Below are 72,089 nucleotides of genomic sequence, written 5' to 3'. Positions count from 1 at the left end.
AAAAGTGAGAAAACTCATGGGTTGAGATAAAGACAGTTTGATAAGTAAAGCAAAAGCCACGCACACAAGCAAAGCAAAACAAGGAATTCATTCACTGCTTCCCGTGGGCAGGCCATCTCCAGGAAAGCAGGGCTTCATCATGTGTAATGGTTACTTGGGAAGACAAATGCCATAACTCAGAATGTCCTCTCCTTCCTCCTTCTTCCCCCAGCTTTATACGCTGAGCATGACGTCATATGGTACGGAATAGGTCTTTGGTCACTTGAGGTCAGCTGTCCCAGCTATGTCCCTCCCGATTTTTTGTGCACCCCCAGTGTACTCACTGGCAGAGTGGTATGAGGTGCAGAAAAGACCTTGACTGCTTAGCAACAACTAAAAACTTTAGTGTGTTGCCAACATTGTTCTCATCCTGAATCCAAAACATAGCACTATACCAGCTGCTAGTAAGAAAGTTAACTCTACCCCAGCTGAAACCATGACAGGAGTTTCCTTTTCAGTGATTTCAGTGTGCTTTTAGCTAGGTTCTACTTGAGAATCTCAACAAAATATAGCTAATATAGATTATCTGTTGCTTTAGAAATTCCAGCCACTTATGAAAGTGATTATTTGACCACCCAGAAGCAATAATCATTGTCTGGGGAAAACATACCAAAAAAATTGGTGTTCTCCAAATCAGTCTCTTGCTTATACAGCGCAGTAGTGGAGCGAAGAGTTTACTGGAAGTTAGCTTGTGGTCAGCCTTCCTCCGTTCACACTGTGCATCACTTTAAGTCAGTTCTGATTCTGCAGAATACTATTCAGAGAAATCTTCATAGTCCTCTCTCTTAATACACCTGCTCTTTTCTATCACTATTTCATTCCATGCGCTTCTAGGAATCATTCCATGGGCTATTTGAAATAACCATCTGCATTTACATTATATATGTAGTGGTAAAGTACACTACTGCTCATTGGTGTGTATTCCTGACACACGCACACACACTGCCCAATTAGTTGACACAATCATTCAATTCAAAGCATTAGACACCAAAGTCCTAGAAAACATTTTCAATAAATTTGTATCCTCAGCAGCCTTGTGAGGTTCAGAAATTGCTTGTTATTTGGGAAGGGTTGGCTTTTGGTGGAGGATACTGTTGAATTACGCCCAGTCAGCAGGATGGACCATGTATAGAATGAGAAGCACGGACCAAGATGAAAACTGCTGTAGTAACTGCACAGAAGCAGAGTCTTACTTGATCAGCAGTAATAAGTTCCTTCAGTAAATTTATAAAAAAGACCTGAAGATCAAAATAAAAAGCTAAAAACACATATGTGACATCAGCATAAGAAGACACTGACACACTCATTATTCTTGTTAATACTGAAGAAATCGTTCATTGCTAAACGTTTTGGATCTCATCTTGTAAGATGGTAAGCATTTTTAGCTTTTGCACTACCATGTTAGAAAAATAACCTTTCCCGGAGTATACAGGAGGGAATTGTATACTGAAAATTAAAATAATTTACAGACTCATTTTAACATATTAAATATATAAAGCAACTATAAGTAAAGCAAATACAAAGCAATAATAAATATATACAGCTAACCCATAGGTTTGCTTGCAAAATAGTGAATAAATTGTATACAGCTAGACCCCTAGAGTGGTATTTCCTCTATATTTTAAAAGTGGAATATTACAGAAAAGTTAACTTGGAAATGATTGTATGTAACACCACTAACTAAGAGACTCTGCCAACAGTGACAGACTAATTATAGGCTCTGTCAACAAACAATTATGGACTAACACCCAGTGTTAGTAAGACCGCTGCTAGCAATGCTGTACCTTCTCTGTCGTCCACGGATGAAGGATATGAAAATGCAAAGGCAGTTCAAAGGAGGGCCAAAATAATGAACTAGGGGATAGGAAAAATAAGTCCCATGATATAAGACTTCAAGAGTTCAACTTATAAAATAAGTGCCTGATCATGAATACATGAAATACCTTCTTGATAGTGGGAGGCTTTTGAACCTTTGAACCTTGCTGACAATGACATAACAAGATCCAATGACTAGAAATGGAAATTAGACAACTCAACTTCAAAGTAGCTGAAATTTCACAAAAGATGAAGTTTCAGAGAAATGGCAGCGATTAAATACTTGAACAACTTAGCTTTACTGACACCTTGAGCCTGTAAAGTGAGATTAGATATATTTCTCCAAAACAGAATTAATTTCTCTTTTGGGAGAAATTCCTTGGCTTGTGGTGATGGTAAGAAAGGAAGAGTAACGCTGGAGAATCTTTCTGGGTTTGAACTCTTTGGATTGGATTAATATCGGTCATGTCTTTTATTTCTGAGCCCCAGGGAGACCAAGACTTGCATGCACATCCCCTACATGCCCTGCAGTTCTGCATTATGTTAAGGATTACAAATTTCATGCTTTGGGATTTGTCAAAATGCCTGCAAAGAATTTAAAATAATGTTTTTTCCTCAACACCTTATTTGGTACGAAGGGGACAAGGGTTCCTATCTCCTTGAGAAGCAGCAGAGTTTAGCTATGGGGACGGTAAGACATGGAGAAGGAGAAACTTCCGAGTCTCCCAACTCATACACTTTATAAATAAATAAATAAAAATAATTTAATTTGGTGTAGGGGAATAAATTTCCTTTCCAGTGAGAATGGCAGAAACCTTCATTTTTTCACAATTTCTGACTTAAAAAGAGTAATTCTACTCTCTCCGTGTCCTTGTCACTGCAGAAAACTCACTTCATTGTTACGTGTGAGAAACATTTATTTCCTGAGTACTGAAATACTTGGTCTTGCCTGATGATGTGTAGTATAAACAAGATCAAACAAGATGTTCTCGTGGTCTTTGATTAAATTAATTAAAGGATTTTTTTTTTTTAAATTGCATTTACCAACTGGTCAGTGTAAGCAAAAGGTGAGATTTATATATATTTTTAATATCTACATACATATATATGTATGCAAATATGATTGATGTACCTAAATACAGCAATTTTACTAACATAGAATCATAGAATGGTTTAGGCTGGAAAGGACCTTGAAGATCATTGAGTTCCATAACCTTCCTTTTCTTTGTATCACTAAAATATGATCAGATTTCTGTATGTGTTATTACCGATCAATTTCTTATCATTTTTATGTTCCTATTGTGATTAGTAACTCAGAATCCAAACCAAAAAAAATATTTTTGTCATTTCCAGCTTTGGCACAAATGACTCGGTTATTTCTAAGATGCATACTAAGGATGCTTATAATATTTTGCCCATGTAAAAGCACTTCTAAATATATTTTAACTGTGTGAAAATAATTTTCATCATTTTATGTACAAATCCAATATTCCAGCACCCCAATTTTAAAGAATGTCTGGGACACAGAAATGACATTTATGTTACAGATATTTTTTTTCTACTGTGAAAAAATACCTATATTTCAAGATTTTATGCAAACTAAATAGTCCCACAAATCTATAGTAGGTTAGATAAACTGAGATGCAAGTTTCCTGTGCATCTTCTAGGGGAATCTTGTCAGCTGTGACTCTGAGAAGTCCCGCCTTTGCAGACTACTCTAGAGTCCTCCAGTGTTCTAAGTTCCATCTTCACAGCAAAGAAGCTAGAGACAGGGAGATGGGACTTACACTGAGTTTCTCAGTGGTCCCAGGCTCCCTTTTGTGAAGGCGAGAAACGAGCTGTGTGGCTGCAGCCTGGGTTCCTCAGTCAGGGAGGCTTTGTTTAAATGGTGCTGCCTAAGGGTGTGATCTCTGGAGTCGCATCAGGCAGGTTGCTCGAGAGCTTGGTCACCAGAGCTCCCAGGCTGGTTGCCTCCGGGAAGATCTCAGGCAGCATGGACCCAGAGTCTCCAGAATGCAGTCACTCCCGTGGGAAATAAGACACCCAAGGATTTCAGATTCAGAGCTGCTGGCCACCTTGTGTCAGAGCATCCACTGTGGGCCTCTCCCACACCTCTAGAACCACCATGTAACCCACCATAATCACAGAAAAGATTTTGTCTGCCATCTGTTGAGTTCACTGATATTTTCTCAAAGATGAGAGGTTTCAAATGAAACATTATGGGTAACAGGAGTTTTTGATTTAAAAAAGAAAAAAAAATTAAGATATGACTATGTTTGTTAGCTGAAGTCAAAGCGCGCTGTGCTTCGGATAAAGAGTGCTATAGGAGGATAAGCACTCTGAAAAATTAGATTTTTGTCACCTTAGAGTGGACTTCCAAAATTAATGAAAACTTTTTTACCTGAATCATCAGTCAAATTTGGATAATATCATGCCATCACTTCCCAAGGGTGCTGTGAAGATTTATCAGTTAATGTTTATGAAGCACTCAGGTAGCACAGTGATGATGCCATAGGAAAGTCTGTCAAGACTGTCAAGAAAGTAATTACTCTGTCTTCAAAGCAGGTTTACAACAACATGCAGTAAAAAGATGAAGCACGAACTGAACAGCGAGGAAAGAATAAACTGTTTCTGAGAAAATCCCACTCACTGAATGTGTTTAGCAAGGCATCCTAGTACTTTTTTTCCCCCCATAAATAAGAAATTAAACTGGGAAAATGGGAATCTGAATAAATTTGCCCAAACAGACATTATGGTATTTCTTAAATTCTGAGTGCTGACTGTGCAACCTCAACAAAGCTCTTCTAACGCTGAATGTTTGTATAATCTCTCAGAGATCAAAACACATCATTAGACATGTTTTCCCATATATATTTAAAGTATTTAATGTATCACACATCTAGTGATGTGTTTTAATCTCTATATTTCCCTAAATGAGAATCTAGCTGCTAAGCTCTACAGTGAACATTTGTTCAGCAAGTAGTTTTATTAACCAAAAGCTTAGTTCTAGTAACCTGTTCCAGGAAATATGACCAACCACAAAAAGTTTAAATTGGAAGAAAAGTAGCTACAAAAAGCATCAGCATATGCAGAGGTCTTCAAGGTTTTTTAACCACAGGGTGAGTTTTTACTGACTTCTCTCTTTCTAAAATTGGTCAACTCCTATTTGAATTGGTTAAAGGTATCACTAGTAAAATTCTGAAGTACTCAGAAGTACTTGGGTCAGACTCAAGCATAGGACTATGTTAATTTTGCTAACAAAAACCTCTAAAATTAAGGTGCAGTCATACATCACAAAAGTAGCACTCAGACTTTTTTCTGAGCAGAACATTAGCTTGGTGCCACTTCTGCTGGAAAACAGCTGAATTAGGAACGTGTGCAGGAACCCAAGGAGAGGTACTGAACCCTTGTACTCACAGGAGGCCAGCTCAGCTCATCAAGCATTACATTTCACAGCGGAAAAGCGATCACCTGGTCAACAGCATCTTGTCTTGCCTTGGCTTCCGCCTTATGCTTCTTGTTGAGCTTTGAGCTCAGCAACAGCTGAAAATCTTTGTCGTGCCGAGGCTGGACACAGCCTTTTGGACAGGCAGCGAGTCCTACCTAACTCCTTTTTTCTGCTGCACACCAGGCCAGAAGCCCGTGCTCCTCAGGGTGGCAAAAAGTCATTAGCCAGCTACCATCACGGTGGTCCTCTGAAGTGCACAGGTACAATGCCTAATGACAGCGGCACATCTATGCTGGCCAACGTTAAATCAGTGCTATATTAATGAAACATTGCATTTATGCCTTCAGTACTTGATACAAAGGCACACAACATACTGGTGGGCTAATTTTAGCTGCATGAAAACCCTCCATATGAAACCATTTCAGGGCTTGCATAGGAAGTGAAAATTAAAAAAAAAAAAAAAAGAAAGAAGAAAAAAAAAAGAAAGAAGAAAAAAAAAAGAAACTATGCTTTTCATCTCTGGAATTTGTAGTCCAGGTTGACTTTATTTTGGAAAAAAATGAAAAGACAGCATATGACACGTTATTTTAATGCCTGGGGAGTGTGATATGCCTGTTTCAGTGATAGTGACACTGAAACATAGATGAGTGAAAAGATACAGGAAAGCAACTGCCCCAATTGCTCAGTTGCTCCTTCATGCCCCAATTAGACATGAGACACTGAGTAAGTTATCTTGTCATATCAACTAAATTGGAAGAGACAGAAATGAAGTAGGTTTTTTTATGTTTTTTTTTAAGGCAGAGGAATCAGTAACGCTTTGCTGATCCTTTCGGCAATCCCACATTGACACCAGGCAGCCATGTGACAGGGTGCACCCTGCTCCCAAAAGCGTGCTTACGTTGACGGGCGATTTCAAAATCTTTCACAAAGGCACCTCTGGGTTTACTTGAAACTTACCATTGAACTCCTTTTCCCCAAACTCAAGCTTGATCAGAGAGGTATTAATCGCAATTTACATGGACTAATCCAAACACCCTTCTTTCTGAAATCAATGCAATTGATTTCAACCCCTTTTACCCAAGCCCATATTTGACAACTGTGTTATTTAAAACCACACGTTCAGTACAAACAGCTACATAAGCTGAAAGGAACTAAGCTGCCAATGATTTGTGCTAAATTAGTATATTCTATTAGTCTTGATTCATGAATATAAAGATCATGGTTATTTTAATAACATACTTTCTAGAGGTAGCTGAATTGGAATAAAATACGAGTGGAGACTGTTTTCATTGTTCACCAGGCCTGATAGGTTTTTATTTCTTAAGCAGTGTTAAAAGTTTCATCTGACTTAAGTCAGGCTTCCTGGCAGCACAGTGTGCAGTTTTCAAATACTGTGTCTCTGGAAAAAAAAAAAGAAGAAAAAAAAAAACCCAAACCAATACAAAACAGAACACGCAAATGAGTTAATCATCTTGACAGCAACAAAAACTTGATTTGTTACCAGTCAAAACCTGTATTGTGTGTTTCAGTAAATGATGTACCTCACAGACAGATGTTTTTACTCTATGCAAATACCACATTTTCAGTCAATTTGGAGGAAGGTGGATGAATGTAATGAAAAGAAGGAGACCAAAAATATTCATAAATTTGATCAAAGTGTGATGTTCTGATCCAAAATCAGCAAAACTTATTTTGCCAAGGAAAAAAAAATAAATTATACAATTTAACAAAGTGAAATTTGTCAATGCTTAGGGGGATGAGTAGAAAGAGATATATACTGACCCACATTGGAAATTTACATTCTCTCCAGGTTCCCTGTACAGACAGTGGAAGTAGTCAAAGAACTTCAGAGGGCATAAAAAGATGCTGCGCTGAAGCAGTAGGAAAAACTCAGTGTCCCTCCATTGACCATAGAGTGAGAGGTCTTCTACTTCAGTCATTAAGATTGGCATCGAAAGCTTAGGCAGTACAAATGAAAAAGGTTAAACAGAGCTATCAGCTGCACCAAAGTTTCAGCTGTTTCACTTCTCCAGAAGTAAGTTATTTTCTTTCTGAATTGATGCAAGTATTTTTCCTGTTTATTTTCATTTATCATTCAGTCCACCAAAGCAAAAGCTATTGTTTTCCCAGCTCTATTAACATAGTTTCCCTAACAACTATATATGAAACTACAGTAGCAGTAGTATACTGCATCCTCACCTTACCAATAATTAAGCAAAGGCTCCCATAAGGCTTCCCTGGCGTTATGCTCTTTTAGTATTGCTTGGAAGAAGAATATGTTTAGATTTAAAAGGTATGTTCTGACCTCATTTATATCGGCAGACTTGATCTATTACTGCAGACTTTGTGACCTTGATAACACATAGCCATTTTAATACGGAGGTGGTCTACAATCAAAAAATAGCAGAGCACACTGTACACAGAGCTCCCCAAGCAGCTATGGCAGCTTTATTTATATTAGCATAACATGCAGGAGGATTTACTCGCCTGTAGTTTGGCCTTGTAAGTGACACTGAGCAATATCTAGGAATTAAAACCTAGAAATCAGCGAAATGCATTGTAAATAGAGGGAAATATTTTGCTTTTCAAAGCAGTATTACAAGCAACAGAATGGCATAAAAAAAAAAAAAACTATAAAGGACTGAAAAATAACCTAGAAAGGTTTAAATATAATTCTGTAATGCTACAGGCAGCTTATTATTGCTTCAGGGAAACAGTGTACAATATACACATTCCGCTTGTACTACATATTCTATTATTATGAATAGGATTTATCCATAAAGCTATCCATCATCAAAACACAAACTGGAAAAGAAAAGGGATGGAAAAATGGAATGTTGTGGGGTTTTTCATTGAACAAAACACAAAGACAATGTCTGTCCGTGTCACCTGCAGGACACAAACATAAACAACATATAAATAATAGGTCTTGCCCCACCATTTACTCATTCCAGCTTTCCTCAGCACAGTTTGGATGTACCCAGGTAAGACAGAAGAGTCCTCCTAAGCGTGCACACTCTTAACCCTTTTTTTAGCCCTTCCACTGACAGGGGAAAGGCAACAAGTTTTTATTCCATGCATCTCAAAGCTGAGTTTAGTCTTCATTCCATTTTCTCTAGAGTCCTCTAAATTGTGTTGTAAAACCTGTCTCCTTGTGTTTACTTTCCCATCATAATTCATCAGCACTCTCACACAAAAATAATTATGTTGTTAGAAACTGAGTTTGGTGATTCTGGCATTTCATCCTCTGTTGATGGCTACCTGCAATATTTCAAAACGTGAGTGATGTCCCCATGTTGTCATGACCAACAAAATAATTGACTAAAAAGACAAATAAAAGGTGCCGAAATGAAAGGGAAGTAAAATGGATATCTGAATGTAGGGCTTTTAGTTCTTCATCCAAGAACCAAAGGGAACAAGCAGAAAAGGCAATACCATGTAAAACAGAAAAGGCGATGTCCTCCAAAACAGAAAAGCAAAGTGCAATCCTTTCTTCTCTCTGCCTCGTAGAGAAAAATGCTCTATGTCTACATAGTTCATTAAGGGGCGCTTCTACTGGCCCAATTAAGCCTCAGCTCTTCAATATGGTAGGCCTGCAAGAATAGCTTTACTTGGGACAGGAGAGCATCCTCCACAGCACACCAGAACTTGCAGGTCCAAGGATGCCCAGCGTGTTCGTGCGCATTAAGCCTCTCCCGCAGGCAGTCTGCAGGCTGTGTACCAAGGCAGCCGTGCAGATGGAAAGCTTGCAGGAGGCAAAACATGCTGTGCTTACATCTGTCCTGGGATGCTGCTCTTTCAGAGGCATAAAGACACGGCCATTGAGTCTCTCCACTGTAAATGAGACATTTTCTTGCAGTGAACAGCTTGGATATTAAAGTAGCAATGTACCATTTACTAAAGGCAAAGTAATATCGATGTCAATTATAATGTTAAAAGAACTTTTTCTGAAGAAAGGAGACTTTGAGGGAATTTAGCAGCTAACCACTTCAAGATGTTGAGAAATTTTCTAAGGAAGTGAAATTTTTCAGCTTCCCCCTGATAGAAATAGGAGCTCAGTGCTTACAGATTTAAGCTTTTGTCAATGTCTGTTGCTCTAGGGTGACGGTTACACAAAGAAATGTTGAGACTCGTCACTCCACAGCAGTGGCATGTACCTTGCTGTCCGGCCTTAAAAAAGATATATATTTGTCACAAATACTTTTGTATGATCCACAAAGTCATGAAGGAAGGTTTGTTCCCTTGGAGTCAAATAGTGCTTTTATAAATGGTACTGATGTGGACTTTCTGAACACAGTCTGAAAAAAGCAAATGTTTAATTTCAGAAATATCAAAATATACTGTTTTAAAATGGGGGGGTGGGGGGGTGGTGCATTTTTTTTTCAGCTGAACTATTAGTGGGACCTAGTGGTAACTGAGTCTGCAAGCAGGCATGGTTCAACTGAAATTCTTTTTATGAGCAACTAAGGCAAATAAATCTAGGCAAAAGAAACCCTAATCATAAATTCACAAGCACAGCACAATCCCACCACTTTCTGTTCTGTAAAACATGAGCAAGGACAGACTTATGGAACAAAACCAAAAGTCACTTTAGCATTGCTTCAGTCAGATGAAACCTTGAACAGAAAGCAAGAAGAGAGGATGAAGAGCTGTGGAGGCACTCCTGAAATATGCAACCAGAAAGGTCCATCCTGCAATGGACAGTATTAGTGGCATTGTGCCATCCTTGATCCTCCGTTAAACCTCTTCCTAAGAATTCCTGTAGTCACTGTCCCTGAGCAGCATAGCTAGGTCTGCCCATAGGACAGTAAGAAAAGAAAGAAGGAAACTGAATTTGCAGGTTGCTTTACAAAGAAAATCATAGGGTTCATGTTCACTCTGTAAAAGAACAATTAAAGAGAACAGTAGGGCTCCTGGTAACTCTAGTTTATGCTAAATCAGGACTCTGCAGTTTTGCAGTGTATAATTATAAATTCATCCATCTGCCATAACGATGGCTCCACGCAACATTTTAATTATAATATTTTATTTATACACACAGTACTGTAAAAGCCATGGCTTCAAATATTTGCAGAAAAAAAAATCTCAAATAAAAACATAACACGCTTTCCAAATACAGCCAAAATATCTATTGGTTCGCAAGCCATGTGCTGAACAAATTGAGAAGTGGAATCACCTATTCCATTTTTCACTGATTTCTTGCAAGAAGAGCAGATTTTCAGATAAAATACCCTTTTCTCCTGAAAAATACAACAAGCCTGCAGCAAAGCTGTTGTAGGGGGAGTCAGCTTACAACAGAAGTATTTGTTTTGGAAATTCCATTACAAAGATTTATTGGGGTTATACTGTGAGTGCCCCATGAATGCTAATTTCTGGGCTCCCTCAAATGCAGCTATGCTCTCATGCTGGACACCATTCCTCATTGTGTACTATGGACAGATGTTTTCAGGACGTACAGCTTTCCCCCACAGCAGCATTTTTTTTACAAAATGTTATTTTTAGTAGAAAATATATATCTACTGATCTATATCTTTTTAGAAACCACATACTTCTTTTCCATTCACATATAGGTCTCATGTTTTAAAGTACAAGGAAAAACACTCTTTATGTTCTACACAGTAGTCCTATACATAGGTACAAAAATCTGCTGAAATCCCTTGAAACCATAGTGTAAGAATAAGCACGTTGTTCCCAAAATACTAATTTACTTTGAGAAACAGGTAATGAAAATACTTAAACATATCTTAAAATCATTTATAAGCTCCTTGAACAGCTTGAGAAGATGAGAAAATTTAAAATCAGGAAGAATAATTATTTTCCCTTGTTAGAATTAAGCAGCAGCCTACCAAAAGAATTTTATTTTCTCCATGCTAAGGTTTGAAATGCCTATTGCTATGAAGGCCGAGTTGTTGAATATGCGGTAAGGTAGAAAAGAACGAGAAAGTACATTCTCTGTCTTATCTCTCTTTGAGGCAGATTCACAGAGAGGAAACATGGGGTATCCCCCGGTCAGGTCTCATACTGCTGATTGGTGCCTGGGCGCGTGGTAGCCGTTCACAGGAAACTCACCAAAAAACTGCAGAATATTCTTCCACTTGCACTGTTTCTACCTATCAGTATCACTGACCTTCAGATAGCTTTGTGAAGCCTTTAGCAAGAGCCCACAAAAATTGCTTTACAGGGGAAAGGATCTTGGCGTTGTGCTAGCTCCGAGCCCACGCGCCCCGAAGGAAAGCACCTGTGAGTTGCCCTTCTCTCTTCTTCCTATGTTCTTCTGCTTTTATAAGGTCTCTGCTGAAGAAAAGAATTTTAACCAAGGGCTCGACTTGTGTTCCACCGGCTGCTTTTGTTCCGGCAGATGCCTACTATGACTTAAAAAATATGGATTGCATGGGATGCAGGTCCTAGAAATAGCCTGCCACCTTGGGCAGCCTCATGACATATAGCAAAAGCTCACGTCTGCCTTTTTAAACCATTTTCTTCCCTTCTCCCTTAAGCTAATAAAGTTTCTGCCAAAAAAACAGGCCTTTTTTGCCTAATTCTACTGTATGCATTTTCTGCATTGCTGATTTACGTTTCCAGGTAGAAGTAATGTTTTAGAACTGCATTATAAAGTTACACTTATTAAACCAACACAAATAGTTTCCTAAATAACTACAGATCTTTACAGGGAACTTTGGCAGCTCCTGTTAGAGATATATTTTGTTGCTGTGCAGCTTCTGGTTGCATTTCTGGCAAGACAAGGAATCAAATTAATGTGCTATTAAAATAAATTGAGCAACGTGATGATTATTGCCAGAAACAAATTAGTGAAACCAGATTGCATTCATTTAAATCAGATAAATAAGTACTTCCTCCTACATGTGACTGTTTGCTGTTGTTGTGAAGACAGACTTTGAAAATAATCTTGACAGTGCCACTTGACAACTGCTTTCCACTTGCTGGTAACATGACTGTTGCAGTTTCTACCGCTGTTCCCTCTTGTACTAAATACAATTGGCCTGCTACTACAAAGCACTTCAAAAGGAGATAGAGAGGACACTGGCAGCATAAAAATTAAGCTTCCCAACATTTCCCATGCCTTAACTGCAATCTTACAACTGATTTTCTGAACCCGGCATATAGTTGCTTCTACAGCAACTTTCATCTCTTTCCATTAAACTTTGTTGTGAGAATACAGACGGTCGAATGAGGGAGGATAACCAGGGTAAAGTTTACAGATGCCTCTGTAGTGTCGCAGTGTCTGCATGAAGATCTGGCTCCTGATAGACATTTTTAGCTATTTACAGGAATTGGTATAAAAGATAGATTGAGTTAATTATTTACAGAACTGAAAACCAAATTCTTCAGTTCTTCCTCCTGTAGCGCCTGACAAGGAATCTGGCTATGCTGCGTGCTGGATTTTCAAATCCAGTTTTCAAAGGTATCTAAATGATTTAGAAGCTTATGTCCCATTTTCAGAAGCAAATTACGTGCTTGCTATCTCATCTTTGATTGGGGAAAAAAAGTCTTTTTTTCCTGCACCAATGCCATGTGAGTTTAGGTTTGACTATTTTCTGTTGGGTTTAGAGGTTTTTTAAAGAAAAATTTAAATGTCCTGCAGAACCCGTAGACTTTATTCTTATTCAAATAACAATGGCATAAAAACTTAAAGTACTAACTTAGCACGTACTGTCTAGGAAGCTGTTCATAGCACAACCTAGCACTAACTGTCCACAGGAACAGACGGTGACCTTACTCAGGTCTAAACCAGAACATCTCTGCTCAGCGTTTTAAGACTCTGGGTCACACCAAGGCAGGTTCCTGTGCCTTGCTCCATTCTGGTGTTTGGACAAACAACTCATGAAATTTCCTTCAGAGGCCTGGAATCTGTTGGGATTGCACATCCTTCTTCTGAAAGCAAAAGCCCCAGGAAGCCTGCCGCGTTTTGTGCAACAGAGCTAAAACAAAAGCAAAGGTACATGTTTTCACCTTTTTTCCCCTCTGACTTTCAGTTTGAAATTGCATTCAAGTAGCAATATTTGAAATTTTCTGATCAGTTTGCATTGGTCTCAGCAAATAGTACTTGGCTGGCTTTTTAACCATGCTTCATATGTTGACTGTAGTTATTTTTTCAGCCCGGGCATAAAAGCTAATTCTCCTTTTCTTGTTACACTTCACTATGCTTTTTACAAACTGTTGGTGGCTTGGGGTCTTTTATTTTCTTTGCTTGTTTTTAAGTTGGATGGAAGCACCCCATCCGAGCCTAGCTTAGGAGAGAGTAGATTTTATTGGCTATTTTGACTAAGACGGTGCTTAGTCTGGCGTGTGCCCCCGCACCAGTTTGCTTGGCGAGGGTCCTCTGCGTCGCGAGGTTTTAGCCAAGAGAAACAGACAGGCTCCTTGACTCCTGCACAATGCGCTGCCCGTCTCCGCGTCCCCGCGTTTGAAGGGCAGAAGGAGAAAGGCAGTGTAAAGCACATCATGAGGCCCCAGCATTTCGGTTGCCTGCAAAAGATTTTTGTGCTCCTGCTGAAAAGCAGACGGGCAGCTCTGGTTTGTTGATTGTCAATTAACTCCTCTTTTAATCCATGGAACATCTACATTTACGATTTGTGCCAAGTTTACTAGTCTAAATGTTTGCAAAACTCTTTCTTAATCAATAACAGACATGTCTGGTAATCTGACTAACTGTATTTATGGCAAGACTTTTATTTCCAAAGGCTCCGACATCCCCAGTAAAGGCAGCCGCCCAAATTCAGTACGTGTAGGCTGCCAGAAAAGTGGCTAATCACAACAGCTGTATAGGGGAACTTTGTATAGTGTTACTCCTGTGCTGTGAGTGATTTTCAGCTAGGTTTAGTTACAAGAAATAAGGAGGTATTTCTGTGAATTAGCTGATGATCCATCAGCTGAGTTCTACTTAGAGCTCCCTGGCATCTTTCTCAGTTGAATCCGCTAATGTTTTTGAAGTTTTTTCCCTACTTCTTCTTACGTTCCCGCTACTGACAACCTCAGTCTTTCAAAGATACTCTCAAAGCAAGCCTTAGAAAAATTGTAAGGTTTGATTTTTTTTTTATGTGAGTTTTCTCTTTTTGTCCTCCCTCTAATTTAGACCTTGTAATTTTAAGCTCCATTCTACACCAAAAGGCTTAGAAATATTCTGAAAAAGAGATTATTACATAACTCTATGTAATTATTAAATTCCTAATAATCCCATCATTTGCAATACTGGTAATGGATGGAATTATTATAAGTTTACAATTTGTCTCATGCTATCTTTGAGTATTTTGAAAAAAGTTTAACAAGTACAAAAAAAACGAACAGAGAAAATGTGGGTCAAACATTTTCAAAATTATCTTTTGATCCTATATCTCACATTTGATAGCCAATTTTCAGGTAGCTTGCTTTGCCATATTAAGCTCTTTTCAGATATCTCCAGCATAATGTCCAATATTTAAGGTGGGAAAAATAGCTTTTCTTCTCTTGTTACATAAGAGAAATCAGCACACTGGTGAAATTTTTAAAAAGCAGTCATTTAGCCAAAAGCGCTGATTCTTGCACATCTTCCAGAATTAATTAAGGAACTCTTTTTCTCAGTCAGATGTCCCTCTGCTTCTACTGTGACTGCTTATTCTAAATCACAAGCCACTGTTGGCTATTTCTGCTATCACAAACACATTATTACGATTTCAGGTAAAGAACAACCTGCATAGAAATCTACCAAGAATTCCACAGACACTGAGTAAATATAATCAGTGCTGAAAAACAGCGGGAGAAAATTAACTGTAGAAAAATAAAACATTTCCGTTCACTACCGGTATCATTCAGCAATAGCTAAAATTGCATTAAGGCATTTTAAACTAAACTGAATGTGCATGCTCCCTTGTAAATAGAAAGCTTAAAGATTTTCGTCTGTGAATTCAAAGCCAATTTAAAATGAAAACGTGAAACAGGGTGAAGATGGTGGAAAGCTCAGAAACAATTGGTATACATAAGGTTGCAAGGCCCTGCCATTTGACAAGTAGCTGCACATTAGGAGAGAAGAAAATAAGACTATTTTTTACTCTCACTACAGTTATTAAGCTGAGAGAAAGTAATGGCAGTGGACAGTGATAGAGACAGAGTGAACGAAAAAGTTATAAATTCCATTTTTATGTCCAAATTATGGGACTGCTAAGCCTTCTATTAGGAAATATCAGGCAGAGAGAAGCAGACAATTGGAAAATTGATTGAGTCATCCGCACAAAAGACCTGGCAATACAATAGCTGACAACTCTGAAACAGCTTTTAGAATTTTAGATTTCTCAACAAAAATTGCAAAACCAAACTTTTTAAAAGTGTGTGTATGTGCATATATACATATGTATGTAAATTCCCTCATTCGTGACCATCACAGACCCGTGATGTCTAGATTTGGTTTTGAGAGATCCTTCTCAAAATTTACGCTTGGTTTGTAAAACTTAAATCTCACTTCACAAATTCTCACATAAATACAGATCCATATGTACAAATTCCATTACTGACTGCACAGATGGTGATGGTAGAACAATGTATGCATAAATGAAAACTTGTTCATGTACAAATGGAGATCTTATTAAGGCCACCTTTAAAAATGTGACCATGCTATCCACTTTCTGATGCCAGTCATAGTCATCATCACAACTTCAACTGACTAACTCCTATCAAAATTGAAACATTTTCTCCTCAGATGATACCTCAAATTAAATTCTTTTCTAGTTTAGGAAAAGGTTTTTAGCAAAATAAAAAAGGACTACAAATGCATACATCTAGATTTGTACTACTAAATAAACAATGTATTTACTTTTTTATCACAGACTCTTGAAGATTTGCATTTATGTGAGTCGGGAATCATGAACAAGGAGTAAGTACTGTACCTGAATGCCAACCTCTGGCACTCTATACTTAGCTAATATTGCGTCTGACTGTTGATGTTAATTTAATGCTTCATTCATGTTAAAGATTATGTGCCAGTCTCATAGTGTTTCCACATCTTCTGTAATCTGTTACTGCCTTCTACTTGTGTCCTTTCTGAAACCGTCCTCTCCTGCTTTATCTCCTAGTTCTCAAATCACTGCTCCAGGACGATTTCTGAAGGGCAACCTGAACTCCACTACACTTACCTCTAGTATTCAGTGTATAAACCCCATCCCTCTTTCTAGCAGAGCATTTCAGGGATTCTAAAGAAGGCTAAAGAGCCGTCAGCCTGACGCTAGTCATACAACGCTACTGCCAGTGCTGATGGGATGCAGGGAGGCAGTGAAGCCAGGAACAAATTACACAACAAATTACATGCAACCCTGAGCAGACCTCCAGAGAAAAGGAAGCCTAAGGATCTTCTGACACCTGGGAAAAACAGCTGCGGCACCCCATAGAGTTAGCTTGTAGGAACCCCTAATAGTAACAGTGTGGATGGGCAACAAAGTCTAGGCTTGATTTTGAAGCCAGTTAAATACACTGAATGCATGGCCAGAGTAATTTACCCAAGGTCATATAAGGATTCAGTAGCACGTCCCAGCAAGGAATGCAAGTTTTCCGTACCCCACTCTGGTCCTTCACTGAGAAACATTACCTCCTGTGTTTCTTTTCAACAGGGACATTTGAATGCAAGGTTTCTCAAAGCAGTTCCAGAGTCATATATTAGTGGATAGCTCTAAGAATATGTTTTAAATAACCTGGAGCCAGTGGATTTTTCCATGGGTAATAAATGGACTTTAAAATTATCATTGTGTCACAAATCATCCCTAAAAATATTTCTCTTGTGTAAACATCCAAAGTGAACAACTTATCTGGGAGACGGAGTCAATAACTTTTCACTTTCTTTATGTTTTTATTTCCCTTGCATACTTCTCCAAATGCGTATCTGCATCTTGCAAAAATATTAAGACAGAACTGAGAGGCAAAGACTGAAAGGGACTTCCGTGTTTGCTGTTGAGATATTTTCCCCAAAGGAATCTAATTCTCTAATAAGGTGACTCATCTTTCTTCCACTTTGACACATCTTGCCTCTTACCCATAGTGAGTATCTGAACTTCCACCCAGGCTACCTCACTTACATTGGTGTTCCAATGTTGTACCACTGAAATCTCTCCATCTTCATTTTAGGGTGGCTTTGCTTCTCGGTAGTATCACAAAATCACTGTCCATTTACCGCTCTTAGCAATCCCCACCCTCTTCTCTTCTGTAGTGAACATCTAACAGCATATTGACTGCCTGGAAGTGCTATGTGCTGCATCAGAAATCAACAGCACACACAGAAAGGAAATATTAAGCACTGAAATTTATTCCCTTTGTTGCAAACCGATTCAGTTATAAGGAACAGAGCAACTCAAATGCTGCCAGGAATGTATTTTTTATTTCAAAACATGCCTTAGGTAATTTAGAGTAGTTACTAAAACTGACAATGGGAAACAACTCCCCAAATTAGTCTTTGGGTTTGGATCTTTGTGTCTCAGACTTTTCATAGCTTTACCTTCTTTCTCCTTTATATTTCTCCTGCTCTACCCTTTGCCTCTCTTCCAACATTGCCTCTTCTCCACAGGATTTTCCATTTTTCCTCCAGCACTCCCAAATAATGGGGCCTTCCTTTAAAGACATTTCCATTCCTTTAACAGCTCCTCTGACTACTAACATGAAAATGTGTTTTCAACAGTTGGAAAGCTTTAATATGCTGTAATATATTAAGTGGACAAATCACAGAATGGTTGAGGGACCTCTGGAGGTCATCTAGTCCAGCCCCCTTTCTCAAACAGGATCAGCCAAAACAGGTTGCTCAGGGCTGTGTCCAGTCGAGTTCTGAATATCCTCAAGGTTGGAAACTCCAGAACGTCTCTGAGCAAACTGTGCCAGTGTTTGACCACCCTCAGAGTAAGGAAGTTTTTTCTTGTGTTAAATGGAATTCCCTGTATTTCAGTGTGTGCCCATTGCCTCTTCTCTTGTCAGTGCATACACTGAGAAAAGCCTGGTTTCCTCTTTACTCCCTCCTGTCAAGTGTTTATAAACACTGATATAATTCCCCCAAGCCTTCTCTTTTCCAGACTGAACAGTCCCAGCTCTCTCAGCCTCTCCTTGTACGAAAGATGGTGCCAGTCCCTTTATCTTCTTCATGGTCCTTCACTGAACTCACTCCAGCAGATCCATGTCTGTCTCTTACTGGTTAGCCCAAAGTTCCATACTCAAGATGTGGCCTAATCCAGTGCTAAGTAGAGGCCAGGTACAGCCTCACCAGTGCTAAGGAGGCCCCTTCCTCAACCTTGCTGGCAGCACTCCTTATGCAGCTCAGGATACAGCTAACCATCTTTGTTCCAAAGGCACGTTGCTGGCTCATGTTCAACTTGGTGTTCATCAGGACCCCTAGGTCCTTCTCTGCCAAGCTGCTTTCCAGGCCCAGCATGTACTGGTGCATGGAGGTGTTCATCCCCAGGCGCAGGATTCTACATTTCCCTTTCTTGAGCTTCATGAGGTTCCTCCATGCCCATTTCGCCAACATGTCTAGGTCCCTCTGAACGGCAGCGTGCCCAACTGCTCCTCACAGGATTGTATCATCTGAAAACTTGCTGAGGCTGCACTCTGCCACATCATGAGTGTCATTAATGAAGATATTAAACAGTATTGGCCCCAGTTTCCACCCCTGGTCTACACCACTACTGACTGGCCTCCAACTGGATTTTGTGCCACTATCACAACCCTCTAGGCCTGGCCATTCAGCAAGTTTTCAATCCTCCTCACTGCCCGCTTCTCTAACCCACATTCAGCTTGTCTATGAGGAGGATCCATATATGTATATGCAAATCATATTATGCTGCAACTCTTTTTTCCCCATCTTTCTAACAGTATGTTAGAAAAGATAGGCATGTTATCCCTTTCCCATACATACTTTATTGCCCCTTCCACTCCCAGACTTGGGGCGGATGTGTGTGTTTGCGTGGAAGAACCCACCCTGTGACCAGTGCACAAGCTGTGCAGTTCAGAGGGCAGTAATAGTTGAGTCGTTAATATTGCTTCAAGTTTTGAAATTTGCTAATCAGTAGTTTTCACCCAGGGATGCATCCACATTTCACTTTTTTTATCTGTTGGCTTCAAGGTGGAACTGAAATTCACAGGGAACATAAGGGAAGCCATGTTATTTTTTAGTTACAGGCTTGCAAAACCCTCAGGTTTTGCACATCACAGAGGCTATGACTGAAGCCATATTTCAGAAGATGTTATTTTCAGCAGCAGCAAGAGGTTGTGGTTTGGGGGGAGGGGGAGATGTTGAAGTTTTTTTAAACTATGGCTCTCCTTTCTTCAGGCTCAGGTCCATCAGTCAGGATCACCTCACGACATTTCCACAAAGAGCAGGGGACCTGGAGCTTCTGCTTACCACCCCAGTAGAAATGATAAGGATCTGTGAAAAAGTTTTTTTCCACACAAAAGCTCGTTCTGTACTTCATTTTCTGTTGTGGTTATTTTTAGGCACTCCAGACACCGAGAAAATATTACTGGAGAAACACCCTGTAGCTACCAGATCTTCTAAAGAATTAGCTGACCTAGCTTAACCTAGTTAGCTTACTACTGATAGTAACATACCCACAGCAGCTCACTGCTCAGTAAAACTCTCCACCGCAGTATTTACCCCCATGATCAGGCAAGTCTTGCAGCTCTCAATTTAAAACTAGCTTTAGGGGATTCACCTTGGCTGAAGTCACTCTAGTAACTAAATTAAAGACACGCAGGTAGGTTTTATGCATGGGGTGGAGGGTTGAATCCTGGGTGTGTGGGAGCACTAACATAGTAGGCCAGCACAAATTCATCTTCTGGCAGGTAACTCTGGTCAACTCTTTACCATAAAAGAAAAGTAGTATGTATAATAGCCAATATCAGGTCACTCTGCCCGAAAAGAATTACACCTATGCTGCACTGGCAGATTTTTTTCTTGTTCAGCTGGGAAAAGTGAGACTTTTTCAATTCTCAGTGCTCAGGCTTAGCTAAATGAGAAGACATCATAAATATCCATTTTCTGAGCTATCACAGAAAATACAATGCATGCATTAGGAAGTTAGACTTTCACACAGCACTGGACTTAAGAACAAGAAGGAGCAAATCTAATTTAGAAAATTAAGAACAGTCCCTGACATCTTGCCAAGTTTATTATATATCTTCTTTGCTGTAGCATTTATAGATGTCAGATACGTAGCTAGCCAGCTCTCCATCCTAGCTTACCTACCTTTTTGAGATTGATCAGTGGAAGGACTCACCCAATCTAAGTCTATCATTTTGAAGGCGTTTAAAAAAATAATCCAAAAATATGATAATGTATGAATTTGGACCATGACACACAGCATTCTATAAATACAGAAATTCAGTAGTCACTGAATGAACTACCATAGTCCCTAGATTTGCTGGCAGTAAAACACATGCCTGTAACCCTTTGCTTTTCTCTCCTACCATAAGAAAAACAAAGCCATTTATTCCCTCTAACTTGGAAATCAGCGGGAAATAAATACCTAAATACCTTTAAATCCACGATCTTAAATTATGTTAAAGTCACCATTCTCTTTCATCCTCAAGCAAAGTCATTCCCAAAATCTCTCAAAACCTCGCCACAGTTAGCTCTCTAGCACAAAAACCAAAGGTATAACCCCATATTCCTGATATTTCTAACTAAGGCTGTGAAAGAAAATAATGTCTAAAATGGTTCCGTCTTTGTACATCATAAAATAACATCAAAAAGAACAAACAACCTTTGTGGTTCACCCTTCCACATACTGTCGCTCTGTGGGTGCAGTACAGAAATGGGGTTAACACAGAGTTTCTGGAACAGTGCACTCATCCTCTTTTCTGGTTTGTTTTTTTTTTTTTCATTTTCTCACAAAGCTGACCAGAGGGAAAGAATGTGTGGCTACTATTATCCTCTTCAAGGTCTTATAACAGCCATGCAATATATCACTTTAAAAAAATATTTTTTAAATGAACAAGTTACCCTCGAGGCTGAAGACTCGCGAAACCTCCCATGCTAGATAAAACCACCACTTTCGGTTTCAGCTCTGGCCCCCGCTGCGACTGCTCTTTTGAAGTGCTCACAGGTAGGGGCAGCTCAGCAGAGAAAGCCCTGCTGTTTTAAACCAAGGAGCCTGAACCCAGAGAGATTACTTTCTGCTTGTTGTGGAAAAAATCTCCTGCTGAGCTGCAGGTGGAGGTATTCAAATTGGAGGGTGATAGGTACATTAGAAATATTGCAATGGATTAAATGACATTTTGCATGGGAAAGAGGCTCAAATTTAAGCTAAGGTCTTTGCGCCTAACTGTAACATAGCTATAAACTGAATTTAAACCTGTGTTTTAAAGCTGGTGACTTACCTTTGCTTTGGAAGTGAATTTTTAACTACACCTGGGACTGAAGATGTTGTGGTATCACCTGCCTTTGAAGTAGATACAGAGATGTCCCTCTGCAATGAGAAGCAAGTCTTTAAGTCAAGTTCCAACTAAGCTACAGCAAATTTAAAGCCAATGTTTTAAGACAGCAGGTTTCTTTGTCTGCAGAGAGGAGCTTCAACCCCAGCTGTGAGTACTTCAAAGGCATAGATGCCACAGCTGGAACTAAAGCTGGAATCACGATGCCAGCTTCAACACATGCTAGGTTTTATGATTCAAAGGTTTCCAGCATCAGTTTTATGAATGTACACATTTTAATAAATTAAAAGCCATCTATAACACCAATTTGCAATTTTATATGTAGCTACACTCTAAAAAATTATTTAGATTAAGTAGACATTTTAGCATTTGTGAATTATTTACATTTGTCAGAGGACTTCCAAACGATCACAAATAAATATACCTCCTGTAGTTTTGCAAGGTGCTGAAAGTAAGATTTGCCTTTATTAGCATGTCAGGTAGAACTGTTGCTATGATCAGTCAAGGCCTCTGAAATATTTATACAACATACTGAGGAATGACTTCACAACCCAGCCAAGGACAGTGTTCACTGCAAAGAGGCCAGTGCTACTATACAGAGAGATGACACTATTCCCCAGACTTTGTCAAAAATAACCAAAACACTTGAAGCGCACAGCTTGGCAGATAAGGGAGAGCTAGGGGCAAGGTTGCGGCTTTTGCTGCTCTGTAAGCGTGGCAAGGCAGGTGAGAAAAAGCTCTCAACCACAGAGACACTGCATTCAGGGGGAGCTCATCTCACACTGAGGAAAAGCAGAGATTTTATAATATTGTCAAAAAAAAAGGGGGGGGGGGGCAAAAAAAATTATCCCTGTGATACATTTTTAAACAGTGTTTTCTGGATTAATCCACAGACCCCCCTGTCTTACTCCTGATCCACAGACACATAGTTCTGTCATCCTCCTTTCCTTCTGAGTTTGGAGTCTAAAGAGAGGATCTAGATGCGGGCAAGGGAGACGAAAGGAAAATTGCCTGCTGCTCCATTGTCCACAGAGGGTATTGAGCCAACAGAAGGAGTGGAAAGATATCTTAAGAATAGGGTTTTGGGGGGTTGTCAATTCCATTTTTTAGTCATGGGTTTTATTTCCTCTGAAATGAAGCTCTACTTTTAAGAGTTTGCCCTTTTATTTTTAATGAAAAAGCTAAGTCAATAATTTACAGCCTTGCTGACAAAAAGGTCTCTTAAAAAACTTCTTTAGATTTCCTTAGTGAAGTAGCTTTATTTTACTTTGTCTTAATTATTTGATGAACAAAGCATTCCAGTTTATTTGGCTTTATTTATAAGTTTCCCGTCCTTCAGAAATAAAATGAAACGAGGACAAAATGTAGACAATGGGATGAAATCTGGGAGAAAAACTAAATTAAACTGGAGAAAGCTCGATGCTTCCTAAAAGTCCTTTCTATATACTCATTACACCTCCCATTTCCTCCCTTCCTCCTCTGGGCAAGAGGCAATACTCCATTTTACTAGCCCGAGATGAGAAGCAATACAATGTTTGCTGCCTGGCCAGTCTGGAATTACTGTCGATTAAGCTGCTCCGTGCAAGAGACATTAAAGAGTATCTCTTGTTCCATACTGAGGTTTACATTTTTTCTACAGCTATGAAGCTTTTTCACTCTTTTTAGCAAGAACAGTACAATGTCTTTGGAGGGATTATATGCTTGCCCTTTTCTTACTGCGACTTAAAGTATAATAGAGAGCTATGGAGTAAATATAATGCTGTAATTAACTCGAGTGGCTCAGCTGATGTTATTAACCATGAGCGTGTAACTCAAGTGGCTTCTGAATAGCCACAAAGGCCCAAGAGTGAAATACAGCTCAGCATTCATTTCAGAGCCATCTGTTATTATTAAAGTATGTTGGATTTCCCAGTTAATGCTGAAAGTTTTAAAGTAAGGCATCGCTGCATCGCTATGAGACGTTGGAAAATGCTTTTCTAGGTGGCATGTGACTGGGGGAATGGGCAAAAATTCTAATGCTTTGGTACTAAACATTAGTATTATTTTACTGTGGCACAGCAAAGGCGTGCTTGTAATGCTGATTACCCATTTTTTTCCCAATGCAATATTTTTTTTCATTCTAATTCTTCACTCTGAGCAGTTTATGTACATCCAACGTAACTATAGCCTGCGTTCGGGTGGAGTGGAAATCATACAGTTCAAAGCCATTATGGCGCTCTCTGCTCTGTGGTACAGAGCCCAGCTTGTGTGAGTTGTCGTAGCTTTATTAAGGTCAATGTTCCAGCAACTGGTAGAGCATCTGATGCTCCTGCGGTTTTGATCTGAACACACTCATGATTTCCTTCTCCTCTGTTTTTCCTTCCATACTAAACATTTATATTTCAAAAATTGTATGCTCAAAATTTCACCTTTCTATTCACATGCAAGTTTTTATTTTTAAGGTGCTTATGCCATCTCTGGCCCCTGGGAAAGCAAGACATTAATCCTGTCTGGGAGAGCAAAGCTTTAGCAGGCATCAATCCTTAAGCTTTTAGCACAGAACTGGAATTTCCTGATTTTTTTGCTGATTCCCTTATTACATGTAACATCACTCTAGTTCTATTTTTAGAACTTGAAGATATTTCAGGACAAATTATTAAAAACATGAAATTGGTCACAACAGGGAGCTAATCACTCAAAGGAATCCAATAAGCTGGACAAGGTGGAAACTCACCACTTTCCTTTATAATAGTACTCTAACCAAATGTCTCAAGTATAGCCAAGATTCCACGAGTCTCTGTCAAGCCACTGTAGTTGCATGTAAAGAATTGGGGCTGAGATTAAAACAGTCAGTAGAAGTGTGAATCCAGTTGCTGATAGGTGAGGTGTGGAGATGGGATTGTGGAGCATTGTTTTAATTTGGGACACAATCAGATCTAGGACCGGAGTTTGAGCATAAACCAGAGCTTGTTTACTACAGGACTCTGCAAAATATTTGAGGTTAGATGAAGGCTGCTGCTATGGACAAACAGCTTATGTTTGTTCAAGGCGATATTAAAACTAGTACTAGAACTGGAGTTAGCGTAAAGTTCTGGGAGAGTAAGAACTGAAAACATGGTTGTGTTGTTGAATGCCAGTGAGACCCATGGGGACAGCAAATGTATATTGTTGAAGGTGACTTTACAGATGGGTACGGTTTGTTGAGACACAGTAACGTCTGGGGCAAAGGTGAGGGAATTAGGTGAGCATGAACTGAATTAATATGCTGGTGGATTTGATTGGGGCGGTAGAGTTAGGATGAGAACTGCCCTAAGGGATGCAAAGCCAGGACCCAAGGGGGATGACAGGACCATTGGGGCAGGGGCCTTGCCAGCCAGGGCCCATGATACCACCGCAGTGGGACAAGCAGGGCACACCCAGGGATGGGTCCAGATGAGACAAATTCATGGCAATGACACAGGACAAAGACTAATCTGGGAAGTCAATTTTCTGGTCAGGATTATGATCATGTCTGATAAGGGTAACCAGGGTGAGCACAGCCCAGTTGTTGCTGGGCAGGTTCAAGGTCAGGCCTTTTGTGGGTTGGGGCCTGAATCAACTGGGCCTGTGGCCACACATGGGCATGGCTGCGGCTGAGCTGGAGGCTGAAATTTCTATGACATCATTCATTGGGAAGGGTCTGATGGCCCCCAGCTGAGCTGAAATAGGGCTCCTGGGCCATGGGCAGGGGTGGGGAGAGGCCCCAGGTGAGGCTGGTCAGGGCCATTAAAGCCTATTAGTGCCCTCAGGGCTCTGACAGTAGGTGACAATGAATAGCTACAAAAGTCCCTGAGCTACCTCTAAGAACCAGAATTGGGATGGAGGCTCAAGACCTAGATTGAGGAGGTAGCATTAAACTGTGTCAGATAAACCCCACAGAATTAGGATGTGGGCTGACAGCAGTGGCATGGTTAGGTCTACAGAAGGTCTCATTCAAGTATAGTTAAGGCTAAGTTCCTCTTGGGGAATAAATGGTATAGTAAAAGTCATGGTTTGTTGCTGGATCGATCAAGGCTAGGAGAATAGCTGTGGCTGGCTGAGTCTCTCTATAGGGTTAATGCATGTTTTTTGCCAACTGGGATTGAAAATCCAGGTATTGGTTGATCTTACTAAGAAGGCAAAATGGTAAAAAATGCAAATGCATTTTCTGGTGATTTTCTTCCGAGTGTGAACAGGAATAAGTTGCAGATCAACTGAAAGCAAGGATGAGGAGCTTGGATAAACTTTTTCCTTCAGAAAAATAGATTTTGTGTGTGTGTGTCAGTGGTCAATTTAGCATGGACAAATCCTGAATGTGGATCCCCATTCTGAAGAGATTTTGGTTGCGACTGATGTTACTGAGTGTTAGATCTTACTAATACTATGTTTGAAGCTGAAACCAAAACATCCGGGCTTTAGCAATCCCAGTGATCTGTTGGCCTAGATGGAAAATTGGCCAGTCTTTAACAGGATTTTTCTAGGTGACCACTTTGGACACACCATCATAGAAAAGCTGCCTGGGTGCAGCACTACTGACTATCTTTGGAAGTAATTCTGCTGGTAGGATTTTGAACATCAGCAAGGGCAAGTGGCAAAGCCTGCCACTGTGGCAGTGGGTTAATTGACAGTATGAGGGCACTGTATAGACAGTGAAGAAGCTTTGAGACTGTTGTCACAACAAGAAAAAAATATCACATTATGCCAAGCCTCCCATTAAAAAAGCATGTCTCTAAACAAATGAAGTATTGTTCCCTCCAGCAGGGAAGGAAGGAGTAGCTCCTCAGACTAATCTAGCCTTCCTGTGAGGGCATTGTGAAAATTCAGGTTCTTAATTTTTTACTGTAATAGATATTATAGGACTATGTTACAGGATTAATAATGCAAAAATGCATTATTATAAACCAGTTTTTAGTATGTTAATTCATGTTAGTAAAGTAAAATAATCTGCCAAAATAATCAAGCTGCCAAAGCATTCCTTCTCCTTTCAGTAGCATCCTGATGATGCTACTGGTGACATCCTCAGAGAAAAGTACAAGAATTTTGCAGCCCTCTGTCTCCAACATGAAATTTCTGTTGCTGTCAAAAGAAAATATCTCTGTCTGACATCTTGACAGCAAAAAGGAGAAAAAAAAATATTAATGCACATGAATGCACAATCAACCAATCTGTGAATAGATGTCTTTATTAACAGAAACTAATTCCTTTGAAAAAAGTGTACAGACATACCGAGCAAGGTATGGAGTTTGTGGAATAGTTTTGCAGTGATGGTGAAGACAGGTGACGATAAATGTTGCTTTCCTTTTGATTTTCCTGGACCTTTTTCTCAGTGTTCTGTTCTGTATCCTACTTGGGGAAAGAATACTAAAAATGGTCATTTTGGATGCATAGATGTTATTGAATGAAACTTTCGTTTGTTGTAACAGGATTAATCTTTACTTTAAAACCTACCATAACACTTTACAGCTTTCACAAAAGATACTGCTGAAGTATCTTTTTCCCTGCAGTGGAGCCTACCAGTTCTCCTTTGACTGCCTGTCCCAGCATGAGTTTTTATTTGCAGATATTTTGAACGTGCTTCCTTGACTTTTAACCTTGTGTTGTTTAATTTGGGCATAGAGGTCAGAGTTTGGTTTCATTAGGCACAATATCTGAACATTAGACACTTGGGATAGCATTTTTTTAAGTGTTGCATTATGGCTGTATGAGAGAAGAGATTTTGGTTCTGCAGTACTCTGCAGTACAATCTGCAGTTCATTTTGCTATATTCCTTAATTTAGCCTAAGTGCATATCTATGCAACAGCATGTGCATATGAAAGTATTCTGCAGCATACTAGAAGGGCACGCAGTAATGGTACCAATATTGAAAACGGCAAGGTGGAAAAGCAGTATATTTACAATCCTGATTTTCAACAGGCATATATTGCAAAGGCAGGCATTATAGGAACCTGATCAAGACCCTGTTGAAATCAATGGGAACCTTCCCATAAACTTATTTGGCTCCAGGTCATTCATTGGATTATGAATTAGCTTGCTGATGAAAGGATGTAATATTAACAATTCTGCCATTAACTGTAGAAGTAGCAGAGGTGAAGGAGGTGTTCTGAAAAATTTGTGCCGTTAATTTAGCACTATTGATTTTTACCAAGTAGCCCAACCATTGTACCCTCCCCACATATGACAATGCTATGTTTGGTCTCTGCTTCTCCAAGCAATGTCTGACAGCAACTAAAGTTGCTACATGCAAGAAATAAATACAGAAATAAAAAATAAACCATCAAGCATAATTGGAAGAAATTAACTAGTCCTGTGTGGAGCTAAGCCCCATGTGTGGTCTGATTCCAAAACCACTTCACTGCAGAAAGGATGGACAACTTGAGGACTGTTTAACTTTTGTCACCTTCAAGTCCCCATGCATCACAAACAAACTTGAGCTAGCTGTTTTCTGATCCGTTATGAAAACCCAGAGTGTCCAGTTTTTCACAGGGTAGTTTGTTTGTGGTTTCTGGATGTTTCTGCTTCTGTTGAATGGCCTTTGAGGAAAGAAGAACTAGAACAAGGATTAAATATTAGGCTGCAATTGAAAGTGACGATTTAAAGAAATCTTTTCTAAAAGGAACATTGTGCTGCTTGTGAAATGTGTCCTGTTTTCATCTTTGCCAGCTACCAGAATCAGGCAATTATTCACAAAGGCTTCAGAAACAGCACGGTCTATTCCACCCCAGTCCCTCTCCTTTAGTAATCTTTTCATGTAGACATCCAACATTTCACCTACGTGCGTGCCTGTAGCTGTCGGGTAGCATGAACTGAAATCCCAGGAAGCACCAAGGCTGGGTAGCTGGCAGCATGGAGCAGACACCCAGCCATGACTTCTGTAGAGTTTCTACCCTCCAGAGAGGCGTACAACTATAGAAAAGTGCTCAAAAGCAAGAAGAGGGTTAATCTGGGATTAGTCAGGAGCAGACTAGGACTGGTCAAGAACATGGGTTTTCATATCAAGTTGGATAACTGAAAAGAGAGAGAGAGAGAGAAAATCTCTTAAGTGGAGGGGTTTTTGTATTTTCCGGGGCGCTTAGCTAGGGCTAGAGAAAAGACAGTCTTTTCAAATATGAATGCCTACAATTGAGTCAACAGCAGGTTAATTCAAACACATAATTTATATTTCAGGACTCCAATCTAAGTGATATGAATGTTTAAATAAGCAAATATAATCTATTCAGCTAATTCCCAATTTGTAGCATTTCTTACATTTGATTTTTCAGTGTGAGTTCTACAGATTGCTAAATCAAGACACCAATATATTCTGTGAAATTTACAGGTAATTAATAGATACTGTTTCCCAGTCACACCCCTACAGAAACCACTGTTTTACTATTTGTTGATGGCTGTTTTTCTAACAAAACACAAAGAGGTAATTTAAAAAAAAAATAAATAAAATCATCAAATTAATTATTTTTGCTTGCTCTTTGCTGATCATTCAGAAACTCTACCAATGTGCATATAAATGAAAACCAGCTATGAAGGTACTTGCTTGCATTCATTTTTACTTGGAAGAATGACTACTATACAGCATGACCTCTAATACAGCATGGAAACCACTCTTGTGAGAATTCTTGGAGCAATCATTTTCATACATCTATAAACTGGCTTTCACTGGCAACCTGTAACTACAGTCTAATGCTGTCGGGTTCACAGATACCGAGGATGTGGACATAGGTTTACAGTGCTGTAGCTATAAACTGGAGTGCTTCAGTGTATGCTGATCTTTTCTCTAGACACGTATTTCTCTCCTACCTTGGGCAGTGTAATTTTACTGTCCCTGGGTACTGAGAGCCATATTTTAGCTTAGACACTGTATCTGTGATGGAAGGATGAAGCACTTGCATTATTATATTCCTATGCAGACTACTCCACCTTGACTCAGATAGAGTGAAATTAAATTAAAAGCTGCTTACATATTAGCTCCTTCCTGACAGCAGATAGCAAGGAAGGACAGAAACAGCATTTTCTTTGAGTTCTATCTCATTACCTGCCTCTCATGTGCAATAGGTCTGCTCAGGTTGTTTTATGACTTGCTGTTGTAGAGAAGCAGCAAACCGTCACCATAACAGGAATAAGGTGGGAATTTTGATTCAGGCACTTAACTCTGAGTCAAATGTCTGCTGAAACAGCAGGTTTGCCTAGGACTATGGGGAAGATTGCCAGACTCTGGTATATGCTAGAAAGAGCATAATGACATAATCACATAATGATGACACCCTAGGCAGTGCTGGGTCGTACAGCACCTCCCCAGATACTCTGGCAAGTAGCTGTAACTGGCACCGCATCCTCTGAGATAAGGTATCATCTGCCTGGCTTCTTGTCTGCTCATTCAGGATGAGGATGCTGCTCATCTGCGGAGGAGGAGGGAGATAATAAACTTTCAGCTCCTCTGACCACTAAGACTGGGATATCTAGGTATTCTCTAGGCAACTGGAAAGCTTGAAGGCTTTAGCTTCCTTTCTCACACCAAGCAGTCCCCAAAAGGTCTGGTAAATGGTAACCCGAAGATTTCACGCACTAGTGAAAGAATTAAGAAGTTAAATATTTTTCCCTCTGACTTCCCCAGGTCAATAGGGATTTGCACTCTTCATTACAAGATGCAGGGGCAGAGACAAACAATGTATCCTGATGTAAGGACTTAAAAAGCCAATAAAAATAACTTGGTAGATAACAACACAGAACGAGTCTGAAAACTATACTGCTTTTAAGAAAGAAGCAAAAGAGAAAATAATTTAAAATATAGATATATGTGATCTTTCTGAAAGACATATATCGCAAGCAGAATTATCTTTAGATGGAATGTTTTCAACTTTTGTGTGTCCTCTGAGAGTGTCTCTGTTACCAGGATCTTCATGAAAAAGTAAAACACATTCATTTCCCATTCACATCTTTGCTCTTTATTCCAGAAGAAACTCTCTACCATTTAGATATGAAAAATCCCAAGGGATTGCACAGAAGCTAAGAAATGTAAAAATGAAAATAGTCGCAGTGATGCAACCCTAAACATCTACAAAGTATTAATATCATCCCAGGACCAGATTCTGATGAGGCATTGTAATTGAATGACTCTCATTTCTATGGTCACAAACCACAGTGCTTCAAGACCATCTTTTTAGTATTATTATTATGTTACTATAAAGCATTTTACGTGCATTTAAGACTTCCCTCAGTCATGCCCACTCACTTTTGTATTTAGCTGCTTGGACTGAAAAATGTGAAAACCCTATCCACGTGACAGATTTGGTTCATTTGTGATTTTCCTCATCTTCTCATAGAATACATGATTTCAGGTAAGTTTAGCAAAACTTACTGAGACACCATTTTTATTCGCACTGAATAAGCATTTCTATTTCAATCCACTGTTTGCCTAATCTCCTTGCTCTGTACTCTGCCACGGTGGAGCTGCTATTGTAGATAAGAGAGCACTTGGGATAAACATGCACAGTAATATGAACAGTAGCCACGGGTACCAGAGCCTCCCTCTAGCGTTCTTCCACGTGTTAAATGTCTGTGGTTACCTTTCGGGTACTCACAGCCCCTGTCTCTCCTGACAGCATCTCTTCAGCCAGCAAGTCACTGCCTGACAATTTATTAGTAGTTCAAACCACACGAACCTGACTAAATGCATGCTGGTCTCAAGTGTGTGGACTGAGGTGGCAGACGCTACGCTTAAACAAGTACATATTATTAATGAAGCTGCGTGGCGCTGCCTTGTGCAATGTATACCATTAAGGAGACTCACAGGAAGGGTAAGGCAAGGAGGAGGCAGGCTCATGATTCATACTATTTTATTCTATTCAGGGGCAAAATTTTCACGCCACACCTCCCTGAGGAATCTTTGCAATGTGATTCAGATTGTATTGAAGCATTTGGCTTGAAGTGTCCCAAAACTGTTGCTGTGTGAATATGTTTTGTCTGATTCGATAGAAGAGTTGTGGGAAGAAAACCATGCCAAACACCAAATCTTTTCCAGGCATTTCTCTGCACAGCGTGGTGTCACGCACAACAACAAAAAAGAAATCTCAGTTTTGCAACAGAAATAGCTTAAAAGGGCCAGTCTCTGTGAGTATTTTGCAATTAAGGTTGAGTAAAACATTTTCTTCTCCTACAAGATCACGCACGTTTGGCTTGACATATGTCTGAGTATAGTGCCATCCTTTCCTTCAGCCACAATGGCTTATCATTATTTCTCTTTTTAATCTCTCCTGCCCAGCGCAAAGTCACCTGGCTAGGATTCATTACAGCAATTCCAAACTAGATGAGGCTGTAATAGAAATAAAAGTGCATTCTGTGTACCCTAATCATCAGCCTGAATACCTGTATTAACCAGTAATAGAGAAGCGGGATTCATAACACATTCACCAGGGAACCTGGTTCCCCGATAAAGCTAGTTTTAATATCTTTTGATATTTTGTACGTGGACTTGAAAAGAGTTGGCATTTTGCAGCTTGTTAATGTAGTTTGGCACAAAGGAAATGTTTCTATTCCTCATTTCTAAAATCTGCATTTAACCAGCACAATAATTAATTAATGTTCATTGTTATTTGTGTTTCTGTGGGGTTATTTGATCTGATATTATGCTGACTGGTTGGTGTGTTTATACATATCATTTTAAAGGTTGCCAGGGAAACCTAGAGCACTCTTTTTTGAAGAAAACAATTCAAATGAATCGTGCCAGTCATAATTTTGAAATAGTTTTGCAAGTGATCTGTTACACAATTATGCTTTAATATTTATTATTATTTTCCTAACGTTTACTTTATGTTAAAAAACACCAGAACAAGTCTCCTCCTACATGACACATTTGCAGGACCACAGCTGTAGTTAAATATGTTAATCATATGAGCATGTGTTTTATGGAGTTTTTTTCTAATGTCGTGACGCACTATATTGCTTCCATGGGTGATTATATTACTGATTCATAAAACTAACCTTTATAAACTAAAAGAAAAAAAAAACAACCTCCATTTGAGGGCAGTATCTGGGACATATTTCAGAAAAGTGGTTAGGCCCTTTGCCTCAGACCCAGATGATGTTTATATGCCTGCGTCAAAACTGTGATCCTGAAGCCCCTGTGACAGTGGAAAGGTCAAGTCATTCTTCCCTCCCTTCCCTTCGGCTCTGCCTGCCCGTGGGCCTGTGGCGGGCTGACGCCAGCCGGTGGCCAGGCCCCACCACGCCACTGGCTCCCTCCCTACCCCCAGCATGGGGGAGAGACGGAAGAGCAAAAGTGAGAAAACTTGTGGTGGGTTAAGATAAAGACAGTTTAGTAAGCAAAGGAAAGAGAAAGAAAAAAACCCCAACAAAACAAACAAACAAACAAACAAAATGAACAAAGCAAGTGGTGTGAAGGCAATGACTGAGCAGTGGCTACCTCCACAAAACCCCCTCCCTTGCTGTTTAATGCTGAGCACAACGTCATGTGGTACGGACTATCCCTTTGCCCAGTTGGGGTCGACTGTCCCGCCTGTGTCCCCTCCAAACTTCTTGCCCACCCCCAGCCTCCTCGCTGGGAGGGCAGAAGGGGAAAAAGACGACGCCTCGCTGCTCTGCCAGCACTGCTCCAACAGCCACAACACGGCTGTGTTATCATCAACACCGTTCTGGTCACAAACCCAAAGCACAGCACCATACGGGCTGCTCTGAAGAAAATAATTAACTCCATCCCAGCCACAGGCACTACAGCGCACTGCAAATTCTCTCACGTACATAGAAAGGTAACTCTGTGCCCGTCCAAAACTACCTCAAAAGGGCTTAAAAGCTGAGTACGTACCACCAGCAAGTCAGGGTACGGTGGCTCTGTCTCAGCCTGTTAAAGGCTCTGAACAGCCTTGCTGGGGAATGCACTTCCCATCTGTGCATCCCATCCACCAGCAGGATCCGTCCCAAAGTCACCTCTGATTGTGCCCCACAGGAGGGAAAGAGGGAGTAGTGAAACTCCCCAATGCCCTTCTGCACGTAGTTATGGTGTTCGCGAAAAGGAAGATTTGGGCTCACTTATTTGGGGGATCCAAGCCCTCTTTCTGGAAAGCACCCACAGAATGAGATTTGCAGGGTATTTTAGTGAGAAGCGCTCATCACCTGCCCACCTGCCACCGTGCAGAAAAACCACCCCTCTTTCGTCATATGCAGCAGAGCAGGCTGCGAGCCAAGAGGTGCGCGGTCTCAGCTGGGGTGCGGAAACCCACACCTGGTTCCTGTACCTGTGTTTTCTTTTCAGTGGAGAGCAAATACAAGCAGAACACAGTAATGATGGAAGTACTAAGCAACATACCTCCTCTAATCACTAGATTATTTCATACAAAAGATGATGCCCTTCACTTTTTCTCGGAAGAAAGTGGCTGCTTCACGCACCCGGCTGCATACTGCAAGTACAGGGATGCATCTCCTCTGCAGCCTGAGCAACCACTGAGGCTGTGGTTTCAGGCAACTGCTCTTCGCTAGCTCATGGCAGCTCCCTCTTCAACAAACCTGAGATTTTGGACCCTGCCTTGAGATACCTAACTCTACAGGCACCAGCCAAAGAACTTCAGTCCAAGATCTGCAAAAGACCTAGTTCCCTCCTGAGCAGCATCTGGAGGCCAGGCAGGGTGTACCCAGGCACCCCAAATGGCAAGGCACACCTGTGTTTGGGCAACTTGGAAATCCGAGCTTATCTTCAATAGCCCAATCGAGTCAGGCTCACGATCTCTCTTACTTGCCTGCATCGCTTCCAAAAGTGAACTCTCCGCTATGTGCTCCCTTAGGGTTTTTTGACAATGTTATCTGTTGTTAGGTTTAAACTGTTTTTAAATTACTTCTACCCTACTGACTTCAGTTTTGCTTAATCAGGGCCACAGCAGAGGTGGCTAAGCCTCCTCCCAACCCAAACCCTACTATTAAGGAACAGCATCTACAGACACAGATGTTACCAGGAAACAAAATGAACAGTACAATGCACTTTCAAAGAACCGCGTAACAGAATGACCTTGTGATTGCAAAGTCCCCCAAAATCCAATCGCACCACCACGTGCGGCGCACATACCACCTTCAGCCACCATTTCAGGAAACAAGCTGGTTTCTGAATGATAGCATCCCTTAATAATCACCGTGGTAAACATTTATTCAGAAAATAGCTTTAAGACATGGATTGGGATTATCAGAGCGATAAACAGCAGGATCCTTTTGTCGTATTAAGTATCCCATAAAATATTACACTAACGTCTTTCAATAGTAGTAATGATACAAAGGTGGTTTTCTCAGCAGACAGTTGCAGGCTCCGTGTTTTACTCCTTTCCTTCTACCAAAACTTTTTTTTCCCCTTCAGTTTGTTGTTTTGCCCCTCATTTGTTAGTTGTATCCACCTGTCTTCTCTTGTTTTATGCATCCTTTGGACTGGTACTGACTTTAAGGTTGTGAATCATCTGGCACAGGGAGGATCTCTTCTATAGAAGCTCTCAAACCTTTCTGCAAAACTAAATAAATACGCAAATAACTGCAAAACTGAGTAACTCCAAAACCAGATAACTGCAATAATCTTTAACCAATAGAGAGTTGCTTCTGAATATTTTGGCCCAAATTATGCCATTTACAGTTTCTCTTGAAGAAGGATTTGACACATGAGTATAGCAGGGCCTTTGGAAAGCAGTAGTTGATTGAAGCAAGCAGCAGACAATATTTAACTGTTTCATGTAAAGTATTGCAATCAGAAGAGAGCTATTTAATATGATAGCTACTTTTGTTGCTGTCGTTTCACTCTTGAAAATGAAGAAAAGAGGGAGAATAAAGGTAAGACAAAATGGACTTTTCTCTCTTTTAATCTTTTATTCCTGGCAAGTAAAAATTACCCTAGTAATAATCCCCTTAAATGCCATGAAGTAAATAAACTTTTAAATGGAATGTCTTACAATTTACCTAATAATTTCACAACTTTCGGAAATTTTAAGGTTTTTGAAACAGGAACTTTTATATATCCAATTCATCGTAAATTAATCATAATTTATTGCAACAGAACCCATCGAGATTAATTCAGTTGACATTAATGTAAATGTCATCCGTATTTCTGTAGGTGCACCATTACAATTTGTCTGCAGTTAAATATTAGTCCATCATCACTTAAAATCAAGCTTGCCCTCGATTCTTCTCCCCAGTATGTCTTCTGGCCATACATAATGTAACTTGACTCTTGAGCTGAATGGGTACCGCTGCTCTGTCTGTGCCACTAAACTGCACTATCACGGACACACAATTTACGGTTTTGTATCTTGTCAGTCTGGAATGAGTATCATAAATGGGAAAAGTTATAGAACATAGCCAGTTAAATGAAATTCCCCATGCCCCTTAAGTTAAAAGAGGTGAAAGCGTCTTAAATTCCACACAAAAATTATCCCACCTTTTTGCAGAAGGAGGGAGCAATGATGCTGTAGCATTGACCAGAGAATGAAGAAAATCCTGTGAAGGAAAAATGCTTTGGCCCTATAATTAGACATGGGGATATAAAAAAAAAAAAATAGCATAGCTGTATTTTAAAGCAAAAATGGTGAAAAAGACTTTTTGTCATCTTTTTAGGCAAGGTGGGGAAGTTATTAACATAGATCACCCAAAAGGTGCCAGATGTCCTCACAGCCTGAACCCACGATAAGTTCCTGACAAATCCTGTACTTCTGAGCCATTTATGTTATTGGTTACCTGTATCACGTATGCAGTACTGAAGGGCTGACGGAGGTACCCGGCAAAAGAGGTACTCAACCTCAGTGCTGCACCTCACACACAGACAAAAAACAGACTGAACAGACTAAAATAGTTCCCTGCTGCAGGCAAGGGAGAACTTGTAGAAGGTCACTCTTCAGGTGCATATTGGGAAATTTGCCACCAGAAGGATCAGGGAGGAATGCAGTATATTCAAACACACAAAAATTACGTTCACTGTACGTATAATATTCATATGCAATAGACTTTTGCATTTGTAATACACACTGCCTTAGGGGGCGCTGGGGGAAGAGTTTTCCAAAGAATGAAATTGTTCTTTTAAAGGACAACCAAAATATACATGAATGATAAAGGGCATAGAGATGACAGAAATCAATTACCTTGATTGTATTCCTGATGTTCCACAGACATAATTCAGCAGTATAGATTTAACCATTTAATGAAAATTCCTTACAGTTACAGCCACTGTTCAAGCATACCTCTCGTGCTAACTCCACAGCTGAAAATAAAATCGTATCTTCTCATTTTTCTAAATCTTTGTATTTTTGCATTTGTGCCCTTTAGTATTTCCACGCTGACAGAATAATTAATTATCATTATGCACATTCAAAAAATTTATTGAAGTGTTGTTTTGGGGGTTTTGGTTTGGTTTGGTTGTTGTTTTTTTTTTTTAAATAGGATTTAGGGACATGTTTATAAAGAAAAATTGAAACTTGACTTGGCAACACTGATTACAGGATCTATGAATTTAAAGGAATTTGGGCAGGACTATGTCCAAGTGACATTGTTCAAGACAACATGACCATCTTTACAGTCTGTGGGAATTATTTGGTGAGAATCCTAACTCTTTTGCTGCAAACACCAAAGTCTCTGGTAGTCAAAGGGTACAAGTTGAAATCATCTCAGTGTTTGTTTCAAGGATTTACAGATGAGTGTTATTTTACACGACTAAAATAGGGAGCTCTGTTTCTAAGTAGGGCTCAAGAGCAGCCAGAAGTAGAGAGGCCAAGAGGACTGATCTCTGTTACTTTGATAGCTACATCACTGGTGTTTAGCAAGTATCTTACAAGCAATAGAGGTCTTGGATAGGTGCCGCTGGGTTTTAATTCCTATTTGGGGGTACAAGAGTTTAATACGTACCCTACCAAAACACCAAAACGACGCAGGAATTCAGTTTTCAGCTTTTCCTTCTCTCAGCAGGAGACTGTAGTTCTTTTTTCCAAACAGTTGAAAACAACAAGAATGTCAGCAAAATATTCAGAGAATGGAAATGCTTGAGGTAGAGGAGAAGAGAATTATTTACATATATGCTTTTCCCAGATTTGGAAACTTCTTTTTCAGCTCTGCTTGCACTCACGTTTCTTCCCCACTTACTGCTGCTTGCTAACAGAAAACTTTGTTTAATTGTGTCAGAGCTAACAGGAAAACGATAGTACATCACCCGGCAGATTCAAACAGCAGGAAGACAACTTTGCCAAAAAATAAGTAAGTAGATAAATTACTTTTCAAAGCACTGATAAGTAATATCAATAAAAGTTTTATTATTGATGTGTCCGTGCGCTAAGCAGCAGACAGCGAAAGACCAGTTGACTAGTGTGGTTTACAGCTTGCTCACTAAACAGGAAACCACTGAGCTTCCCTCTTTGTTCAAAAGCTGCTGCTAACCTAAATTATCTTGTAATTCTGAGAGCGGGACAGTTGCAACTCGAAGATTTGTGTTGTTTTTTCAAAAACTTTGGGCAATTCCAAGGGTGGATGTTTAGATACTAGATAAAATACATGTGCATTAATGCAGTCCTAATGTGATCCCTGTCCACATCTTCCTTGCAAAATATTTCCTGCTGGTGTTTCTGAATACTAAGTACTACTACTGCAATGATCCATAAGTGTCGCTGGACAGGCTGATACAGAGCTCAGGTCCAGTGGGTAAAGAGGTTGATGGTGAGATAACCACCATCCAGGACACCACAGTAAAGTGAAGACCCAATTACACATTTCTTCTGCACTCAATATATCTCATGTATTCCCTATGGCTGAGTAATAGCTGGATGGAAGAATACCACATCAGGACTAGGGGAAATTGTTATACTTATTCCTCTGGCTGGCAGAATGGGAAGGGAGCCATATGCAATGGCACAGCTGCACGCTAAAAGAGAGGTTTAGCTCCTACCTCCCTAAGAAAATTCATTCCTCGAACAGTATACTGATTATGCTAAAGCATCAATAAGGCTGTTACAACATTTATGTCCAAAATGAGTGCTTGCAAAATGAGCAGAGCTCTCTGCAACTGCACCAAACTTGGAGCTGTAAGTGAACAGAAGTGTAAGGTTTGACCTAAAATTGTTGAATTTCCAAATCTTTCAAATCACTTTTCAAATTTAATTATTATCCTTGCAGCTTTCACTCATTCTGTTAAGCCAGACTTTTTGAGAAGTTTCACAGACCAATGGCAACTTCTAATATTAAAATGGATTGTTTTGTTTTTTTTTTCTTTTTTTATGTCTTTAGATCTTGCCCAAACATATGTGCAGTAATGAATCTGGATATACATCCAAAAGGTAAAATTCTTTCAGTACTGGAAAAGGAAGTACTATAGCATGTCTTTTTACCTTACTTATTACCCAGAGTCAGTGACAGTTTGTAACATGCAAGGCATAAAGGATCAGAACATTTTAAGAAAATAAAAACTCAGATTAGTTGTAAGAAAAAAGGAAAAGAAATAGATATACATTAACTGGAAATTGGATATCCACTAATGAAGAAAGCAAAAGGGCACATAAAATTATCTAACTAAATAGGGGCCCAACTAGCCAGATAAATTTATTTGGCATACCACGTGTTTATTGTGTTATGCGAAGTTTGCTTCAATGCATTCAATACCAATATAATACAGAAGATTTAGATTTAGGGCTGGAAAAAGCAGTTCTGGAAAAATAAAATGCAGCAGACTATTGCACGTCTTTTATTCTCTAAGGATAGCTGGCCCTACCACAAAAGTTCACCACAACCGGCATTTATTCACGTGCCTTTTTCACAGTCTCTGAGGCAAAGCCTGCCTAGTCTTTTGCTTGCTCTTGGAATTAAACCTATACAATTCAGGAAGCTTCTGCTTGTCTTGCTTAACCCCTCTAGAGGCTAGAGGAAGATGTCGATGTACTTAACAGGACAAGTTTTTACACCATACTTTTGGACCAGAGAGGAAAAAAAGTGACTGAAAACTCCTATGCAGGTTCTTCGTTGCAGCATTTCCAGCCTCATTTTTATCTATTGCAGTGGTTAGGAGACACCCTGTCAGGATCACAAGGTTTATTAAAATATAACCCACAATACTTTATCGCATTCTGTCACCGGCTGAAATACCACAAACAGTGACTAAAAAACCACTGTGTGTTCACAGACTCACGGAAGTCACCGGGAACAGATTTACCTTCTGCTTTCTCATTTGAAGAAGGGCTACGTTTCTGACATTGGGTTTTCATGTACAAATCGCTAACCTATCGCCCTTCTTGAACAGACGTTTTTTAGGTCACCGTGAAAAGTAGGCAAGGTTGCCACAAAATACATACCATTTTATTCCCTCGCAAATTAAAGAGAAATTAACGTCTTCCCTTTTGTCCTTGGCCATCAGGCATTCTCTGTCAACTGGCAGAAACACACCCACGCATATACCATAGAAATATAACACCTTACAATCGTGTTAACTGATACACTCCATTTATTAATCTGACAGAGGATGTAGCAAAGCCACAACAAATTTTCAGACTGAATAAAATATGATCGCTCCCTATAGCCTGAGAAGACTTTGACTCTTGCCAGCCGTAGGTCTTCAGCATGCAGTGAAAAAATATCGATGCCAGAAGGTCCAGCTAATTGCAACTACCTGGCACAAAGATTCTGTCCTATTTCATCCCTGTACAACAGCCAGCGCACCAGAATCGTCACCGGGAAATTGGATGTTCCAGTGTGATATATATATATATATATCTCAAACAGCAGAAATAGTCTCCCCCCAAGCAGTGAGCCTCTTCAATGATCTTCCACCACCCGGATGGCACGCAGCACTTCTCATTCTGAAGGCCCCATATGTGCAGCATAGCTGACAGCATGAAATATTCATCTTCACTACCAAAATGTCATTCTTAAATAACAGGAGGAGACGTTTCTAGCTGGTTTGCAGTCCTCAGCTAGCGCAGAGCAAATATTTGGACATTCACCTTATGTAAAGGGAATGCCCGGAGGAGAGTAGCAACGCCGCCTCTCCCTTCACTCACGCTGTGCAAAAGAGGCGTTAGAAGAAAAGGAGAGGGAGGGCTGGAGATCCTCCAAACTCGGGTGATCACAGTGTAACAGAATAGATTATAAACTAACCTGGACATCAAATCATAAACTGAAGTTATAGAGCAATAAATCACCCCAAAGACTTGTGTCAAACACTCTCCTTTGAGCATTAAGCCATGAAATTCATGGCTAATAGCTTTGATGTTTACCACCGTTAGTCATTTCTTATTGCGGAGGACAGAATGAGCATTTTTTTAACTAACAGAAGTTAAAAGGCTACAATTTAAGATACCGATTGCCTTTTTCCATTATTATATTTGTATCCTCTCATCTGCCTCAGTTTTCCCCGGTAATATTATTGTTTTAACTGCGTTTTCTTCTGATCTGCACCAGCATAACTAAACAGAAAATCAGACAACTAGTTTGCATGAATAACTCTCCCTTCCCCCCCTGTGAATGACCCTCTGAGCAGAGATAAAAGTATTATGCATATTGAATAAATGAACATTCAATGCCATCTGCTGGGGTATATAAAACCCTGCAATACCAGGCTCAGGCAGTGTTCCGACCTTAAAAGAACAATAGCAACAAATGTGAAGAAGCTGTTTAGGTGAAGACTGGCTTCTTTCACAACACAGCTGGAAGGGAGGGTTGGGGGATGCTGCCCATCTTTCACATACTTGCACAAGGTATAACAGCTGGGCAAGAAGTGGGTCTGGTTTCAACTCTCTCCATGGCCTAAAAAGGTTTCAGTCCACTCCCTTCCTCCTAAGCGTTAGATCATGCTATAGCTATACGTTATGGGTTAGGCTTAATAGAAGGAATTTCATTCTCTGCTTTTGAAATCAGGCTATTGTGTAGCCACAGACGCAAAAATGTGAGGCTACAGGCAGCCTAAGCAAGGACTGCTTCAGCAGCCCAGAACAAGAGCACGTACTGGGCAAGGAGATACCATGGCTCTTTTGCATGAAACAGTCACTGGATTACATGTGTAAATCAGGTTAAGGGCAGAACTTGGGAGTCTCTTCTCAAGTAAACACACTCTCCTGTTCCCTAGTTTTTTGGCCCTGTAACTTATGCTCTCCTGGCTATACCATGAGACAACTTCCATGGGCAGACAGCCACTACCTAGAAGAGTTTATTGCCTGGTAGCTGGAGAGTTCTCGGGTTTGGAAAACATGACTTTGGAGCCTCTCAAGCTGAAACCAGGACTCAAATTTCCTGGGCAAGTGCTGTGCTACTACAGAAAAGACATCAGCACAGCTCAGTTTCCAGTTCGGTCTGAAAGCAGGAGGTCAGATTTTCTTCTGCCACTAAAGGAACAAGGTCTATTTCTATTCAGAAGAGGGATTTCCAGACCAGGATCCCCAGGCTCACCAGGGTGAGCCCTTACAGTTCTGCACCAAGCATCAAAATTCGGGAGAGAGAGAGGACAAGCACATCCTTCTCTGAGTATTTCCTGTGGGCGGGCTTAGACATGCCAGTGGTTGCAAATCCCATTTCCACACAGCTACTTCCTCATGCATTGCATAGGTCAGCAAACTCATGGGTGGATTTGCTTCATCTCCTTTGGTTTAGTATCTGTAAAATACTGTGCAGCTGACAGATTTTTATTCCTTTATATAAGTTATTAGTTATTGTATCATTTTCTACAGAATGACACCTGCTGACATTATTTTCTCCGTTTCATACAGAAAACAGAAGAACTGTTCCTGCTAATACTTATCATTTTGTAAGTATCACACTGTTCTTTGTGAAATTTTACTTTTCTTTCACTTCTTGATCTGTGTTAATAACATCTTGGCTATAAAGCTGGTAACAGAAAATGTAATCCTCACTGTCAATGCAAAATAAAGCATGAGAATTTTGAAGTATATATAAGAAAATCTACTTTGTTTTAGTGGGAGCTAGATTAGGGGAGTGACTCAGTCACTAGTCAATTTTCGATTTGTGGTCTGATTCTAAAATACACCTTTATCATAAGATCACGTGAAAATAACAGGAGTCAAGCTGAACAAGCATGTAAGTCATAAACCTCGAGGTTTAGTATGTAACAAGTGCAAATGAAAGCTGCAAAGTTAACAGTACACATAAGAGGCATTTCAGTGTCTTTCCATTTTTATCTGGGAGCTGGTTTTGAGTTTCAGCTCAGGTGCATAAGAAAAGACTGCAAATACCTTACAAGTTAGAGAAAGAATAAAAGAAAGCACAGTTCTACTGCTTAATAAGCAAGTTGAACAAGCAAAGAGTGACTAAAGAAAGCTGATGTAATCAATACTTTGGCTGCTTCAGGTTTCATAGAAAGGTTAATTACAATCAGACGCTATATGGAATTAATACCAACTAGAAGGCAGTAATAGCACAGAGCGGAACAAGGAAAGAACAGCCAAGAGAATATTTACTTGTGCTAAATCACTTAGGGACGCATTTGAAGTAATTTCTGAGACATTAATTGATTATCTTTGGGAACTCTCCAAGGAGTCCTGAGTTCCTAAAGCAATGGAAAAGAGCAGTGGTAACCTCAATTTCTTACAAGAAAGAAAGCAGATCCTGAGGGTTTATTGGATACCTGGAGAGGCTATTAAACAAAGTCAGTGTGAAAGCAACTTTTGGAAATAATAAGTCTGATTGTGTAAAACATAGCTAATGTGAACACGAAGAACATCTCTGCAACTCATCAAACCAATTTCTTTCTCGGCAGAAATACGAGCGTAGTGGGTAGAAAGAAAACAGTAGATGTGGTATATCTTGATTTTTGCTAGGTCTTTGACATTTCCCAGAAGACAGTCTCACAAGTAGAAACCTGGGAACCTGGTCTAGATGAAAACGTGTGAAGTGTTTGCACAATTGATTGAAAAATTATCCACCCTCAGCCTAGTTGACAGTAGTCTGCTACCGAACTGCAAAGAGTTAGGCAGCAGAACAGCCTGCAAACCCCGGTATCCTGCAGGGCTCTGTCTAGGGCATGGTGGTGGTTTTTTTATGTACTGTTATAAAAAGGCAAAGCTCACCCTGAAATGTACTGTCAAGAACACTTCTTGGGGGTCTGCTTGATGTTGTAATAAAGATGTGTACAACCTGGAGAGAGTTCACAGGAAAGTGACACTGGGGATAACAAGGTTCAAAATCTTTTAAATTGGTTGACAACTCGAGAAAGCTTTCAAGAATTGTACTTCCTTAGTGAGAACACCAAAAAGAAATATAATTATAGGCATGCAGCATAGTAAAGGCTGAAATAAAGTGGATAGTAATCAATTTTTTTAGTGTCCTTAGAGGGTACAACAAATCGGTTTAATTTGTAGGACTCAGGAGAAAAAGCATGAACTGAAAGGACAGTTAACCAGTGGAAGAAGATACCTCAGGAAGCTATTGATTCCCCATTACTAGTGAGTTCAAGATGAGATTAAAACAAACATTAGGGAAGATACAAGTGAGTGGATGCACCTATACTGCCTCTAGTAGCAAAATATGACTTACAAAGCCACTGGCTGCCCTCAGTTGAGTTCATTTGGCAGTAATCTCAGCTTTGCACTGTTTGTGCATGTCTCCTCCTGAAGGAAGCCAGCAGTTATGTTCCAACACGTACACAGGGAGTATGAAGGGTGAAGTAGGACTCCAGAAAATAATCTTGAACAACTTAGCACAAGTGTATAGACACATCCAGAGACATCCTGCGTCACTCTCAGCACCACATTTTTGTGGATTCCACTGTTCAACAGATATTTGCTATTGCATTCACTTGGACTGCACACTTGTTGGCACAAATTCTCAAAAACAGTGCACGTTTTTTATTTTAAAGCATGACATTTGTGATGAGCTAGTTAATATATTCTTGCAAGTAACATACCTAAACAGTTAGTACAATACAAATACCACATGCCCCATCCCTGGAAGGGTTCAAGGCCAGGCTGGATGAGGCTTTGAGCAACCTGGTCTAGTGGCAGGAATGTTGGAACTAGATGATCTTTAAGGTCCCTTCCAACCCAAACCACTCCATGATTCCATGATTATAATGTAAGGCACAGTTTCAAATGTCTGCAATGATCATAAAATTAAACACTATCATTATATTTTCAGGAGTGGTGATAGGCCAAATCCAGAGAGACCTAAACTGTCACCCAAATGGCTATTTTATGAATCAAAATAAAAAAATGTAGATCCTCAAAACCCATGCTCAACTACTTTCCAACCCTTCATTCTCCATCAGAAAATTTCCTGAGCACCAAATGGTCTGGTTGTGGTAGTCAAATGTTTCCAAATCTGAAATTAATCTTGAACTAAAATTTATTTGTATTATCTGTGTATCTCTTCTATGCAGAACAAAGATTTGAAAATGAAGGGCGAGAGTGACTTACAATCTTCCTCCAAGGCATCTGATGAGGAAGAAGGTGATTATGAGATTGTAAGTTCTTCCACTCTGGAGGCCATCCATGCTTTGAGAATCCTTCCTGCTAAACCTCTACAGGAATCCGAATATGCAGGTAACTTCTGCTGTCTGCGGAAAATGAGCCAAACCTACAGTAAATAGGAACACTACAGACCTGGGGTTTTCCATCTGCCAGATATTCTTTAAAAATGAAACGGTTCACCTGAAGAATAAAACACTGGTGGGCAGAACAAGAAAAAAAGCTTTGTCTGCATCTTCATACCCTTATTTCCATTCGATTATGTTAAATTAATAACTACATGCTGCTTTTGTAATTTTAATATTACCTTCATGGGAGAAATTCTATGATCCCATTCCACCTGGAATGTACAAAAAACCGACTGTCCAGACCCACAGAAAAGCCCACTGCTATTTAAGTGTGGAAACCTTTAAGATGGAAAACATATTAAAGAACATATGGAACTTACCTCCGGATGATAACGTGCAGATGAAGAAATGTAGGATTCTTTTTAAAGGCATTCTCTGCCGCTTTCAATCGCAGTAATAAGCAATTACTTTGAGTGTATTTCTCAGGTATTCTTAACCTTGCAAGATAGCTGCATTAACCAAGTTTTGGTTTACTAAAGCCATTCTAAGTCACGTTTAACACCCACATGCACATAGACAATTAATATTCTGTTTACGGAAGTGAAATATCATCCTAGCCCTCCATTCTCGAAGCCATTATAAACACTCTGTGGAGGTTTTGAATCATTAAAAAACTGGGGGGAAATCCTAGATGAGGAAGAATGGAAAGCAGAAACCAAAAATATCTGAAAATACAGGATGAACATACATATGCAAGCTTGCCCAAGTTCACATCAAAGTCAGCGAAGACTTTTCTACTGATTTTTGTGGGACTTAGTTTGATGTCTAAGCAAATAGATGGCTCTTAACGTGAGTAAATTTATCAGTGTGCGAGCAGATCACAATCTGTCGGAACATCCAGATATTCTACGTTATGTTCCAAAGACTCATTTGCCTATGTTATTTGGAAATCTGAAATAAATTCCAAATACTGTTTTTATCTTAGTTAGTAGTAAAGACTTTCAGTCATCAGTCAGCATCTTTTGTTGTTTATGTAAGACTGTCCTGAAATACCAAAAAGACACCATTTTTGTTTTGTGATTTCAGAGAAAACACGTTAAACAAAAAGCTGGTTTTCGCCTGTGTGTTATGCCCAGTAACTATAATGTGACAGGATACAAGAGTGAGGAAAGGTCTGAAAATATATTTGCCGTCTTTCCTAGACAAATAACAATGCCCTTCAGGTATAAAATTAACGAGTCGAAAGCAGATGCTAGTGTACAACCTGTGCATTTCTTTTAGATGGCTGTGGGTACAGTATTTATTAAAAGCTAAAGTAAAAATTAAAACGCTTTCTAGAGAGAAAACCACCTCATGCCCCTCACAAATCCAGAACAACACAATGGCATTGCCAAGAACAGAGGTTCAAATGAAAAACAAATTCGCTAGTCTGTTCACAGTCTAGGTCAAATGTCTGCCTTAACTGCGTACCAGCTTATGAAGGCTTTTTTTTAACCCCAGTGAGGAGGTTAACCATAAAGCTATTATCGGGGTCATGCTTACATCCTCGAGACAGCTACTAAAATAATGGGGAATTTCTGAAAAGGAAAAAAATTAAAATGCTATAAAAATTGCAGGATCTGACCTGAAAAACATATTTTGAACATTAAAACCCCTTCTTCTTAAAACATAGTATTACTGAATTACTCAGTCTAGCTTTTTCTTCCTCTTTTACAGATAAACGTTGTTTAAGGCCTTCGGGTACCACTTCCCCAGTGAACAACCAGCACACATCTCAGCCCCCTCAACACTCCGCAGTAAGTAAAGATCTTAAAACCTAGTCACAGACTTCCCCTTCTCTGTAATATCATTTAAAGTTAAAAGTGCAGTCTATTTAAAGTCTTAGCCACACAACATTCGATTGTACAAGGTCACCCAAATTCCAGTGAGCCATCGCTGTTTCACTTTGCACCAACGTTCTCGCCACTTGCTTTCACTTGTTGGCTGCTGGGGATCTACCAAACATTAGAGGCATCTCAGTCAAGAGCAGTGCCGTTTCTACTAGCCCTGGTTTCAAGGATGACGACTAACATCACGTCTTTATTTTGTTTTATTAACAGAAACACACATCTGTTCCAGTGGGAAGGAGCGCGCCAAGTGTTAGAGGTATAATAAAAAAATCTACCCGTTTCTGCAATCAGAAAGAGAAATTGTTTCAATCTCTGCTTTCATACATAAGCAGAGACGGCAGATGATAGAATGGACACGGTTTTCAGAACAGCAGCCACTTTCCAAAACAATCATATTACAAAATTTGCAACGCTGTTTCAACTACCTAACATCAAAGTAATTATTTACAAAAGGAGCTATATTTCATCTGGTGAACTCCCTGTTCCTCAAGCGGGGGAGGCGGGGGATGGAGAGGGGGAAGCCATCCGGTTTAAAAATCAAGTTTTCTTTTTCCCTACGATTCTAAGAGAAGGGCCGGGGGGAAGCCTGTGTCTCCTGAACTGTTACACTAAAGGCTGCAAGATCCCTGCTATGCTTTACTTCGCCTTCTCATGATCTCATGCTTTTTGGCTCCCGGCTCTTCTCTAGCATTGTGAAATGAATATATTGTAAAGCGTAGTAACTATTTTTAAATAGTAATATCAACTTTAGCAATTCCTGCTAAGGACTTACATCCTAGGGTAACTATTTACAAATGCTGTCTGACAATGTACTCCTACTAAGAATATGCTAATTATATGGTATATCACCTAGCATATACTTTTTCTCCGCTGCTTTACCATTAACTGTAAATTTCCTTCAAAATCCTATAATTTCGAGTCACAAATGTACCTTTAATTTTTGTTTGTTCTCTTTTGTTTTTTGTGGTAAAATTGGAGACAGACTGCTCTCTTATTCTTCAAGAACCTAACGAGGTGTCCAACTATTAAATCCTTTGATTTATGGTTTTACTCAATCATAAGATTATTTTAAAAGTAGGTTTCTATATACTTTCCTGTATACTCTTTTTTTATATTTGATATACTTTAGATGTAGCAATATCTCATGAAGTCAACTACTGAAGGATAAAATACCTGATTAACCTTGAAAGAGTATGATATTTTTTTCTCTTATTTCCAAATCTTTGAACCATATGGTAAATATTGTCAAAAAGAATGCAATTGCCAAGCCAGGAAAATTTGATCCTTTATGTGTTTGCTGGAATGGCTGATTTTCAGACAGTAAGTGTTATATTTGAAAAATAACACAAAGAATTCAATGCAAAATAGAATTTGATTATTTTTTTCCTTTTAGTTCGTACTATAGTACAAAACATAGAGCCAAATAGTTCCTACCGATTATGAGAAAGTAAGCACTATCAAGTTTGCAAAATGAAAGGTTAGACTGACTCTTGAGAGCAAATCCTGATGTAGCTTGTAAAAAAAGATTAATTGAGAGAAATTCGAGTAATCCAGCTTCAAAACCTGCAGAAATCAGTAGGAAAGGTGCCACTGACACTTTGCCAGTTTAGATGAAGCTTCAAATTCCACCAGGATTTAGTAGGTTGGATTTACACTCTCCATGAGAAGCGTACTGACATTAAGAAAGATGAACCAAAGACAGTGCAGGCAGGTGAACTCTGCTGTTTGGGAACACATCTTATACATATGTTTCAGTACATCTTGAGCTAACAGTGCTTGCAGAGGAATATTTTTTTTAGACAATACACTGTTACTAAATGTACCTTAACATATATACTCATGCCCGGTGCTATTAATTGGTTTTGCCACAAGATGGCACGAACAGCACAGAAGAATTTCTGTCAACACTTACTTTGTAGAATTGTTATACATTTAAGGCACCAGTATTTTATTCAGAGCAATTTGTTATGGTTTACTTGAAGGAAAACTTAAGATATATTGCATGTCTTTTTACATTAGTTAGGATTTCAGTATGTAGAACTTAAGAAAACAATTTCAAAATCAAAATCTAATGCAAGTGGAGTAAAATAGGGGATTTTCTTAGTAAGATGTCCTATGGTCACTGAAATAATCAGTCATATTTTGGTAGATTTGAAAACAAAAAAACCCAGACTTACTGCCATTGACTTTCAAGACTTTTATAAATTTCTATACAAAAATCAAAACAGACAAAAATGAGTCCCAAACAACTTGATAAGCATATATATAAAGACTCTCAACAATATCTAAATTTACAATACCTCAATAAATATCACCCTCAAATGTTTCATTCTGAAGCCGGAGGTAAGACCAAAGTTCACTCTGTTTTATCAAGTATTATGACAATTTTTTATTTCCTTTATTTTATATTTTAAGCTAAAAACAATAAACCTTCTCTTCTCCTGCTTTAACTTTAACTAATTCCTAGTTATGTCTCTTATGAAATGAAAGTCTGTGGTACTAAAAAGATTTACTTGGCTACAGCGCGAGAAGATTCTGAACCCTTCTATGACCACCATAACTATCTAAGTACACTAAGTCTTATGTTTTATACGGAGAGAAGCACAAATGGGTGAGGACGAGTTACAAATCGCATCCGAATCCGTCCATGAGTCCACCCTTAAAAAAGGCTAAATAAAGTACAGATCGAACAAAATCCACACCATGTGCAATAAGCCTCATTCAGAGCCCATTGGCCTCAAGTGCAGAACAGCTGATGGAGAAAACACACTCTGTCCTGTCCAGTGACCTCTATCTCAGGTCTCAGGTGTGACTTGCTCTCGTTCCCACACATGATAACCTTCCACTGAACCTCTGAAGCTTCCAGCCCTAGCTTCACAGAAAGTAATGCTTCCCATTCAATAGCAGGAAAAGTTATGGATATATAGATGTGTTAGGTCAGATGTTAGGTACGGGGACAGCAACATGACCTTGGAGCAGAGTTCTGAAGGTAGAGCTGGGGAGGGGGAAGGATAGGGGTGGACTGCCAATAATAATGCCAATAATAATAACAACAACTCCAGAATAAAGCTATACTTTTTTTGTGAATTATATGGAAAGCAGTCTATTAACAATTATTAAAAATTATATATTATATCTTTAGGAGAAGGAGTGAAAATACATGGAGGCCAGGTAAGCAGAATCTTTCCTCAATTAAAATGTTTACAGGTCATTTTGCCATTGAATATATTTTTAAAAGCTCGTTGCAATTTTGCAACCACTAACTACAGGATAAGAGAACTCATATCTGCATTTCTACATTATCTCACTTATCTGCATTCATGGTTTACGTAGAAGTCTCTCACCTCTCACTGATTTTCAAACAGCATACTAAAGTATGATGTTATGTGTTGTAGAGCACATAAACCCCTTAACTGTTGACACAGGCATGTCTGCTTCATCTAAACTCTTTACATTTGTCTTAGTAAAACAAGGAAAGAAGTTTACACAGATTTTTGTTTCCTCTCTTTTCCAGAACCCCATGCCTCCCCCACGGTAAGATCACTTAAGAGATCATTTACCTGCAGTTCCTCTGGGAACTCAGTGCTAATGAATGCTCGCATCCATCTGTACCACCCGTGGTAACGAGATGACTGGAAGTGAGCCGGTATCCTTTCACTTCATGGCTCTGTTTGGACCCTTCTAGCTTCTGAAATGAAAGAAGGGAGAACAAAACATAAGCCATTAGTGTTGATAGCTGCAGCTCAGGCCCGCATCTCTAAAATTAACTCGGCTGAGCCTAGGACCAAGTCAAAAGCCTAGAAAATTTCAATGTGGTTCAACCCAGATATAAATTGTTGGGAAAAAAAAAAAATCTTCTGTTGATTTGTATTGGCACCTTAGGCTCTGCTCACCATGATAATGTTGACTTCATTGCCTCTTAAATCTTTCTGCCAATTTTTTTGCTACAAGTCTAAATTACATCCATAGAAATCAACTGGAATATTGCCACTCACTCTCACAGAAGACAGACCAAGCTCTATTCCATGAATGTATTTTTCTATTCTATGCCCACAAACTAATAATTAATCACTTCTTGATCTTTTCAGACCCAAACAATAATAACTGCTACAATTAAGACGTACTTCCAAAAGTCATCCAGGACTGACAAGCTTACTCCTCAGTGCCTGCACTGACTGCCATAAACGCTGTACACAAGTTTAAAATATGATTTGCATTAAAGACATATTCAGATTATTCTTTCAGTTAAAAAATGAAATAAGACCATAAAAGGACAGTGTAGCTTCACAAATTCAAAACTGTAAAAGTGCAGAAATAAGAAAAGTCTCATTTCATTATTCCACAATATTTCACTATGTTTCTATTTGCATCGTGGTGACCAGACTGGTTTTTAATTCTCTCACCCGATGTAATTTTGGTCTGTCCCATACAAATGCCCAAGGCTCCCTCCCCAGGAGCCCACCACTGAAGGGCAGGTCTGCAGTGCAGGATGGATGCACCTCTGCTTTTACTCACCCAAGCTCTCCGTGCTACAGCTCCCAGTTGGAGCTGGGCTGTGACTGGCAGGTCTCACAGCACAAGCAGAGCATGCCCACATCTGCCAGAAAACCCTGGGCAGGTGTTAGCTGTGAGTTTTCGGGGATGAAGGAGCAGATTTTCCCGTGTCTCTGAGCTGCAGCATGTTCCTTGGCTGGGCCTTACGCATGGCCATATCCACCCAGAAATATCAACCCGGGAGAGTTGTACTTGGCACGTACCAGTGAAGCACGTGAAAGCAGTGTTAAGTGGCACGTAACAGAGTACAGTAATGTCTTCCAACTGTAGAATATTATCCAAAATTCCTGTTGCTATTGAAGGGCCCCAAGAAGCTTCTGGACCTGAGCTAAGCTCAGCACAGTCCCTGTGCCTCCTTTATCCCCTAACAGTCCTTCAAATTTGCCTTTGACTTCTCTAGGCCTCTGAAGACACTGCCAAAGCAGTATCAGCCACTTCCTCCAGAGCCGAAGATAAGCAGCCAGTTCTTTCACACGAGGAAAACGCTCAGCCAAGCTCATACCTTTCCAATATCAGCAGAAGTCACAAGGTACGGGTGCATTCCTCATCCCCATTCCCTGAGGATCAAAACGCCTTCCCTGGTCAAACCACGAGACTTTACCTCCATCGCACCTCTGTTTTTACTTAAGAAAAAAAATTATTCTTTAGACAGCTGTGAATAATTGAGAGAAGTGGTATTTAGCGTAATGTGACACTAGCATTTTTTAAAGAAAAAAATGTCTAAAATAACGGTAAAGAAGGAAAGGAGTGGAAAAGTAGGTGGAACTTTCACAAACACTGTGTTTAAGGATTGTCCTACTTTTTCTTATTCATATTTAGAGGTTTTGCAATCACTTCTAAGTAGAAACAATTGCACTTGCTTAGCACAGTTGGTGAATCAAGTGATGGGGAAATACACTGACCGCACCAGACACAGAAATACATTCCACACCCCAAGGATGTTACGTTCAGCAAACGAAATGACTAATCTGTAGCCAGAAGTCTTGCTCCAGCCCATCAGACCAATGAATCCAGACTATGAGTCGCTTCTTGCCCTTTCCATCTTGCCCTCCTCTGTCATACATACACCACCCATTTTCATTCAGCATCCTGACACGGCAGCATGGATGAGCGCTGAGTCCTGAAGCACGAAGCGCTTGTGTCTTGCTGCATGACCAAGCATACACATATGTCAGGTTATGAGACTGGCTGCTTTTTTCACGTAACACACGTATCTAGTCAGATGAGCGTGTATGTACGCTGCTCACTGCCATGGAACCAGATGCATATGTCCTCTTGCTGTGTGACCAAAACACACTCAGAAACGGGGATGGTGGTGGACACATGCTGGGAAGAGGAACGACACACATCCAGGGGACACAGGGTATAATGCTCAAATGCCTCTCGACGAAAACCTATTGCGGCCAAAAGTTTGGGCACGACTGAGCTGTGCCGATCCTGTCCATCCTTCCATAAATAGTTTTGATTTCAGTCCATCAGGATGGAATTTTGCTTCATTTTATAAAGGTCACTGCAAATCCCATTGGGGAAAAAAAAAAAGCTAACAAATCAATGAAGTAATCTTCTGCTTAAGTATATACTTAAGGAGTGAACTCTAACTATGGTGGGATTTTTTTCCTGATTGATGCTTAAATTCTTTCATGGATGAGATTCCAAAAGCTGTTGGTTATAAGACCTTTTATTAATATGAAGGAGCTTCATATTCAGATGCGTGACCTGACCTATAGCTGCAAAGTTCCAAATCCCATGACTGGTCCCCTCCCTCAGAAGGGCAGCACATACATTTAAAGCTCTGTGAGAACTGTTATAAGCCTTGTTTGCCAGCAGTCATCAGTATGCAAAGCACTCGGATTTGAAAGGCCATATTATAAAGCCAAAATCTGTAATACAAATACATGTCATTTCTTACGCTAGAATTAAAAAGCGGCAGCAAAAATCATAACCAGCAAACTCCACACTGCAGTTATAGATACCAAAATATTTCCAATAGGCTTGGGTTTTTTTAATGGTACTAGATTTTTTTAATCACTTGAGTAAGAGACTAAGACCACACATAATCTGGGGAAGGCACTTCACAAATTTCCCACACAAGCACTAAACTCAAAATATTTCTCACTCATCTTCAGTCCAGTCACAGCTTTGTAAGGAGAAAACATACGTATGAGCTCAGTGCGGAGGAGTACGGCACGACAGCCGTTATCTTCTAGACTGTAAGCAAACCTGTCAAACCACAGACATGATTTAGCAGTGCAAGTCCTGTTTTCCAACAAGACTTGGAAGACTTAAAAAATTAAACACATCATTATTTATACACTCTATAAATAGCCTCATAAAAAAAATATAGGCATGGGCAGGATCCTGGAATGTATCTTAGAAGCTTTGGTGAGGTTTAAACTTCTACATGCCTGTGGTAGGCAGGCCTTATGAACGGCATGTCCTCTTGTGGTGGAGGCCAGCCCTACACGCACACCTTTATTATCGCTTAATTTTATCATGCACCCAATGTCTTGAATACAGCCTTTCACACGTCAGATAATGACCCTGAAGACCAAGCTAACAAATTGCAGAAACTACCACAAAAGCAACTATCCAAACCCAAACCACTTCCTCTCCTTTCTCCTAGCCTTCCTGAAACTTTCCCCTAACGGATCATTCCCAGATTTCTTGCCTCTTTAACCCTCCATGCTGATGTTTCCAGCACAGGCACAAGGAAGGGACCCCTTCTCAATGAGCAAGTGTTGAAAAAGAGCTCCCAGGGTTTTCTATACCATGTCTTCCTTTTGCATTCTGTCTGACTAATTTAGCAAAATAACTGACTGTCATATTTTCTCAGGCTAAGAGGTAAGCTAAGCAGGGACTGCATCCTGCAGCCTTCAAAAAACTACTAGATTCTTATCCACACCTTACGTTGCTGAATAACTTCTAAAATCTGGTTCCCTATCTCTTTTATTATGAGATACGTGCTGGTAAGAAACAGGAGCGTTCATCATACCTAGGAAAGATGTCAGACTCAATACATTGTCCCTTTTGGAAGGAAAATATTCTCTGAAGAACCTTCTCAGGAAAGGATATTCCTGTTTATCAGGCAGATCAGGAGAAGGCAGAAAAATACCTAACCACCTACTTGAGTGGGGCCATGAGGAGCATTCTCCATTCCTCTTTTACTGGTTTGCACCTCCTTTCCTCTACACTTTCCATTCTGCCTCTGTGAATGTTTCATTTTTGAAACTCTTCAGTCTTCAAGAAACTTACCTCCATTTATAGTTGACTTTAAAGTTCATAATAAGATTTTTTGGCATGAGATGAAAAGTGTTGAAGAAAGATGATAATCATTCATCTCTCTTCTCCCCTCCTCCCAGAATAAATCCTTAACAAAGACTTTTTTTCATTTACCGTAATTAATTCAGTGGATGCTATTCTTTTTTATGGAAGTCCATAACCTTCTCCTGCAAATAATTTATGTAAAAAAATAACTAGCCTCTGAATTTCTATAGCTGTAATAAAATCTTTCCCTTGCCAAGGGCTGTTAATTTTCAGTGATAATATAATCAAAGTATTTAAGTACTCAAAGTGATTTTTATTTTATAATAATTAAATGTTTTGCATATAATTCATTCTTTTCCAGACATCTATCCGTTAAGGAACTAAACAAAGTAAGTAATCATATTTGTATATATTAGGACTATAAAACCCATACATATTCCACAGCTGCGCATCCTCTCTTGTAACAGTATTTTAGCCTATTAGGTAAAAAAATACTATAGAATCGTATTAGCTTTGGGTCATAAGTGTATCTATCTTAAATGTGTGTCCCATTTTCCATACTGCTACTCTCTGAATGGCACGTAAGTCCCTGAAGTTGCTTGCAGAAATAAAACCATAGATACAGTGCAAAGCTACCTTCCCAAGTATCCACGTAAAAGCATGTCACAAGGACCAGATACTGGAAGTGTCTATGGACAGCGAACAGCAGGCGAGACACTCTTTCAGAGAAATAGAGATTCCACATAGATATTTAAAAGCAGAAAACCGAAATTATAGGGTTAATAGAGAAGTGTAGTAGTGTTACTGTGATGTAAATGCAAGGCTACCTCAAAAATACTTTTCAATGAGAGAAATAAAAATTGTCAAGTTTTATACCCAGAATGAACCTTGCCTATTACCACCCCCCACACACTCCCCTGCTCCTTTTTCCTTCTCCTTCCCCTCTCCTTCCCTAGGGCCTCTCACAAGTCCTGCAAAATCCATCACCTCAGACAAATGGCAGCTTTGCCCACAACATGGCTTCAGCAGCAACTGAGGGGGTCACCACGCTGCTGCTCAGCCACCTGCGTGGTCCTATGGCTTCCCCCAGCCGAAGCCCTCACCACCCTCCCCAGCGAGGTGGGGACCACAGCCACAGTGATGCATGGTCCTGGCCACCCTCTGAGCCCAGCACAGCCCACCAGCCCAAGCTCACACTCCGCTATGTCCTCAAACCTCCCGAGCCATGGGCAGCCCTATAAGCCCCAGTACATCCCCCAGTTCATCTCCCACTGGCCCCATCCTCCAGCTCACAACCCACCTTCCTCACAGCTGGTCTGCAAAGCTCCACCATGGGCAGCTCTAGGCTCTGGGCACCGCAGAGATACGTATGGCCTCAACACCAGAGATGCTGAAGCAGCAGCTCTGAGTTCCCCTGTCTGACAGAGACTAAAAAGCCCCTTCCCTGCCTCCCCGCACCTCCAAGCTGACCACCTCTCCTCCCAGCACAGCTGCCTGCAGCCCTGCCACCAGTGAGCCCTGCACCAACTGGCAGTGGGCAGAGGGCAGAACCCGAGAGAGGTGATGCTGGGCATGCACCTATAGGCATATATAATGCAGAACGCAGTAACTTTTTCACGGAGACTGGTAAAGGCAAGTGATTATTTTTTTTCAGATCCCAGTTTCTGTAAAAAAAGTTTTTAAGTTTCTTCACTTTCCATTTGGGCCAATAAAGTAAAGCAGAGGAAATGGGTTTAGTAATAAAGGGGTTTAGTTATGACAAGTGGTTTCCTTTAAGATGTATTGAGATACAGTCCCTACAATAACACAGAATGTTAAAGGATGTTTGTAAAATTCAGAGACAGGTTATAATTTATGGCACTTTGTGCTTCTTACTGAATGTTCTATTTACTGCACTAATAGGTTTCTGTTGTATTGCGTTTTTATCTTATTGCAAGGGGACAGAGGAAAGAAAGGAATCTCTACGCTAGTCAAGCCCAGCTGTTTCCTACCGCAGTGGGCTGCAGCACAAATCTATAGACTGGTTTTGCTCTAACTTTCAAATCCTTTGAGTTTTTCTTCTCCACAGTTCTAACTGGGAGGCTGTCCCAAACCTCACTCCTCCTGTGGTTAGAAACTCTTTTGGTTTGAAAGGTCACTAGAAAACATTGTTTGATTGCAATATTGTAATTAACATTTAATGTTAAAAAAAATATATATATTGGCCAGAAAGATAATACATTAACACAAAAAGCTTTGTCTTATCCTACATACTGACTCATTACAAACCAAATATGAAAACAAGCCCAAGAGCAATAAATATCTTACATCTGCAATTAATATTTCTGGCTGGTCACTGTACAGCTGCACAAATACTGCAGCTCCTAACAGGCTCTTAGTTTGGCTACATCTTACATATTGTATAGCTCATAACACAGAAAAGATAAAATTTAATTTGCATTGCTTCCCATTCAGATAGATCTGAAGACATAAATCATAGAATGGTTTAGATTGGAAGGGGCCTTGAAGATCATCAAGTTCCAACATCCCCGCCATAGGCAGGGACACCTCCCACTAGACCAGGTTGCTCAAAGCCCCATCCAGCCTGGCCTTGAACACCTCCGGGGATGGAGCTTCCACAACTTCTTTGGGCAACCTGTTCCAGTGCTTCACCATAGTAAAAAGTTTCTTCCTAGTATCTAATCTAAATCTATCCTCTTTCAGTTTAAAGCCATTACCCCCCATCTTATCACCACATGCCCTTCTAAAAAGTCCTTCCCCAGCTCCCCTGTAGGCCCCCTTTAGGTACTGGAAGGCCACTATAAGGTCTCCCAGAGCCTCTCTTCTCCAGGTTGAACAACCCCAACTCTCTCAGCCTCTCCTCATAGGAGCTCCATAGTTTCATTGTGACCCGGAGGGTCACAGAGTGTGCCCTTGTTGGGGGTACAGACACCAAACAGCAGGTCAATAGGTTTGAGAGCAGGACAGCCCTTCACCAGGACCCAGGCAGGCTGTAGGAAAGGGTCAAGAGCAGCCTCCTGAAATTGGAAAGGACAAATGCAAAATCCTGCCCCAGGGTGGACTAACCCCCTTGGCAGCAGCTCTGCTCAAAGGGACTTGGGGATCCCAGGCTGAACACGAGCCACTGGTGTGCCCTTGGTGGCCGTAAAGGCTAATAGCGTATCGAGCTGTATCAACAGAAGCATAGCCAAGAGATCAAGGGAAGGGACTATTGCCTTTTACTCATCTCTCATTAGATGACACCTGGAGTACTGCACAAGGCTGCTGTTGACAAGAGTGGGTCAGCAAAGGGTCGCCAGAGCAAGGGGTGCAGCTCCTGCCCTGTGAAATGAGGCTGATGGGGCTGGGGTCCCTTAGCCTGGGGGTGGGGGTACGGCTCTGGGGGAACCCAACAGCAGCCTGCCACTGCCTAAGAGAGATTATCAAGAAGGCAGAGCCTGACACTTTACAGAGTGCACAGTGGAAGCATAAGAGGCAATTATCTTGAAATGAGGAAGTTTTCAACCAGAAATAAGGAAGAAAAAATAATTATGAGGATAGTTACGGGGGTGTTGAAAGAGGTTGCCCAGAGAAGCTGTAAAATCTATGTTCTGGAGGTTTGCAAGACCCAGCTGGACAAAGCTCTGAGCCCAGGTCTCATCTGGCAGTTCACCGTGCTTTAAGAAGGAGCTTGGACTGGAGACCTGCCTGGGCCCCTTCCAACCTGAATGAGACGAACTTCTAAGTAATGGGAAAATATTATTGGGGAAGTAACTTTTAAGGAAGAATCAAAGTGCAACATCTACAAAGAGTAAAACATTATTTTCTTTAATATTTATGTATTATAGTATTCTGTGCATCAAATTAACAAACAAAATAATTGCTATTCCCATGTGAATCAAAATAATAGAGAAATACAGAGAAAATTTATGAGTCAAACTCTGGTCTTTAGACACCTGTCTATCATTCACTTCTTTGTAACATAATATGCTGAATTAAGACTCTTCACACAGTGGTTTTGAACGAAGTATCTGCCACGACAGTAAACAATTGTACTGTCAGTTAAGGAGCCTGAAAAAGAAATGACTGATTTTAATCTTTGGATAGTGTAACTCCAGTCAATCAAAATCAATCTCTTGATTTCATACAAGATCAATGAAGGAAAACCATATTGTAAGTTAAACTGATGCACAGTAATGGTCATGAAATGGTGATCATTGCAGTACACCACATGTTCACTTATGCCCCTCAAAATCCAGTTCTGCTTGCTGCCATTGGACTTAGATCAGAATTCAAGCCTATTTTACAAAGGGATCAGTTATTAATGATTGAATTTCTATAAATTGTTTTAAAATTAAAAGATAGTTGGGTCTGTTAGTGCAAGTTCAACTTGGTAATCAAAATAAAGTTATTTACTGTCTATGTTATCATTTTATATAGGCACCTGGAAGAGAACAAGGTTAGTATTTAATAATATGATATTAATTTACTGTCTTACCTTCATATTCCAAGAACAAAATATTCTGTCATTAAAACTCCAGCTGAAGTGATCAGTATAGGAACCTGACACCTATCCTGCTGTGTAGCATCAGGCTGTCTGGCTCTATATTTAAATGAGTAAGAGACATCCCCCAGGTATATGTCTGCTGAGAATAGAGAGATTTAGAGGGACCTCAACAGTTGTGGAAGAGGTAGCAGATAAAAGGAATTTAACTTGGCATTAACTACAGCTAATTCAGGATCCAGGATATCACATTTGTTCTAAGCAAATCAAAGTCTTAAGGTCTTGGGGAAAATAAGAGTGTTGGAACCTAAAAACCTGTAGGAAGGATATCCTGAAAAGACTGAATCTGCACAGAGGATATCTCCCTTTTCTCCATCTTGCTCCTCTCCTGTAATTTGAGGGTGAGAATTTTGAAAGAAAGATTTTTAAAAGCTTTAGGTTTTTAAAGCTATAAAAAGCAGTTTGACTTTAAAAAAAAAAAAAAAAAAACAACAACAAAAACCAAACACCCCTCCCCCAAAAAACACGTTTAAAAAAGAAGTCAATTCTTCAGATGTATAAACAGCTTGGAAAAAACAGCTTAAGCCGCTCACTGTGCATAAAGGTCCATGGAAAAAAACAATGTTACTCGGAAGACAGACACAGGCTACATGATTTTTATGCTGTTTACACCTCTGTGTTAATGAGTTCACAATTTCCTCTGGCATTTCATTTTGCGGATTAAGGCAGTTTCCTGATTTTCAGCTAGAAATAGCATTGACTGCATTAATCCATTTAATGCCTACCTATCCTGTCCTCGAAAAAGGATTTATGAAGCCTCTGTATACTTCTAGTACAGCATTTTGCATTATTTACCAGCATGTTAAGCCATATTTGGCAAAACTTGTAATGTTCACCATATAACATTCAGTGCTAGTATAAACGTTTCCCACTGAAGTCATTAGCTGACTCATTTAAGCCAGACTGATTGTAGCCTATCAGCTTTTTCTATTCAACTGCCTCCCCTCATATATGAATTTAATTAAGTTAATTTATTTCACAGTAGTTTCTAGATACTGTGAAAGTTACATACAAGAGGAAATAATAAGTTCTTATTCGTTTTATTAATAGCTACAGATTTGGGGAAGAAACCTGAAATACCTTTTCAAGCACAACAGTATAAACCAAAGCATCATCCTGAAGCCAGGTAGGAATGTAAGAATTTCAGGAGTTCGTTTTGGATGCTTCAAGGACTAAACATTCGGCTCTAGAAAATCATACTTCACTGGGCAATAAAAGCAAGATGATATCATTTTCTGATGCCGTGTAGTGATAGATTAGGTTTTGCCCTGGTGCATGACAAGAACCATCTTTGGGAATTGCTTCCAAGCTATTGTAATTGCACATTCAATTGTTATCTTTAATAGCATACTACTGTATTACATTTTTGTCTCACTTTCCGTGATAGGGTGTTAAATATACTGTATAAAGAAGCTCTGCCATCTCCAGTCTCAGCATTTCCTCTTGCCCCTATTTTCTGTTTTTATATACAAAGAATACATACTTGGCCTTTCAAAGGCCAACTATTCTTCCACAGAAACCTGACACAGTTGCTCCTATTTTTCTTTTCTAACCTACACAAATCTTTCTTTTCTAAACATGCTTTTGAGTCCATATCCTCCTAAAGAACTCAACAAAAAACAAAAGTAAGGATAAAGTATAGGAAGTATATGAATGATTTCACATCTTTCCTAGACAAATACTGAACCTCTCATCTAGCCTTGTTTACAATGATGGCATTTCTCCAAGATAAAATTATTGTCTGGAGTAAACATGACACTATTTGTGACCCCCAGTATTTTCTTTCTTCTTGTGCGGTACCAGTGCCTCCCACGGGAAGTTATTTGGCCGATGCTTTTCCCAGTGTAACCATTCTAATTAACAGCACAACAAAATACCAGCCGGGTACTCAGCAGCGGTCTAGAAAATCAGAAAGGACAGGGGACAACAGCTCCCTGGGTCTTCCTACAGAAGGGCTGGGAACATCAGGTGAACTTAGCAGGGAACAGGCCCAGAACGAACAAAAGCAACTTGTGCCTCACTACAGATGCAGTTAAAAAGTGAAACTCTTGCCAAATACTCTTGTGGAGAGTAAAAATGTAAATGACTTCAAAAAGTGGCTGGTGAAATTAATGGAAGAGAAATCTGTCAAAAGACACTAAATACAAAACTATCACCCAAAACCCAGGGAGGCCCACAGCTGCAATCAGTAGAGAAAGGGGTATTCGGGGGAAGCACAGCTATGCATTGCTCTCTCGTTTGACTCTTACTTAAATACTCGCCACTAACAGAAATATTTTGCTGACATTGCTTTCACTTATTGCTTTCTCCTAGCCTTCCGTGTACGCGGACTTCTAAAAGTGTTTGCAGCTCAGGTAAGAACCAGAGATTGCTTTGAAAACTCAAACCTAGCAGGGATAAATACAAGTAAGAAATAGATTCGTGTTTCTACCTGTGCACGTCTGCACTGGAGATTTCAAATGCACGGAGTTAGTGCAAAGGGATTGTTAAATCAAGCAAGCAGAAAACAAGTGAAAAAACAGCATAGTCGATAGTAGTGAAGAAACAGAGTTACTTGCTCGGCTATACCCCGTGCCTGGTTCAAGAAACGGCCAACCTAGAATGCAAGTGTTAAACCCAACCCCAAAAAGGAAAGGGATTTGGACAAGCCACTGAAGGACAATGGGGAGAGGAAAAGAATACAAATTGGGCATACAAAGAGACACCCGCCAAGAAAGAGCACACTGTGAGCACAACTGTCCTCGCTTTTCCAGGCAGAGATGCAATCAGCTGGGCTAAACGGAAGCTACAGATGTCCAGGACATAATAAAGCAGCTACTATGGGTTTAATGCCTTTGTGTTAACAAATACACTGATCTTTGAAGAAATCGCTTTAGATTTATCCCAGATTCCTAGAGGGAAGGACTTGTAGGTGCCATTATAAGGCAGGGCTGTCAAATAATTATGGTTGGAAACAGGACATCCCCCGGACTGTGTGGTTTTACCTAAGGGAACATACTGGAAGCCAACATTAACATTGGTGGCATGCCCTGCCAAGGAAGGCCTGTGGTACAGCTTGCCCAGGAACTGTGGCAACATCCCTCTGCTCATTTTCCCTGGATCTCTAAGATTCTCAGAACTGAACGCAACACACAGGAGCAGTATCACTTGATTCATGTGCACAGTCTCCCTAATCTTGAAGGCAATACTTCTACAAACACTACTAAAAGTTGTGCTAGCTTTTTACTGTCATATCCTGTTGTATCTGTTGTCCACCAACCCCTCTACCTAATTTTTTTTTTAGAAAAATATGGCCTCACTAGCATTTAACCCAAAATTTCTGTGGCTCATCCCTACCCTTCAATATAGTTACCCCTGCTTTGAAAAGTATTTCTGTAAACCCCTGCCCCCCCCCCCCAAAAAAAAAAAAAAAAAAAATAGAAAAACACCCCAGCATCTACTTAAAGACTTATAAAAAGCAAAATCCCTTTATTAGACAAACTTCATTATAAGAATTGTGTCAGCAAAATAAAACACTTATCACTCTGTTTTGTAAATATGATTTCTTTTTGCAGAAATGTGTACTAAAGATAAAAGATACTGGAAAGGAAACTCTCTGATATATTTATCTTTCATATACAGATTCATTGATAAAGAGGTGTATCTATACCTTAGACGGAATACATGACCTTGATCTTTTGGGGTTTTTGAATGTCATTAGAATGCACGAGCCAAGTTAGCTTATGCTGTATCTCCAGTCTTTAAAAAGAGACCCAGGGGCTTTGGTGACCGAGGAGCTATAGGAATCATCCATGCTGGTAACCTCCTACTGACCTTGACAACACTTACTATGCTTTTATATTTTCCCTTAACTGCCTCTGCAAATGCCCTATATTGTTAAAACCCCTAAGCTGTGCCAAGACCCTCTAAGTTGCATAATGTAAATTTATGGCAAAAGCAACTAACACCAGGAAGAACATATGGATTGTATTATTTGTTCAGATAAAGTAGGATTCACCTTAACTTCAGCCACTGCCAGGCTAAACAAGCCCACCTCCCCTAGCTGTAGGGTCTCATTTTAAAAATACAGTATCTGGGCATAGCACCAAAAATGCAATGTGAACACAAATGCCAAAATCAGGATCCGATAAGCTGAATGGTGACACATTTGCATTTTGATACCTCAAACTGACTGCAGAAACACAATGTAGGTGTCTGGTCGCAGAGCCTTTGAACAGTGATTTCTTCTGTGAAGGGACCCGTTGCCTGCTGAAGACCATGGCTGTTTGTCTACTGAGATCAGTGGATGTTGTGAAACACAGTGAGAACTATTATTCTTCTGGAAAAGAAGGTCTTCCAAGTCGGATTTCTTTAATCTTCTGTCATATGCTATATATGGGCAGAAAAATAATAAACTGATAAAGCATGAACAATAGATAAACCATAATGAAATACCGCTTTGGCAAACAGTACTGTCTCTTGTGACAGTAACCAGAAGGAAAAGATGGAAGCCATTGATAATCACGTTTTTCTCATTTACTTTTACAATAGGCACTAGGTCATTTCTCCCACCAGCATTGCATGAAACAAAAAAAAAATGCTTTCTGTGTAGAGCAGGATATGATGGTTTTTTATCTTTGATTAATCATTCTTCCCTCGTGTTGTGTACCTGCAAACTGCATTTAACCTATACATTGAAGGTACACTATTGCTTTTCTCAGGCTGTTTCTGCTGCCTCCTAATCGGACTCAGCCCAAGCTTCCCACATTACCCCAACGCTTCGTGTTCCTGCCCCATCCCCTGAACTCGCACAGCTCCCCAGTGACATGGCAAGCCGGGTCCGGCTGGTAAATGGCAGCCCTACATGTACAGACAGTGAATGGCATTTGATTTGGGAGGATGGTTTTCAGCTATGTAAGCTCCCTCAGCGTGCTGCCTTCTCAGCAGGGCAGTATGGAGCTGGAGCACGCAACCGGGGACCACCACCCTCACCTTTTTCTAAGTGCAAGAGCAACCTCCCCTCTTGGTCCTAAATTTGTTAGTTGAAACAAGTCACGTCAGCATGGCTGAACCTCCGAATCCTTTAAGGTTTCGATAGCTTGGTGGGAACAATCCTAGCTGTAATGGGATAAGGGGCTTTAACAGGATCCAACAAAACAGCAGCTCTGATGCAACACAAATACAAGCGGCACAAAAGGTAGAAGTAGAACAGAATGAACTGTTACACTTTTAGAATACAAAAGTCCCATATTTATTATTTTATTTAGCATTTCCTATTTTATTAATAGTTTATCTTTAATATTTTGCTATGTTTATGTGCGCAAGAACCTGGCACAGTGATGTCAGTTAAAAAACATGAGGAAACCAATGTGTTAAATTTCTTGAGGCACGAACCTGCACTCACTGGTGCTGCATTAGCACAAGACCAGTCGTAACCCACAGCTCTAAATTTTACAGGTTCATATCACAATATTGTATTTCTGAACTGTAAATGCTATTCTCAGACTTACTAAGTAAAACTGATAATTTATAGTTTCATTATACCCTAAGTTTAAAAAATACAACTTTTTTTCCTTCTGAATTTACTTTTGCAGGGTCCGTGTTAAATGTAGAGGACTCATCAGTGACTAGGTCACCGTCTCCTACACCATACACAGCATGCAAATATAAATTAAAGCATTCACTTGAAAAACAGGAAATGCAATCTCTTACCCAACCCACTGAAAAGGTAAAGAATGCTTCGCTTCATAAAGAGACCAGTTCTTAAAAAACAGGATTATCACTATAGGGCACACACACACTGTAAGAACTGCAGTTTACTGAAAACGTTTCCCCAAGAACTTAAGTGGTCTGAAAGCTGTGGGTATTCAGCACCCCTGAAAACAGTCCAATATAAGCTCTCGGGTAAGAATTTACACATCTAATTTGATTCAGATTCCTAACAGGACTTCTCAATACAGATGCATTGCAATTATTTTTATAAACTGGGTTAAACTTGCTTTAAATACATATTAGATATAATCTGTTTTCGCTGGCTTTTGCTTCTGCCCGATGTGGTTAATTTCTATACACTGATTATGCTATCTTAAAATTAAGGACTTAAACAAATATGAATGGTACATTGGAGAATATGATCGCCATGAAGCAGAGAAGGCACTGTTACAGGAAAACATTGTAAGTACAATTTATCTCAAAACCTGACGTGTAAACTCTTGGAGAAAGTCCCTGTAAACTTGTACACGATGGCTTACAAGTTTTTTTGTGAACTCACCATACAATCCATAATTTAAATCCCTGCCATACAGGATGAGACATTCTTGGTTAGAGATTGTTCAAAGAAATCAAACGCTGAACCGTATGTTTTGGTCGTCTATTATGGAAGAAAAGTATACAACATTAAAGTACGTTTTCTGGAAGAGAGCCAACAATACGCACTGGGAACAGGGCTCAGAGGAGAAGATGTAAGTAAAATCCCACCTAATGTTACGGTCTATTACTTTTATGTCACACTTCACAAGTCCTTAATACCAAAGATTAGTTATAAACTCTCCCACATAACAAACTCGCTGTTTCCTTGAAGTTTCTTTTACAATACTCTCATTTCAAGTATGTCAAAGTTTCAAGCAACTTCAAGATAATAATTTAAAACCAAGTTTTACATATCATGTTCAAATTCCGATTTAAATCAATGTGAAAATTTCTTGAGTACTTATAATACTTCTACCTACTCTAAGTAACACTTGCAAAGTAAAGGGGAAAGAAAAGCCCTCCCTTTCCAGGTGTACATATTATTTTAGCTTGTTATAATATAAGCAGATATTTTAAAATACATACAACTCCATGAATCTGACGGCATGGCCTGTTGGTATTATTGCTGCTTAATGACTCCTATTGTCCGTCTCATACAGCAAAGGGGAATCAGTATCTTAAAAAAAAAAAAAAAAAGAGGAAATAGGACAAAAATTATCATGGATATTCAGAAGCAGTTAAATCACGTGGGTCCCCACCAATCAATCTTTCAGATATGATAAACTTCAATTAGAAAATCCCTTTACATTAGCAATGCTTTTTTACGTAATTAAATTAAATTCTATTCACGATAAGAGTCTAATTCTTATTCCACCTATATGGTTGAATAACAACTACTGTATCAGCACGTCTTTCACAGAAGAAAATAAAAGTTAAAACAAACAGCCATCTCTATAAAGATGTGATACTCAAAAAAAAAAATTAAAAGAAACTTAAAGAATGCTCAGCTGAGCACAAAAGGGGCACATAAGGGAGGACCAGCTGCACAGCAGAAAGCAAAACAAACTACTATGAGAGTTATCAGCTACATCAATGACAGACAGCAATCCAACCAAGGTGAAACAGCAAAGCCTCTGTAGCCGAATCTTCAATTGCATCCTTTTTATGTGTGTCGATACTTTTAAAACTTATCTTTTCTATAGGTAGACTTAAAAAAAAAATAAAAACTTAAATCAAAACTGACTTGATAAATTTGACAGCTCCAAGGTTTACATTTAGATTCTTATTAGAAAACATGGGATAGGATTCATGAGCTTTCAGAGATGCAGGGCAAGGTTTACTGGCAAGTTGTTCTTCAGGAACAACGGTTTAATAAGGAGGGAAATATATCCTTCATTGTTCAAGCACACTGAAACAGTTTGAGAAGCAGAAGGGCGTTTTCTGTAGCAGGAGGGCTGCATTGCTGTAGCGAACCATCAGTCTTTCGTAAAACATCGGCTGCATTTCTGAACTGAACCTCAGAGATAATTTCCTGGAGTTTTAGTACAATTTCGGAGAAGGCAAATTTAGTTTTCTGTGGTTCTTACATTGTTTAGTCTTACTGTAATGACCCCGGTAAAAAAGGGCTGAGCTTACAAACAATGACTGACTGAAAACATGGAACGGAACCGAAATACGGTATGCTACAGGATAATGCAGTATTGTGTATGGTACACCACAGAATAAAGACATAAAACTAAATTTTCATCATTTTAACAGATTTAACAAGGCAACTAGAAAATTACCTGAACAACACACAAACAATTTGAACAATTTTTACTGAACTAAAAGGAAGGAGAACACAATCCCTCCCATCTCAGGAAATAACAAAATACACGACTTTGCTGTTTGCTCCAAATTCTGCATAGAAAGTCTGTATCTTAAACAGTGGGTCTGGACTGACAACAGTCAAATTCTAATGTCACAATTCCAGAATAAGGATTCCAAGCATCTAATTAATAGCCAACAGTATATCCAAGACTTGACTCTACCAGGCCAAAGCTGTAATCATGACACGTTACCTTAAGACCTCTTTTTTAATGGGTATGGTTTCTCTGAATTCGAAAATCCTGCCATAGATCAACTACAAACAAAAAAATAATCAGAATTGTTTTGCTAATCAGCTATGTGTAGTAACAGAGAGCCAGAGAAATGACAGCCTCCCACTTCTACGAGCTATTCTCAGCAGCAGACATGAAAAGAAAATTAACATCGCACTGGGCAATAATTAACGGCACCAAGCTTGCTCAGCACAGCTACTTCCATCTTAGGCAGCCAGAAAGGATTCCCTGAAAATGCTTTTTCTTGAAAACAGACATATCAATTTCCGCACCTTGCTTAAGGTTCTTATCTCAGGAGAGCGAAAACAATTTGTAAGGCTGTGGATTACAGCAAAATTGCTACCTGTGATTTTCCAATGTCTGTTAAAATGCTTTCTAGAACTCTCTCCATTGCCCCTCTCTTTGTTACACCACATTCTGCAGTACGCAATGCAGACAGACAGGCTGCTTTATCTAAATTAGCTGAATATTCCCTCTTCACCTGCTAAAGAGAAAGCAACCTAAACAACAGACTTACTACATTTCTCCCACATTGATCATTTTATTCAAAGGTTCAATCCTACTGATTTTCTGCAGCAGGTTTTCACTTTCAGATTAGTCTATTCCCATCCACTAAAAACTTGCTTTTTCCTACACGTCATTATTCAAATGTTTCACTATCCTACTGCAACTCTTGATTTTTCATATACAATTTATGAGGGATTAACACGTTGTATGATCAAAAAAGACTTGATTAACAATATTTTTTTAATGTATTTAATTCAACTTTCATGAGTACATTGTCAACTCTCATCTAGCCCTCTAAGACCAGGGGGTGGGTGGGGGAGCATTGATCCTCATATTTCTGTCTATTTTAAAAAGTTGTTACCTCTCCATCAATGTGATGGTGATTAACGACAAGTAACTGAAGTCCCATGCAGATAAATTAGTATTAAGCTGGAATATAATGAATATAAGCAGGAAAAAAAAAAAAACACCTAACCACTAACTGTTAGCAGAGCTATATCTTTTGCTAGCAATTTATCCACAGATGTTCATATCTACATACATATTTCATATATTATACTGAGCTCACTAAAGTCCAAATCACATAAAGCTATATAGACCAGATCCCCAAATGGGATACACGTGGAATTTAGGCATTTACATTCAAAATTGCTGTCCTGAGCACGCTCTACTTGTCTGTTGCCTTCCCCCAATTTTTCAATATTAAAGATCCAGAGATACCTGTAACACTGCTTCTTTTCATGTACACAGTTCTTTTGAAGATAAGGAAATCAAAACCTTGCTCACATTTAAAGCTGATCATGACACAAAATTTAAATATCTTATTGCCTTTGCAAACTAGATCTGCCACACACAAAATACATGTTTTCAGCATGTCTGCAGCATCAGGTTAAACTCACAATGCAATAACCAAATAAAAAGAAAAAAAAAAAAAAAAAACAACAAAACCAAAATCAAAGGCAGGAGTAGGCTCCTCTTCAACTTAATGCCTGTTTTACACAGAAGCTTAGAGCACAGCCCAACACGTATCTCTGGATCTCACTGTTCCAGCCACAGATGTTTTCTCCATCCTCACCACTCCCTACCACTATTTGCAGCTACCTTTCATTTTCAAACCATTGGTCATACCAGTCACATCAATTCAACTCAGTTCATTTCAAAGGGAGTCAGATGTTTCAGCTCCAACTGCCTCCATCAGACATTAAACTGGCCTGACTCATTAGAGTAGATGATGGAGCACTTCCACAACATCTTCCACTGACAGCGTTGTGTCAAAAGCAACCACCAGGAAAATGGGCACAGCAAACACCTGTCAGGGGATGCCAATACTTTCAACTGAGAAAAATGTTTACAAGGTAAACATCTTGTCCACAGCTTGAATGACAGTTCAAGGACAAACTGTTCTCATTCAAGATGTACGATGTAGTCCATAGTCCTACCACCACCCCTATGCAATTCGTAACTACACCTTTCATCTCCTTGAGACCCCATTCTTATCTCCCCAGAAGAGTCTGCAGACCAGCAGATAGGACATTCCTAAGACAGCAGAGATCAGTTTGAGTCTCTTCAGACAGTGAAGGGAAATCAACAATTCTGCAGTATTGCATTTTCTTCATCTTAATGTCTTTAGGTGTCTTTATGCCTAACAAAGTGTGGGTTTCCATTATAAAGGGCCAAGGACATAAAATTTTGGACCATCAGTTCTCACCACTACGATGTCTGAGTCAAGTTCAAGTTTGAGCAGCCATGAAGAGACTCAGAGCTTAATATTTTAAATCTCACTAACACATAAGAGTACAGGATGAAATAAAATAGGAAAAAATATCCAAGTACAAGCTGAGAGATTCTCCCCTCATTACCAAAAGGCTACAGCTTAAAGGTGCAGTGATGAATAACATGATATTAGCCAAGTGAAGCCACATTAAATTTTCAAAGCAGATGAACAATTACAGTAAGACTTTTTAACTTTCCAATCAACAAAAAATATTAGAAAACAGGAAAAGAACTCATGCTGATGAAGAGTAAGTTTAGAATAAAAAACGTTAGGATTACTTTGGTATGGCATGAAATACAAACCATAGTTTTGCCTAGATATCCAGTAGCAATAGTGATCTTGAACATAAAGACAAAATAGCAAAGAGGAACAAACGTATACAGCTAGAAACAAAACTTCAAAACATTAGCATACTGTTTTTGAGATTAAATAATTTTCATCTTAAAATAATACAGGAACTGTTTCACCAAATGTTATAAACTGGGCGTGGATCAGCTGGAGATGTCAGAGACTACCTCAAGATACCGTCATGTATACAACGAATGCCCACGCTTACAGTAAATGTGATATAATATAGATACAGGATAAGTATTAATGTCACAGTAAGCTTGCATTACTGTGTACAGTTCTAGTGATTTAATACCAATGAGTCCAAAGAATAGCTCAAGAGGAGAAACAATGGTGGGATGAAAGCTTAGCAGTGGGATATGACAGCTCACAAGTTCCACACTTGTGGAAGTGAACTGTTTAAACCAAAGGACTGCTAACCATTGGAATGGCAGGATTAAGAGACTCCCACCAGCACAGGTGAGGATAAATAGCTTGGATAGCTTTCTGTTGCTGCTTGGTCATTTCAGGAATCTCGAACCACATCAACAGGCTTGGAGGATGTAATTGTTTTTAACACCAGCAAATGAGACTAAAACCCTGCTGAGACCCTTCTTGTCCCATACTTTAAAGGGATTTTATAGCAACTTTCTCAGTAAACTGATGGGAAAATAACAGGTATATTTTAAAAGGTATAAAGAAGAAACTTGCAGTGTAAATTACCATGTACTGCTAATTAACTGTAACTTTTGACAGGCTAAAGTTAGTAACGATTTATAGTTGTTTCATCTTTTCAAAATCTATCATGGCATCTGGCATCACAAACTTTTACAGGTGATACTGCATTCTCAGGGCTTAGACATCTTAGCCAGCTGCATTCTCCTACACAAGACAGAGACACACAAAGGAAATAAGAGGATTAAAATCTGGTGCTTTTCCTTTTATGATTGCTTCCATCTAATCTAATCATAATTCTGTGCAAAATATTACCTATTTCTAATACTGTCATTTACAAGTCTTTTAATGTTATAGATAAAACCATCTAGCAATTTCATTTTCAGTCACTGATTACAGTTTTTCTTTTTCCCCCAGAAATTTAATTCTGTGAAAGAGATCATTGACTTCTACAAGTATGTTCCCATCACACTCATTGATGGAAAGGATAAATCAGGATTCCAGAGAGAACAATGCTACCTTAAATATCCATTCAAGTCATGCAAAAGATGTTTTCCACCTTAACATCACTGATTTGTTTGTATAGATGTAAATAGAACAGTTATTTAAGTGTCTCAAAAATCAGATTAGCCTTTCAGTAAGGAGCTCCCCGTACTATTAGGAAGCATTCTAAACGCTCCACTAAAAATCTTCTCTCCAACTCAGAATACAGATCTACTCCATTTTTTGATTCTTGTAATTTGTTTGTAACTTTGAGAATACGGGTAAAGTATATGTCACTGTATTAATTCACACAAAAGTGTTAAGAGAGACTGACTCCTGGTACCTTGACAATAATTGAGCAATTTGCTTATCTTGCACTCTACCTTCTAACACAAGACAAAAAACCAAACTCGGTCTTGCTTAACTAAATGTCGCTGAAGCTCAGTTAGTAGCAAAACCTAATAAGCATACTACAGTCATATAAAAAATATTCTTGCTTTTAAAAACACATGTGAAATGCTATTTATCTGAGTACTCACCGCTTAACAATTTCATTCAGTGTGCATATATGTTTG

At 39.6% G+C, this 72,089-nt stretch overlaps 1 protein-coding gene across 1 annotated transcript; it reads left to right on the top strand.

Moving 5' to 3' along the window:
- Positions 1-37,217: 37,217 nt before the first annotated feature.
- Positions 37,218-71,595, top strand: CLNK (cytokine dependent hematopoietic cell linker; the record flags this gene model as incomplete). The annotated part of the gene is made up of 13 exons (XM_082483092.1): positions 37,218-37,303; positions 37,833-37,904; positions 38,928-39,006; positions 45,016-45,178; positions 46,888-46,967; positions 50,575-50,594; positions 52,015-52,143; positions 55,240-55,267; positions 55,835-55,997; positions 64,995-65,128; positions 65,497-65,574; positions 65,706-65,861; positions 71,449-71,595. 13 exons carry the CDS (start codon positions 37,218-37,220, stop codon positions 71,593-71,595), a joined length of 1,335 nt encoding a protein of 444 aa, XP_082339218.1.
- Between the last annotated feature and the right edge of the window lie 494 nt (positions 71,596-72,089).

This window comes from Vanellus vanellus, assembly GCF_965231255.1.
Source record: "Vanellus vanellus genome assembly, chromosome: 4".
NCBI classification, from domain to species: Eukaryota; Metazoa; Chordata; class Aves; order Charadriiformes; family Charadriidae; genus Vanellus; species Vanellus vanellus.
The sequence above is the reverse complement of the archived record's forward strand: the minus strand, read 5'-3'. Positions and strand labels throughout refer to the sequence as shown.